A 72,089-nucleotide genomic window follows, 5' to 3' on the forward strand; every position below is an offset into this window, starting at 1 on the left:
ACAGTCTATGAGGATGAGGGGTGACACAAGAGCTTACAGTCTATGAGGATGAGGGGTGACACAAGAGCTTACAGTCTATGAGGATGAGGAGGTGACACAAGAGCTTACAGTCTATGAGGATGAGGGGGTGACACAAGAGCTTACAGTCTATGAGGATGAGGGGTGACACAAGAGCTTACAGTCTATGAGGATGAGGGGGTGACACAAGAGCTTACAGTCTATGAGGATGAGGGGGACAATGTTATAATGTGATGATATAATCAGTTTTTGATGAATAAGTCATTATTATACAAAACAAAGACTTGTAATAAATACACATCTATCTGTAGATCTATCCAGGACCATATTAACCTCTAGGCTCCATGATGAAGGTGCCTAGAGCGGCCAGCAGAGGGGGCGCCTGAGCAGAGGAAGGGTGGTTCGGGTGATGGTGGAGTAGACGCCACTGCCCCCTGCCTACTCCATAGACTACTCCAGGGATGGAATTTAGATGCACGGGAGCAGGCTTCTGTGACTTCTGGGGCCCTCACTGGGACTACAGGAGGTAGCACTGCGACTACTGTGGGTAGCTTTGGTAGCACTACTTAGGGAGGTACTATGACTAGTGAGACTAGGCACTGTGACTATTGGCTACTGTGGGGCATAACTGTGATCTCTAGGAAAACAACAGTAAACTATCAAATTTATCAGAAGAAGGAGGAGATGATGATAAAAAATGAGAAACCTTACCTTTTTGTGTTTGTGTCTAAATCTTCTGCTAAGTTCTGGCTGGAAGAAGCTGATGTATCCTCCAGATAGAAGAGTGTCTTATGATTGCATGTGCACAATGCAAAATATGTGGTGCATAATCCTGATCATAAGAGTTTTAGTGTAAATGCAGATGTGATTGGTGTGGATGATGATGATGTGTTTGTAATCAGACACATGAAACACATATGTGTTCTGTAAGTAGTTACATTTGTTTTGTCTTTTAACATGAATAGTGATAGCAATGAGACACTTGACTCCTCCTGATTCCCGCGCTGCTCCCTACTAGTAACGCGCTGGGGCTTATGGGCATAAGCTCCAATAGGGGGCGTAAGTACTGAGTGTCACGGGTGACCCCACGATCCATGCGTCGGATTGCGGGTGCACCAGTGTCCTGCCCGGCTCCAGTCCTGAGTTGTGGCGCGGATGCCCCTGCGATCCATGTTGTCGATCGCGGGTGCATCCGTGCTCCGCTGCCTGCTGCTGCTCCACTTCCACCAGGTCAGTTCTTACCTGTCCCGGCTCCTGATGGCTCCATTGCGGTCCCGTCCAGGCCACAGGTCTGTCTCCTGTGTAGGCCGCGTGCTCCCGCTGCTAGGGTGCGCATGCGCCTACTCTCTAAGAATTTAAAGGGCCAGCGTCCTCCTTATTGGTGCTGGCATTCCCGGCTCGGCTATATAGCCTGGCAACTCCCAGCATCCCCTGCCGGGTCTTCATGTCCTGTTACTGAAGAGAAAGCCCTCTGTGTTCCTGAGCGTTTCCAGATGCCTCCGTATATTCTGTGATTCCCGTGTTCCTGTTGTGATTCCCGTGTTCCTGTTATCCTGTGGCAGTCCTGTAATCCTGTGGGGGTCCTGTAATCCTGTGGCGGTCCAGTAATCCTGTGGCGGTCTGGTAATCCTGTGGCGGTCTGGTAATCCTGTGGCTGTCCAGTGTCCTAGTGGTCTTCTGAGGTCCTGCCAGCCGTCCTGCCAAGGTCCTGCCAACCCTTGGTCCTGTCATCCCGTGGTCCTGCCTTCCCTGGGTCCCTACCTGGTGGTTCCCCGCCGCAGCAAGACCATCCCGCTTTGCGGCGGGCTCTGGCGCAGACCAGGAGTCCACTTAGACTCCGCTCCCGGGTTGTGGCTGGCATTGTTATCTCCCGCGGCGGTCCGGGGAGTCCACAAGACTTTAGTCCCAAGGGACTATTCCCCATAGACTGTGACAGTAAGATCCAGCCATGGACTCCGCCAAGGTCATGATCTCTGCAAAAGCCGTGGACAGTGTAAAGGATCCGTACCAGCTTCTGAGTGACCTTCCCAGCACTATTGCCCAGCAGTCCCAAGAGATTGCTGTGCAAAAAGAACTCTTGGACAAACTTGCTGCCACCCTGCGGATTATTGCCTCCCAGCAGCAGGCTCCTGCGACTCCTCCTGTTGCTTCTGTCCCCCAGCCATGTCTTTCGGCAGCGAACTCTGGATCAGATTTTTTGATGCCAAACAAATTTGATGGCAACCCCAATTTTTGCAAGAGTTTTGTTGTCCAATGCTTGTTGTATATCAAACTGACGTCCTCCCAGTCCACCCCCGAATGCACTAAGTTGGCATGTGTTTTTTCTTTGCTCACTGGAGAGGCGCTGGACTGGGGTGCTCTACGGGATAGTGGTGACCTGAACATGGTTACCCATACCAAGTTCCTGGCAAAAATCCAGTCCAGGTTTGAACCACCTCAAGTTCGGCTACCTCGCCTGTCCTGCTTGGTCCCGATGTCCCCAGTGTCTTCTACGCATCTTCCCAGAGCTGCTTCAGCGGCGCATCAGCCTCCGCAGCTTACCAGAGCTGCTCCAGCAGCGCCCAAGCCTCTGCAGCTTCCCGCAGCTGCTCCAGTGGCTCCGCAGCTTCCCGCAGCTACTCCAGTGGCTCTGCAGCTTCCCGCAGCTGCTCCAGTGGCTCTGCAGCTTCCCGCAGCTGCTCCAGTGATTCTGCAGCTTCACTCAGCTGCTCCAGTGGCTCCGCAGCTTCTCGCAGCTGCTCCAGTGATTCTGCAGCTCCACTTAGCTGCTCCAGTGGCTCAGCAGCTTCCCTCAGCTGTCCAGTAGCTCCGCAGCTTCCCTCAGCTGCTCCAGTGGCTCCGCATCTTCTCTCAGCTGATCCAGTGACTCCGCAGCTTTCCTCAGCTGCTCCTGTGGCTCCGCAGCTTCCCGCAGCTGCTCCTGTGGCTCCACAGCTTCCCGCAGCTGCTCACGTTGCGCCCCAGCCACCGCAGCTTGCCAGTGCTGCTTCCGTGGTGCCCCAGCCTCCGCAACTTCCTGGAGCTGCTCCAGAGACTCTGCAGCTTCCCAGAGCTGCTCCAGAGACTCCGCAGCTTCCCAGAGCTGCTCCAGAGTCTCCTCAGCTTCCCAGAACTGCTCCAGAGACTCCGCAGCTTCCCAGAGCTGCTCCAGAGACTCCACAGCTTCCCAGAGCTGCTCCAGAGACTCCGCAGCCTCCGCAGCTTTCCAGAGCTCCACCGGCTCTCCAGAAGTCGCCTCAGCCTCCGCAGCTCCCCAGTGCTGCTTTGGCTTTTCCAGAAGCCGCTCCAGAGTCTCCACTGGCCTCCCCTGAGGCCGCTCCAGAGTCTCCACCGGCCTCTTCTGAGGCCGCTCCAGAGTCTCCACCAGCCTCCCCTGAGGCCGCTCCAGTGTGCCAAGAGCCGATCCAGCCTGCTGCTTCCCAAGTCTTCTCAGTGCCTGCTCTCCTTCTAAGGTGTCTCATCACCAAGAAGAATTGGAGGGGGCGAAGAAAGAAAAACAGCGGGCTGAAGAAGAAGAGAAGAGGGGCCCTAAGGGGGAGGGGGGACTGTCACGGGTGACCCCGCGATCCATGTTGCTGACCGCGGGTGCATCCGTGCTCCGCTGCCTGCCACTGCCGTTGCTCTACTTCCCCCAGGTCAGTGCTTACCTGTTCCGGCTCCTAATGGCTCCATCGCGGTCCCGTCCAAGCCGAAGGTCTGTCTCCTGTGTAGGCCGAGTGCTCCCGCTGCTAGGACACGCACGTGCCTACTCTCTAAGAATTTAAAGGACCAGCGTCCTTCTTATTGGCGCTGGCATTCCTGGCTCCGCTATATAGCCTGGCAACTCCCAGCATCCCCTGTCGGATCTTCATGTCATGTTACTGAAGAGAAAGCCCTCTGTGTTCCTGAGCGTTTCCAGACGCCTCCGTGTATTCTGTGATTCCCGTGATCCTGTGGTGATTCCCGTGTTCCCGTGTTCCTGTTATCCTGTGGCGGTCCTGTAATCCTGTGGCGGTCCTGTAATCCTGTGACGGCCCGGTAATCCTGTGGGGGTCCGATAATCCTGTGGCGGTCCGGTGTCCTAGTGGTCTTCCGAGGTCCTGCCAGCTGTCGTACCAAAGTCCTGGCAGCCATCCTGCCGAGGTCCTGCCAGCCATCGTGCCGAGGTCCTGCCATCCCGAGGTCCTGCCATCCTGAGCAAGACCATCCCGCTTTGCGGCGGGCTCTGGCAAAGACCAGGAGTCCACTTAGACTCCGCTCCCGGGGTTGTGGCGGGCATCGTTATCTCCAGCGGCGGTCCAGGGAGTCCACAAGACTTTACTCCCAAGGGACTATTCCCCATAGATTGTGACACTGAGGTTGTTTGGGGCAGCATTAACACTGATTATGGCCCTTCCCCTAAAAGATTATCAGCATTTCATTTATTGGCCACGATTTCTGCAACAAATTGGAGATCATCTATTATTTCCTAATCCGCTCTGTAAGAATAAAAGCAGAGAACGAACTGGTTGCTGTTGGCAACAAGCAAAGGCCCATTGTTCTTTGTATGCAAATTGTGTATACGAGGACCAATCAGGTCGCAGCATGACTGATGATGTCACAATGACAGGACCAAGTACCAGAGGTGTAGTAGCCCCTGCTAGGGCGATGTCTTGTCATTCTGATCTGAGACTTCAGAGAGGAAACACGTAGAGATTGTTGGCTCCTGCTCGCGAGTCTTTGCCGCTCCTCGGAGAAGCTTTAGTGTTGGGCCATGGAGATCCAGGGGTTGGCCTTCGTCCCTCTCTTATGGATCTCATGGACACTACTGGGCCTCGTGGCCCTTGTTACTCTGACGCTTATCTCAGGGCACGAAAATTACCCTTCCATCAGGTACGAGGGGACGGGACAAGACTCTGGACTTTGTACTGGATTTATTATTGTTATGTTATTACCCGGGTAATTCCTGGAATATTGTTGTTCCTTAGAGAGGATCTGGCTCACTGATTTGGGACCCTAAACCAACTACAGGTCCAAATGGACCTGTGGTTTAGGTGCCAAATCAGCTTCTATCAGGTCTTTACTTGGTCCCCATTTAAGGAAAAAAAAAGTATTTTTACCTAGATGCGAGTCTCATGAGGCACATCGGACTCGCACCCCCAGCTGTGTCCGGCTCCTCTTCCCGCGATGCTCTGTGATGCTGGGATTAGTCTGCGGCTCCATTACACAGGTGCAGTGAGGCCGGGGTGTACTACTCCAGCATCACCTGCCGCAGGGAGCCGGGGCATGGGGCTCGGGAGGGAAGGTAAAGTCTTTTTATTAATTGTGCCCACGTCGGAGCCTCATAGAGGGCGTTTAGGGGCACAAATCCAATGGTCCATAAGGGACTGGTTGGTGGCTTAGATAAAAAAAATTCTTGGATTCTCATAAAAACTAATAAGAGATCATCTTTCATTTCCTAAGCTGCTCTGGAAAAAAAAGTGATTGGTTGCTATTGGCAACAAAGAACAGCCCATTGTTCTTGGACCAATCAGATGGCAGCATGACTGATAATGTCACAATGACAGGACCAAGTACCAGAGGTGTAGTAGCCCCTGCTAGGGCGATGTCTTGTCATTCTGATCTGAGACTTCAGAGAGGAAACACCTAGAGATTGTCGGCTCCTGCTCGCGAGTCTTTGCGTTTCCTCGGAGAAGCTTTAGTGTTGGGTCATGGAGATCCGGGGATTGGCCTTCTTCCCTCTCTTATGGATCTCATGGACACTACTGGGCCTCGTGGCCCTTGTTACTCTGACGCTTATCTCAGGGCACGAAAATTACCCTTCCATCAGGTACGAGGGGACGGGACAAGATTATGAAATTTGATCAGGAATTATTATTGTTATAATTCCTGGAATATTGTTGCTCCTTAGAGAGGATCTGTTACAGTGATTTGGGACCCTAAGCCAACTACAGGCCCAAATGGACAAGTGGTTTAGATCCCAAATCAGCCTGTATTAGGTCTCTACTTGGTCCCCATGTAAAAAAAAAAAAGTACACTTACCTAGATGTGAGTCTGATGAGGCACATGGGGCCCGCAGCTGCTTCCGGCTCTTCTTATCGTGATGCTCTGTGATGCTGGGATTAGTCTGCGGCTCCATTACACAGGTGCAGCGAGGCCGGGGTGTACTACTCCAGCATCACCTGCCGCAGGGAGCCGGGGCATGGGGCTCGGGAGGGAAGGTAAAGTCTTTTTATTTATTGTGCCCACGTCGGAGCCTCATAGAGGGCGTTTAGGGGCACTAATCCAATGGTCCATAAGGTCCGGTTGGTGGCTTAGATAAAAGAAATTCTTGGATTCTCATAAAAACTAATAAGAGATCATCTTTCATTTCCTAAGCTGCTCTGGAAAAAAAAGTGATTGGTTGCTATTGGCAACAAAGAACAGCCCACTGTTCTTGGACCAATCAGATGGCAGCATGACTGATGATGTCACAATGACAGGACCAAGTACCAGAGGTGTAGTAGCCCCTGCTAGGGCGATGTCTTGTCATTCTGATCTGAGACTTCAGAGAGGAAACACGTAGAGATTGTTGGCTCCTGCTCGCGAGTCTTTGCCGCTCCTTGGAGAAGCTTTAGTGTTGGGTCATGGAGATCCGGGGGTTGTGCTTCGTCCCTCTCTTATGGATCTCATGGACACTACTGGGCCTCGTGGCCCTTGTTACTCTGACGCTTATCTCTGGGCACGAAAATTACCCTTCCATCAGGTACGAGGGGGCGGGACAAGATTCTCAAATTTGGAATGGAATTATTATTGTTATGTTATTATCCGGGTAATTCCTGGAATATTGTTGCTCCTTAGAGAGGATCTGTTACAGTGATTTGGGACCCTAAGCCAACTACAGGTCCAAATGGACAAGTGGTTTTGGTTACCAAATTAGCTTCTATCAGGTCTCTACTTTGTCCCCAAGTAAAGAAAAAATATTTCTACTTACCTAGATGTGAGTCTGATGAGGCACATGGCACCCGCAGCTGTGTCCGGCTCCTCTTCCCGCGATGCTCTGTGATGCCGGAATTAGTCTCCGGTTTCATGCACAAGTGCAGTGAGGCCGGGGTGTACTACTCCAGCATCACCTGCCGCAGAGAGCCGGGGCATGGGGCTCAGGAGGGAAGGAAGGCGAAGATTTTTAAAATGAATTGTGCCCAAGAAGGAGCCTCATAGAGGGCGATTAGGGGCACGAAACCAACGGTCCATAAGGACCGGTGGGTGGTTTAGATAAAAAAAATTCTTGGTTTCTCAAAGAAAACAATAAGAGATCATCTTTTATTTACTAAGCTGCTGGTTGCTGTTGGCAACAAAGAATGGCCCATTGTTCTTTGTAAGCAAATTGTATATATGAGGACCAATCAGGTCGCAGCATGATTGATGATGTCACAATTACAGGACCAGGTACCAGAGGTGTAGTAGCCCCTGCTAGGGCGATGTCTTGTCATTCTGATCTGAGACTTCAGAGAGGAAACACGTAGAGATTGTTGGTACCTGCTCGCGAGTCTTTGCAGCTCCTCGGAGAAGCTTTAGTGTTGGGTCATGGAGATCCGGGGGTTGTGCTTCGTCCCTCTCTTATGGATCTCATGGACACTACTGGGCCTCGTGGTCCTTGTTACTCTGACGCTTATCTCAGGGCACGAAAATTACCCTTCCATCAGGTATGAGGGGACGGGACGAGATTCTGAAATTTGATCAGGAGTTATTATTGTTATGTTATTATCCGTGGAATTCCTGGAATATTGTTGCTCCTTAGAGAGGTTCTGTCACACTGATTTGTGACCCTAAACCAACTACAGGCCCAAATGGACCCATGGTTTAGATCCCAAATCAGCCTGTATCAGGTCTCTACTTGGTCCCCATGTAAAAAAAAAAAAAGTACACTTACCTAGATGTGAGTCTGATGAGGCACATGGGGCCCGCAGCTGCTTCCGGCTCCTCTTCCCGCGATGCACTGTGATGCTGGGATTAGTCTGCGGCTCCATTACACAGGTGCAGTGAGGCCGGGGTGTACTACTCCAGCATCACCTGCCGCAGGGAGCCGGGGCATGGGGCTCGGGAGGGAAGGTGAAGTCTTTTTTATTAATTGTGCCCAAGAAGGAGCCTCAGAAAGGGCTATTAGAGGCACTAATCCAAAGGTCCATAAGGACATCTTTCATTTCCTAAGCTGCTCTGGGAGAAAAGTGATTGGTTGCTATTGGCAACAAAAAAAGGGCCCATTATTCTTGAACCAATCAGGTCTCAGCATGATTGATGATGTCACAATGACAGGACCAGGTACCAGAGGTGTAGTAGCCCCTGCTAGGGCGATGTCTTGTCATTCTGATCTGAGACTTCAGAGAGGAAACACGTAGAGATTGTTGGCTCCTGCTCGCGAGTCTTTGCGTTTCCTCGGAGAAGCTTTAGTGTTGGGTCATGGAGATCCGGGGGTTGGCCTTCTTCCCTCTCTTATGGATCTCATGGACACTACTGGGCCTCGTGGTCCTTGTTACTCTGACGCTTATCTCAGGGCACGAAAATTACCCTTCCATCAGGTACGAGGGGACGGGACAAGATTCCGGACTTTGTCCTGCACTTATTATTGTTATGTTATTATCCGGGTAATTCCTGGAATATTGTTGCTCCTTAATCATTCAAAATACGTTGGACGATTAATGGTCTCCATCCGCTTATGGACAAAAACATCATCTCATGGAGGACTATTAAGACCTCACCGCAGAAATTTGCCAATAATTATGCAAAAAGCAGGTTCACAATTTCTTAAGCATCGGGGCACATTTACTTACCCGGTCCTGTGGCGATCCAGTGGCGCGTTCTCAGTGGAGGATTCGGGTCTTCCGGCGATTCACTAAGGTAGTGCGCCCGATGTCCACCAGGTGTCGCTGCTGCGCTGAAGTCCGTCGGAGTTCATTGGAGTTCACCATCCGTTGCTGGGTGCAGGTAAGTGCGTGTCAAGCGACACTTTTTTTTTTTTAAATACGCCATTTTTCCGAATCCGTTGGGTTTTCTTACGGCCACGCCCCCCGATTTCCGTCGTGTGCATGCAGACACCGGTGCGCCACAATCCGATCGCATGTGCCAAAATCCTGGGGCAATTCAGGGAAAATCGGTGCATATCGGTAATATTTGTGTAACCCGTTGTAAAAACGCGATTTGGGCCCTTAGTAAATGTCCCCCATAATTTCCACAAAAATTTATATTGAGTAGGGAAAACTTACAAGCAGCACAAGGTATAAGAAACGGGAAGAGACCCATAGTAAAGAACACCTACCTACAGCACTGCCGTGTGTTATTCCTCCCAATACCCTGTATTCTATGCCAGGGCCGGATTATAGGGGAGTGCACAGGGCGCAAGCCCCGGGGCCCCCACCAATTTGACCTTAAAGGGGCCCCCACCAAACTTGGACGATTCGGGCGGTTGCACAACAGCCCGAATTGTCAACAGAATATTTCGCTCTGGGCTGCCTGGGCCGATGTGCCCTTAATCAGTCTATGGCAGAGCGAGGGAACAATAAGTTCTCTGCTCTGCCATAGAGGATCGGATGTAAACAAAGATGATTGCACAGTGTGTGACATTGCAGCATGAGATGTCACAGTACTGCGATGTCACGACTCCGCCTGTAGCAGGGCGCCGCCATCTTTGTTTACATCCAATATACACTAGTATCCTGACACCGCGATGGAAGGGAAGGAGGCCGGCGCGCATCGGGGGAACGATGGAAGTTGAGTACAATTTTATTATTTTACCTAGGAATGTATAAAGTTATTATAGGGGGATTGCATATATTTATTATGGGGGGTGTGTGTATATAGTTGTTATTGGGGAGCAGTATATAACAATTTCTGTTCACTGTCTGGATTACATTGAATGGGGGCCCCCACCATATTTTGCGCCCAGGGGCCCCCACCAACCTTAATGTTCTCTGCACTTCCATACTACTTATTACCATAGGACATAAGGAATACATTTTTACATTGCACTGACCAAACACCAATGTTCCGGTTCATGACTGCCCCCAATATTTGTGTCAATGGTTTTTCCCTCCTACCCAAATTAAGATTAATTAAATTAAAGATTAACTTTCATTTCCTAAGGTTCTTGGACAAAAAAAAAGGGGAGAACTAATTGGGCATTGTTGGCAACAAAGAACAGCCCATTGTTCTTTTTTCATGCAAATTGTATATAAGAAGGACCAATCAGGTCGCAGAATGATTGATGATGTCACAATGACAGGACCAAGTACCAGAGGTGTAGTAGCCCCTGCTAGGGCGATGTCTTGTCATTCTGATCTGAGACTTCAGAGAGGAAACACGTAGAGATTGTTGGCTCCTGCTCGCGAATCTTTGCAGTTCCTCGGAGAAGCTTTAGTGTTGGGTCATGGAGATCCGGGGGTTGGCCTTCTTCCCTCTCTTATGGATCTCATGGACACTACTGGGCCTCGTGGCCCTTGTTACTCTGACGCTTATCTCAGGGCACGAAAATTACCCTTCCATCAGGTACGAGGGGGCGGGACAAGATTCTGGACTTTGTCCTGGAGATATATTGTTATGTTATTATCCGGGTAATTCCTGGAATATTGTTGCTCCTTAATCATTCAAAATACATTGGACGATTAATGGTCTCCATCCGCTTATGGACAAAAACATCATCTCAGGGAGGACTATTAAGACCTCACAGCAGAAATTTGCCAATAATTATGCAAAAAGCAGGTTCACAATTTCTTAAGCATCGGGGCAGATTTACTTACCCGGTCCTGTGGCGATCCAGTGGCGAGTTCTCAGTGGAGGATTCGGGTCTTCCAGCGATTCACTAAGGTAGTGCGCCCAATGTCCACCCGGTGCCGCTGCTGCGCTGAAGTCCGTCGGAGTTCACTGGAGTGCACCATCCGTTGCTGGGTGCAGGTAAGTGCGTGTCAAGCGACCCTTTTTTTTAAAAAATACGGCGTTTTTCCCGAATCCGTTGGGTTTTCTTACGGCCACGCCCCCCTGATTTCCGTCGTGTGCATGCAGGCACCGGTGCGCCACAATCTGATCCCGTGTGCCAAAATCCCGGGGCAATTCAGGGAAAATCGGTGCATATCGGTAATATTCGTGTAACCCGTTGTAAAAACGCGATTTTGACCCTTAATAAATGTCCCTCATAATTTCCACAAAAATTTATATTGAGTAGGGAAAACTTACAAGCAGCACAAGGTATAAGAAACGGGAAGAGACACATAGTAATGAACACCTACCTACAGCACTGCCGTGTGTTATTCCTCCCAATACCCTGTATTCTATGCCAGGGCCGGATTATAGGGGAGTGCACAGGGCGCAAGCCCCGGGGCCCCCACCACCTTGACCTTAAAGGGGCCCCCACCAAACTTGGGCGATTCAGGTGGTTGCACAACAGCCCGAATATCAACAGAATATTTCGCTCTGGGCTGCCTGGGACGATGTGCCCTTAATCAGTCTATGGCAGAGCGAGGGAACAATAAGTTCTCTACTCTGCCATAGAGGATCGGATGTAAACAAAGATGATTACACAGTGTGTGACATTGCAGCATGAGATGTCACAGTACTGCGATGTCACGACTCCGCCTGTAGCAGGGCGCCGCCATCTTTGTTTGCATCCAATATACACTAGTATCCTGACACCGCGATGGAAGGGAAGGAGGTCGGAGCGCATCAGGGGAACGATGGAAGTTGAGTACAATTTTATTATTTTACCTAGGAATGTATAAAGTTATTATAGGGGGATTGCATAGATTTATTATGGGGGGTGTGTGTATATAGTTGTTATTGGGGAGCAGTATATAACAATTTCTGTTCACTGCCTGGATTACACTGAATGGGGGCCCCCACCATATTTTGCGCCCAGGGGCCCCCACCAACCTTAATGTTCTCTGCACTTCCATACTACTTATTACCATAGGACATAAGGAATACATTTTTACATTGCACTGACCAAACACCGATGTTCCGGTTCATGACTGCCCCCAATATTTGTGTCAATGGTTTTTCCATCCTACCCAAATCAAGATTAATTAAATTAGAGATTAACCTTAATTTCCTAAGGTTCTTGGACAAAAAAAAAGGGGAGAACTAATTGGGCATTGTTGGCAACAAAGAGCAGCCCATTGTTCTTTTTTCATGCAAATTGTATATAATAAGGACCAATCAGGTCGCAGAATGATTGATGATGTCACAATGACAGGACCAAGTACCAGAGGTGTAGTAGCCCCTGCTAGGGCGATGTCTTGTCATTCTGATCTGAGACTTCAGAGAGGAAACACGTAGAGATTGTTGGCTCCCGCTCGCGAGTCTTTGCGGTTCCTCGGAGAAGCTTTAGTGTTGGGTCATGGAGATCCGGGGATTGGCCTTCGTCCCTCTCTTATGGATCTCATGGACACTACTGGGCCTCGTGGTCCTTGTTACTCTGACGCTTATCTCTGGGCACGAAAATTACCCTTCCATCAGGTACGAGGGGGCGGGACAAGATTCCGGACGTTATCCTGCACTTATTATTGTTATGTTATTATCCGGGTAATTCCCGGAATATTGTTTCTCTTTCTTTATTCAAAATACATTGGACGATTCATGGTCTCCATCCACTTATGGACAAAAACATCATCTCAGCGAATTTTATGAAGACCTTACCCCAGAAATTTTACATCAATTATGCAAATAGCAGATTTACAATTTCTAAACCTCATTAGCATAAAAACTATTGATAGATGGAAGGAATTGGGGGGAAAGACACAAAGTATCGGGAAGGGAAAGAGACACGTCGTGAGGAATTGATAGAACTTAAAGGAAGAGTCTGGATACATTGGGAGATCAGGAAATAATGGGAGGGGGGGGGGGGGGTATTTTTATTATTGGTCCAGGTAAGTCAATTCCTACAGCATCCAATTGGTTCCTGGGTTCATTGGAGCTGCATTCTAATTGGCTGCTGTGGGCAACTTCTTCATCCCCCACCCCATGTTTTTTTGCTCCATCCATTATATGAATGGGGAATTTTTTTTAATGGGAGCATAAGATTTATTTTTAGATTTTTGCGGTTCTGGGGTAATTCTGCTTCTTGTCTTCTTCTAACTCCAAATATTTTGCCTTACGCAACAGTGACACGGGAAAAGATCTCCCCGAGTCAGCATTGTACAAAGTCATCTTTATTGTATCTTCCATCCTTGGTAGGTAGATCCTTCTCATAGGTAAAGAACATTATAAAGGAACCAGCGGCTCCGGCGCTCGAGGATCTTCTTACATCCCGGATCACCATCGATGATCCTTATTTCTGGAGGCGATTATAAGCGTCAATATCAGGGGTCAGGAATATTTTTGGCTGAAAGAGCCATAAACGGCACATATTTTAAAATATAATTCTGCAAGAGCCGTACAGTATATTCATACAGTATATAGCCAGCCAGCTACCCAGTACATAGCCAGACCCCCAGTATACAGCCACCCCCTAGTATATAGCCAGACCCCCAATATACAGCCACCCCCTAGTATATAGCCAGACCCCCAGTATACAGCAAAGCCAGTCCCCCTAGTATACAGCCACCCCCCTATTATACAGACAGTCTGACCCCCTGTATATAGCCAGCCCCCTGCATACAGCCAGCTAGTCCCCCTAGTTTACAGCCAGCCCTCAAGTATACAGACAGCCTGACCCCCCTGTATATAGCCAGCCAGCTCCCGAGTATATAGCCATCCCCCCAGTATACAGTCGTACAGTATATTCATACAGTATATAGCCAGCTACCCAGTATATAGCCAGACCCCCAGTATACAGCCACCCCCTAGTATATAGCCAGACCCCCAGTATACAGCAAAGCCAGTCCACCTTGTATACAGCCACCCCCCTATTATACAGACAGCCTGACCCCCTGTATATAGCCAGCCCCCAGCATACAGCCAGCTAGCCCCCCTACTTTACAGCCAGCCCTCAAGTATACAAACAGCCTGACCCTCCTGTATATAGCCAGACAGCTCCCCCAGTAAATAAACCAGCCCCCAGTATAGAGCCATCCTGTCCCACCAGTATACAGCCAGTCCCCCCAGTATAAAGCCAGCAAGCCCACTTAGTAAATAGCTAGCCAGCCCAGTATATAGCCAGCCCCTTATATATACCCAGGCATCCCCCCAGTATATAGCCAGCCCCCCAGTATATAGCCAGGCAGTCCCCCCATTATATAGCCAGCCAGCCCCCATGAATACAGCAAGGCAGTCCCCCCATTATATAGCCAGCCAGCCCCCCATATATACAGCCAGCCCCTCACCTGAATACAGCCAGCCATCCCACTGTATAAAGCTGCCCCCCCAGTATACAGCCAGCCAGTCCCCCTAGTATACAGCCAGCCCCCCCCTAGTATACCATACATCCCACCCGTATATAGCCAGCCAGCCCCCTGTATATAGCCAGCCACCCCCAGTATATAGCCAGCCCCCTGTATACAGCCAGCCACCCCCCTGTATATAGCCAGCCCCCCCAGTATACAGACAGCCTGACCCCCCTCTATATAGCCAGACAGTTCCCCCAGTAAACAACCAGCCCCTTCTGTATATAGCCCGCCCCCAGTATAGTGCCAGCCTCTCCCCCAGTATACAGCCAGCTCCCCCAGTATAAAGCCAGCCAGCCCACCCAGTATATAGCCAGCCAGCCCCCCTGTAGACAGCCATCCCCTCACCTGAATACAGCCAGCCACCCCCCATATACAGCCAGCAACCTCCTGTATACAGCCAGTTATCCCTCTGTATAGAGCCAGCCATCCCACCTGTATACAGTCATCCACCCCCTGTATACAGCCAGCCATCCCACTGTATATAGCTGCCTACCCAGTATACAGCCAGCCAGCCTGCTAGTTTACAGCCACCCCCCTGTATACAGCCAGGCATCCCATTGTATATAGCTGCCCCCCAGTATACAGCCAGCCCCCTCCAGTATACAGACAGCCTGTCCCCCCAGTATAAAGCCAGCCTGCCCACCCAGTATCTAGCCAGTCAGCCCACCCAGTATCTAGCCAGTCAGCCCAGTATATAGCCAGCCCCTTATATATAGCCATACAGCCCCCCCAGTATATAGCCAGCCAGCCCCCTGTATACATTAAGCCACCCCCCTGTATATAGCCAGTCCCACCAGTAAGCAGACAGCCTAACCCCCCTGTATAAAGCCAGACAGCTCCCCCATTAAACAACCAGCCCCCCTGTATATAGCCCACCTCTTAATATACAGCCAGCCCCCCAAGTATATATCCAACCCCTTATATATAGCCATACAGCCCCCCAGTATATAGCCAGCATGCCCCTCCCCAGTATATAGCCAGCCAGCCCATCCAGTAAACAGGCAGCCTGTCCCCCAGTATACAGCCAGTCCCCCCAGTATACATCCAGCCAGCCCACCCTGTATATAGCCAGCCAGCCCAGTATACAGCCTGCCCCTTATATATAGCCAGGCAGCCCCCCCGTGGCATATAGCCAGACAGCCCACCTCTCAGTATGTAGCCAGCATGCCCCTCCACAATACATAGCCAGCATGCCCCTCCTCAGTATATGGGGTATAGAAAGTAGCAAGAAAGGACAGGGAGAAAGCGCTAATAGTGTGACATTTTAGGGGGTATATAAGTATATAGGCAGCCAGCCCCCCAGTATATAACCAGCTAACCCACCCAGTATATAGCAGCCAGCCCATCCAGTATGTATCCAGCCCCCCTATACAGAGCCAGAGAGCTTCCCAATATACAGCCAGTCCCCCCAGCATATAGCCAGCATACCCCTTCCCAGTATATAGCCAGCATGCCCTTCCCCAGAATATAGCCAGACAGCCCACCGAGTATATAGCCAGCCAACCCATCCAGTTAACAGGCAGCCTGTCCCTCAGTATACAGCCAGCCCCCCCAGTATACATCCAGCCAGCCCACCTAGTATATATAGCCAGCCAGCCCAGTATATAGCCAGCCCCTCTATACATAGCTAGCCAGCTCCTTCCCAGTATATAGCCAGCCAGCCCCCCCAAGTATATAGCCAGCCAGCCCCCCCAGTATATGGTCAGTCAGCCCCGCCAGTATATAGCCAACCATCCCCCCAGTATATAGCCAGACAGCCCACCAGTATATAGCCAGACAGCCCACCAGTATATAGCCAGCCAGTCCCCCAGTATATAGCTAGCCAGCCCCCCAGTAAATAGCCAGCCCCTTATATATGGCCATACAGCCCCCCAAGTATATAGCCAGCCAGCCCCTCCCCAGCCCACCAGTATATAGCCAGCATGCCCCTCCCCAGTATATAACCAGCCAGCCCCCCCAGTATATGGTCAGTCAGCCCCACCAGTATATAGCCATACAGCCCCCCCAGTATATAGCCAGCCAGCCCCTCCCCAGCCCACCAGTATATAGCCAGCATGCCCCTCCCCAGTATATAACCAGCCAGCCCCCCAGTATATGGTTAGTCAGCCCCACCAGTATATAGCCAACCATCCCCCCAGTATATAGCCAGCCATCCCCCCAGTATATGGCCAGACAGCCCACCAGTATACAGCCAGCCAGTCCCCCAGTATATAGCTAGCCAGCCCCCCAGTATATAGCATGCCAGCCCAGTATATAGCCATCCCCTTATATATAGCCATACAGCCCCCCCAGTATATAGCCAGCCAGCCCCCTGTATACAGCAAGCCACCCCCCTGTATATAGCCAGCCCCCCCAGTAAACAGACAGCCCCCCCTGTATATAGCCCGCCCCTCAGTATACAGCCAGCCCCCCAGTATTAATCCAGACAGCCCAGTATATATCCAACCCCTTATATATAGCCATACAGCCCCCCAGTATATAGCCAGCATGCCCCTCCCCAGCCCCCCAGTATATAGCCAGCATGCCCCTCCCCAGTATATAGCTAGCATGCCCCTCCCCAGAATATAGCCAGCCAGCCCACCCAGTATATAGCCAGCCAACCCATCCAGTAAACAGGCAGCCTGTCCCCCAGTATACAGCCAGTCCCCCCAGTATACATCCAGCCAGCCCACCCTGTATATAGCCAGCCAGCCCAGTATACAGCCATCCCCTTATATTTAACCATGCAGCCCCCCCGCATCATATAGCCAGCCAGCCCACCCCTCAGTATATAGCCAGCATGCCCCTCCCCAATACATAGCCAAAATGCCCCTCCTCAGTATATGGGGTATAGAAAGTGGCAAGAAAGGACAGGGAGAAAGCACTAATAGTGTGACATCTTAGGGGGTATATAAGTATATAGCCAGACAGCCCACTTAGTATATAGGCAGCCAGCCCCCCAGTATATAGCCATCTAACCCACCCAGTATATAGCAGCCAGCCCATCCAGTATGCAGCCAACCCCCTATACATAGCCTGTCCCCCCAGTATATAGCCAACATGCCCCTCCCCAGAATAAAGACAGACAGCCCGACTATATAGCCAGCCAACCCATCCAGTTAACAGGCAGCCTGTCCCCCAGTATACAGCCAGTCCCCCCAGGATACATCCAGCCAGCCCACCCAGTATATAGCTAGCCAGCCCAGTATATAGCCAGCCCCTTATATATAGCCAGGCAGCCCCCACCCGGCATATAGCCAGACAGTCCCCCCAGTATATAGCCAGCATGCCCCTCCCCAATATATAGCCAGTCCCTTTATACATAGCTAGCCAACCCCTTCCCAGTATATAGCCAGCCAGTCCCCCCAAGTATATAGCCAACCAGCCCCCCCCCCAGTATATAGCCAGCCAGCCCCCCCAGTATATATCCAGCCCTGCCAGAATATAGCCAGCCAGCCCCCGAGTATATAGCCAGCCAGTCCCCCAGTATATAGCCAGCCAGCCCCCCACTATATAGCATGCCTCCCCACAGTATATAGCCAGAATTCCCCTCCCCAGGATATAGCCAGCCAGCCCATCAAGTATATTGCCACCCCCCTATACATTGCCATAGAGCCCCCAGTATATAGCCAGCTAAACCACCCAGTATAAAGCTAGCCAGCCCATCTAGTATATAGCCAGCCCCCTATACATAGCCAGAGAGCCTCCCAGTAGGTAGCCAGCGAGCCCCTCCCCAGTAAATAGGCAGCCAAGTCACCCAGTATATAGCCAGCCAGCTAACCCAGTATATAGCCAGCCACCGATACATAGCCAGCCAGCCCCCCAGTATATAGCCAGCCCCCAATATATAGCCAGCCAGTCCCCGAGTAAATAGACAGCCAGCCCCCCAGTATATAGCCAGCCTGCCCCCCAGAATAGAGTCAGCCAGCCCCCCAGTACATAGCCAGCCAGCCCTGTATATAGCCAGCATGCCCCTCCCCAATATAAAGCCAGCCAGCCCATCCAGTACATAGCCTGCCCCCCAATACATAGCCAGAGAGCCCCCAGTATATAGCCAACTAATCCACCCAGTATATAGCCAGCCATTGCAGTATATAGCCAGCCCCCCTATACTGAGCCAGAGATCCCCCAGTATGTAGTCAGCCAGCCCCTCCCCAGTATATAGCCAGCAAGGCCCCCCAGTATATAGCCAGCCAGTCCCCCACTTTATAGCCAGCCAGCCCCCCGTATATAGCCAGACAGCCCCTCCCCAGTATATAGCCAGCCAGCACCCCTAGTATATAGCCAGCCCCCAATATATAGCCAGCCAGTCCCCGAGTAAATAGACAGCCAGCCCCCCAGTATATAGCCAGCCTGCCCCCCAGAATAGAGTCAGCCAGCCCCCCAGTATATAGCCAGCCAGCCCTGTATATAGCCAGCATGCCCCTCCCCATTATAAAGCCAGCCAGCCCATCCAGTACATAGCCTGCCCCCCAATACATAGCCAGAGAGCCCCCAGTATATAGCCAACTAACCCACCCAGTATATAGACAGCCATTGCAGTATATAGCCAGCCCCCCTATACTGAGCCAGAGATCCCCCAGTATGTAGTCAGCCAGCCCCTCCCCAGTATATAGCCAGCAAGGCCCCCCAGTATATAGCCAGCCAGTCCCCCACTTTATAGCCAGCCAGCCCCCCGTATATAGCCAGACAGCCCCTCCCCAGTATATAGCCAGTCAGCACCCCTAGTATATAGCCAGCCAGCCCCACCAGTATATAGCCAATTAGCCCTGCCAGTATATAGCCAGCCAGCCCCCAGTATATAGCCAGCATGCCCCCCAGTATATAGCCAGCCTGCGCCCCAGTATATAGCATGCCTCTCCACCGTATATAGCCAGCATGCCCCTCCCCAGTATATTACCAGCCAGCCCCTACAATTATATAGCCAACCCCCTATACATAGCCAGAGAGCCCCTCCCCAGTATATAGCCAACAAGCCCACACATTATATAGCCAGCCACCCTGTATACAGCCAGCAAATCCCCGCATTATATAGCCAGCCAGCCCCTCCATGTATACAGACATCCTTGACCTTGTATACAGCCAGCCCACGTATACAGCTAGCTAGCCCCCCAGTATATAGCCAACCCCCAGTATATAGCCAGTTCCCAATATATAGCCAGTCATCCCCAAGTATATAGCCAGCCATCCCCCCAGTATATAGCCAGCCTGCCCCCCGTATATAGTCAGCCCCCAGTACATAGCCAGTCAGCCCTGTATATAGCCAGCATGCCCCTCCCCAGTATATAGCCAACAAGCCCACCCAGTATATAGCCACCTGCCCAATACATAGCCAGAGAGCCCCCCCAGGATATAGACAACTAACCCACCCAGTATATAGCCAGCCAGCCCATCCAGTATATAGCCAGCCCCCCTATACATAGGCAGAGAGCCCCGCAGTATCTAGCCAGACAGCCCCTCCCCAGTATATAGCCAGCCAGTCCCCCACTTTATAGCCAGCCATCCCCCCGTATATAGCCAGCCAGCCCCACCCCAGTATATAGCCAGCAAGCCCCTCCAGTATATAGTCAGCCAGCCACTCCCAGCATATAGCCAGCCCCCCATTATATTGCCAGCCACCCTGGATACAGCCAGCAAATCCCCCCATTATATAGCCAGCCAGCCCCTCTATGTATACAGACATCCTTGACCTTGTATACAGCCATCCCACGTATACAGCTAGCCAGACCCCAGTATATAGCCAACCCCCCCAGTATATAGCCAGTCCCCCAATATATAGCCAGCCACCCCCAGTATATAGCCAGCCAGCCCCCCAGTATATAGCCAGCCTGTCCCCCAGTATATAGTCAGCCAGCTCCCCAGTACATAGCCAGCTAGCCCTGTATATAGCCAGCATGCCCCTCTCCAGTATATAGCTAGCCAGCCCACCCAGTATATTGCCACCCCCCTCAATACATAGCCAGAGAGCCCTCCAGGATATAGCCAACTAACCCACCCAGTATATAGCCAGCCAGCCCATCCAGTATATAGCCAGCCCCCCTATACATAGCCATAAAGCCCCCTAGTATGTATCCAGCCAGCCCCTCCCAGTATATAGCCAGCAAGCCCCCCTCCAGTATATAGCTAGCCAGTCCCCCACTCTATAGCCAGCCAGCCCCCCGTATATAGCCAGCCAGCCGCCCCAGTATACAGCCAGCCACTCCCAACATATAGCCAGCCCCCCATTATATAGCCAGCCCCCCTGTATACAGCCAGCCAATCCCCCCATTATATAGCCAGCCAGCCCCCCATGCATACAGCCATCCTCACCCTTGTATACAGCCAGCCGACATATACAGCTAGTCAGCCCCCCATTATATAGCCAGCCAGCCCCCTAGTATACAGCCAGCCCCCCTGAATACAGCCAACCCCCTGTATAGAGCCAGCCAGCCCCTTGTATATAGCCAATCCCACAGTAAACAGCCAGCCAGTCCCCCTAGTATACAGCTAGCCCCCCCAGACAGCCTGCAGACAGCCTGCACCCCAATATACAGACAGCCTGCCCCCCAGTATATAGACAGCCAGCTCAGTATATAGCAAGCGCCTTATATATAGCCAAACAGCTCCCCAGTGTATAGCCAGCATGCCCCCCCAGTATATAACAAGCATTCCCTTCCCCAGTATATAGCCAGCATGCCCCTCCCCAGTATATAGCCAGCAGGCCCTTCCCAGTAAATAGCCAGCAAGCCCACCCAGTGTATTTCCAGCCAACCTACCCTGTATATATAGACAGCCCACCCTATACATAGCCATCCAGCCCCTCCCCAGTATATAGCCAGCCCCCTAGTATATAGTCAGCCAGCTCCCTAGTATATATATTCAGCCAGTGCCCCCAGTATATAGCCACCCAGTCCACCCCAGTGTATAGCCAGCCCCCCAGTATATAGCCAGCACACCCCCTGTATGCAGCCAGCCCCCCATTATAAAGCCAGCCAGTCTCCCCTGTATACAGCCAGTCCCCCCTGTATACAGCATGCCCCAGTATATAGCCAGCCCTCCCATTATATAGACAGTTCCCACCCCCCTGAATACAGCCAGCCACCACAGCTTGCCAACATCATAGTCTGTGCGACGCCAGTGCGAATAGAGCTGTCACCGCCGGTCGGAATGCTTCAAGTAGCGGAGTTGCGGGGGTGCGTCGGAAAGGTGCGTTCCTGGTCTTTTATTTTCCCATCGGCCCAACCAGGAGCCCGGTCCGCGAAGCAAATGGGGCCATCAAAAGAGCCACATCTGCCTCGCGAGCATTAGGTTCCCAACCCCTGGTCTATAGCAATGACAGATAGAAATCTCTGCTAACATGTGTTGTCTATGTCAGGGGTTGGGCTCTGCTCCATCCAATACAGATTCATGATCCTAAAATCGGATCCATCGGAGAAGCTCCACATCAGCGGCCAGCGAGTCCTCTACGCCCTGGGGTGGATCTCCTGCATCACAACCACTCTAAGCGCCTTGTGCTCGGTGAGTTATCAAATCTTATATAAAGTCTCCAGTAATTCACAGATGTGTGAGTGCCCGAGGGAATGTTTTCCCCCTTAAAATGTGGAGAAGGTCCTAGAACATCATAAAGATTTTTAAGTCATAGAAAAAAATATGTTGTGAACGGTTATACTTTATCTATCTATGTGACTATTCTTACAGTGGTGCCTATCCCTCTCTTATTATACTGGTGCCCCCCCCGGTGCCTATCCCTCTCTTATTATACTGGGTCCCCCCGGTGACTATCCCTCTCTTATTTTACTGGTACCCCCCCCCCCCCGGTGACTATCCCTCTCTTATTATACTGGGTCCCCCCGGTGACTATCCCTCTCTTATTATACTGGGTCCCCCCCCTCCCCCCGGTGACTATCCCTCTCTTATTATACTGGTGCCCCCCCGGGGACTATCCCTCTCTTATTATACTGGTGCCCCCCCCCCCCATGACTATCCCTCTCTTATCATGCTGGTGCCCCCCCGGGGACTATCCCTCTCTTATTATACTGGTGCCCCCCGGTGACTATCCCTCTCTTATCATGCTGGTGTCCCCCCCGGGGACTATCCCTCTCTTATTATACTGGTGCCCCCCCCCACCCGGTGACTATCCCTCTCTTATTATACTGGTGCCCCCCCGGGGACTATCCCTCTCTTATTATACTGGTGCCCCCCCCCCATGACTATCCCTCTCTTATTATACTGGTGCCCCCCGGTGACTATCCCTCTCTTATTATACTGGTGCCCCCCCCCACCCGGTGACTATCCCTCTCTTATTATACTGGTGCCCCCCGGTGACTATCCCTCTCTTATTATACTGGTGCCCCCCCCACCCGGTGACTATCCCTCTCTTATTATACTGGTGCCCCCTGGTGACCACCCCTCTCTTATTATACTGGTGCCCCCCCCGATGCCTATCCCTCTCTTATTATACTGGTGCCCCCCGGTGACTATCCCTCTCTTATTATACTGGTGCCCCCCCCCCCTCGGTGACTATCCCTCTCTTATTATACTGGTGCCCCCCCCGATGCCTATCCCTCTCTTATTATACTGGGTCCCCCCGGTGACTATCCCTCTCTTATTATACTGGTGCCCCCCCCACCCGGTGACTATCCCTCTCTTATTATACTGGTGCCCCCCGGTGACTATCCCTCTCTTATTATACTGGTGCCCCCCCCACCCGGTGACTATCCCTCTCTTATTATACTGGTGCCCCCCGGTGACTATCCCTCTCTTATTATACTGGTGCCCCCCCCACCCGGTGACTATCCCTCTCTTATTATACTGGTGCCCCCTGGTGAGCATCCCTCTCTTATTATACTGGTGCCCCCCCCGATGCCTATCCCTCTCTTATTATACTGGTGCCCCCCCCCGATGCCTATCCCTCTCTTATTATACTGGTGCCCCCCGATGACTATACCTCTCTTATTATACTGGTGCCCCCCCCCCCCTCGGTGACTATCCCTCTCTTATTATACTGGTGCCCCCCCCGATGCCTATCCCTCTCCTATTATACTGGTGCCCCCCCCGATGCCTATCCCTCTCCTATTATACTGGTGCCCCCCCCGATGCCTATCCCTCTCTTATTATACTGGTGCCCCCCCGATGCCTATCCCTCTCTTATTATACTGGTGCCCCCCGGTGACTATACCTCTCTTATTATACTGGTGCCCCCCCCCCCCTCGGTGACTATCCCTCTCTTATTATACTGGTGCCCCCCCCCGATGCCTATCCCTCTCCTATTATACTGGTGCCCCCCCCGATGCCTATCCCTCTCCTATTATACTGGTGCCCCCCGGTGACTATCCCTCTCTTATTATACTGGTGCCCCCCCCATGACTATCCCTCTCTTATTATACTGGTGCCCCCCGGTGACTATCCCTCTCTTATTATGCTGGTGCCCCCCCCCCCCCCCCGGTGACTATCCCTCTCTTATTATACTAGTTTCCCCTTGGTGATTATCAATCTCTTATTAGAATGGTGTGAGATACTGACCCTTATAATTCTTGTCCTCCTGTGGCCCCCCCTGTTCTATCCTCCACCATCTCCATGTGATGTTTATATTTCTGTTTTCGTTGCAGCTGAAGACCGATGCCACAGTCCATAGGATCGGCACATTATTGGCACTTACCTCCAACTCAACTTACAACTTGTGTCAGGCAGCTGTCCTGTATAAGAGGTCCTTCAGCAGCCGCCGGATGTGCCACATCACCATGGCCTCAGCCTCAGGCACCATGGTGGCACTGATATTATGTATCCTTTTATACGTGACTGGTATATGAACCAGGACAGAGCAGTTGGGGCTTGTGGGCACAAAATCTGGTGGTCCAGATAGGGAATAGAAATCGCTATACACAGGCTCCCAGCAATAACTATATACAGCTCCCAGTATTCACTATATACAGCTCCCCGCAATCACTATATACAGCTCCCCCAGAAATCACTATATACAGCTCCTCCAGCAATCACTATATACAGCTCCCCCAGCAATCACTGTATACAGCTCCCAGCAATCACTGTATACAGCTCCCCCAGCAATGACTATATACAGCTCCCAGTATTCACTATATACAGCTCCCCCAGCAATCACTATATACAGCTCCCCCAGCAATCACTATATACAGCCCCCAGCAATCACTGTATACAGCTCCCCCAGCAATGACTATATACAGCTCCCAGTATTCACTATATACAGCTCCCCCAGCAATCACTATATACAGCCCCCAGTAACTACTGTGTACAGCCCCTAACAATCACTCTTCACAGCCCCCCAGTATTCACTATATACCCCCCCCCCCCCAGCAATCAGGCTCTTGGTTTACCACCGATCGTCAAATGGCAGAGCAGGGAGGATTAAGTCGGGGCATGCCCCATGTCCACTAGTTACGGTCCGGTCAGCCCGGACCCAAATACACAGTGGGCAAATAGGGCGGTCATGGGTTGAATTGCCCACATTTGATGGGGGCCCCTTTTGGGGCAAAGTGGTTGGGGCCCCGGGGCACTCGTCCCGGACAGCCCCCTATAATCCGGCCCTTGATGTGATAATGTAGAAAACTTTATATATATATATATATAAGATATTGTGACTTCTCCTTAGCATATATTATTACAGTGGAGGCATCTCAGATCTTCCTCCTTTTAGATCTGGTTCCTGACGACTGGCTTAAGGTGAGTTCTTGTTGCTATTCGCCGTCTCGTGTAATCTACTTGTGTCCGGAGTTCACCTTCTTCTTTCTGGTGCATGTGAGTGCTTGATCTTGTGACACAATCGCGTTTTTAAATTCTGCGGTTGTCCCGAAACCACACCCCCGGTTTCTATCGCTTACGCCAAAATCCTGGGGCAATTTGGCGCAAAATGGAAATCGCTGTGAAACCCGACGAAAGTTCGTCTGATGGAATCTTAGTAAATGAGCCCCAATGTGTTTGTCTTATGATAGATCTTTGGGGCCCAGTATAAAGTGTTACATTCCGGGGGCCCACCGGAGGATTCCCCGGTGCTCTACTGGGCCGGTCTGACTCTGATCTCACTCGGTACCACATAAGGCGGTGAGGACGACCCAGCACTAACCTCCTCCATCCTATCTTCTGCAGATCTTCTCTTATTTCAGCAAGTGCTTAGATTATCTAGTATTCGCTGGCCTGACATTACACCAGGTGACCAACTGTACAGATTTCCAGGTAAGTCGACAATATGTGATGTTCTCACGTCATCCCCCAATGGGCAGAAATGATATCCTGTAAGAAGATGATTTGTATAATATGATCTTTCTTTGCTATTTTATTTTAGCGTTTGTCTCTAAGATTGTCGAGAGAAGGAGTCTCCATCTACCTCCGGGAGAAGCCCCAGGACCCGGAGAACCCCGTATAAGAAGGGACTGAATCACCTTACAGACAACTGATATCATCCGGACAGCGTTGGGCCAGTCACTTGGCATCATCCCATCCGCGGCCAAGACCATCTCATCCGCAGCCACCCAGCTCACCTGTTCTATCTGTAGCCGGGCCGGCCCATCCCATCCGCGGCCACCTGGTCCAACCATCCTGTCCGCGGCTGGGCCCTCCCGTTCCATCCGTGGGCCGTTCCATCTGCGGCTTGCCAACCAGCAGACCCGAGGATGTATGTACCTTTTATATCTTTAGATGGATTTGCACATATAAATGCATGTATGTTTAGATGCTGTATGGTGTGTATATGTGTATACGCTATATGAATGTATATATGTATGTACATGCTGGATACACTGTATATATGCTGTGTATATACTGTAGGAATGTATATATATATATATATGTGTGTGTATCTGCTGTATATACTGTATGTGTATATATGATGTATGGTTTGTAGAAAGTGTATGTACTGTATGTGTACATGATGTCTGTATACTGTATGTATGTGTGTATGTGCTATTTGTATGTATACGCAGTATGGGGCACATTTATTATTATTTATTATACACCTGTACAAGTGTAGAAGCCGGGAATTGCAACCTCTACCCCCTCTACGCCCCAGTGGGGACGGGGCATAGGAATTCCGTGTAGTGGGTGGGTGCAGGGTGTTCCTGCCTATAGTATGTGTAATGCATATAACCTGCACAGGCTGTGGCGCAATTCTACACCAGGTCAGACCTGACACAGGAGAACCCAAGTGGCACTCAGTAATCAGTATATACAGCCCCCCAGCAATCAGTATATACAGCCCCCAGTAATCCCTATATACAGCCCCCTAACAATAACTATATACAGCCCCCTAGTAATTGACATATACAGCCTCCCCAGCATTTAGTATATACAGCCCCCAGTAATCCCTATATACAGCCCCCTAACAATAACTATATACAGCCCCCTAGTAATTGACATATACAGCCTCCCCGGCATTAAGTATATACAGCCCCCAGTAATCCCTATATACAGCCCCCTTACATTAACTATATACAGTCCTCCAGTATTCACTGTATACAGCAATAACTATGTAGAGCTTCTCCAATAATCACTATATACAGCCCCCCAGCAATCAATATATACAGTCCCTCCAGCAATCAGTATATACAGCCCCTAGTATTCACTATATGCTGCCCCATAACAATAGCTATATACAGCTCCCCAGCAATCACTATATACAGCCCCCCAGCAATCACTATATACAGCTCCCCCAGCAATCACTATATACAGCCCCCCAGCAATATAGTCCCCCTATAATAACTATATACACCTCCTATAATAACTAACTATATACAGTCCCCCTGGTGACTATCCCTCTCTTTTTATACTGGTGCCCCCATCCCCCCCCCGCGAGGGACTATCCCTCTCTTTATTACAATGGTGTCTGATGACTATCCCTCTCTTATTATAAAGGTGTCTGATTAATATCCCACCGAAAAATTGGCACTTATAATTATTGTCTTCCTGCCCCCCCCTGTTCTAGCCTCTATCATCTCCAAGAAACTTATTAATGATACTTTTTATCTCTGTTTATGTTGCAGCTGAAGACCGATGCTACAGTCCACAGGATCGGCACAGTACTGGCGCCTTCCTCTCAGGCTGATGTCCTGTATGAGAGGTCCTTCAGCAGCCGCCGGATGTGCCGCATAACCCTGGCCTCGGCCTCGGGCACCATTGTGCCACTGATGAATTCTCCTTGGCATGTATCAGAGCTTCCTCCTTTTAGACCTGGTTCCTGACGACTGGCTTAAGGTGAGTTCTTGTTGCTATTCACCATCTTGTGTCCACTGTGACAATGATATAGAGACTCTCGATGGCCGTGTCATCCTCCCTTCTCACTCAGTGTCAGACTATGAAGGGCCAGGGGTGGCCGTCTTGTAGGTCCAACCCTCCATCCATGAAATACCCATGAACGATTGATCAGAAACAACATCTAATAATCTACAATGATCATTCTATATGAAATAGACCATAATGTGTTTGTCTTCTGATAGATCTTTGGGGCCCAGTATAAAGTGTTACATCCCGGGGGCCCCACCGGAGGATTCCCCGGTGCTCTACTGGGCCGATCTGACTCTGATCTCACTCGGTACCACATAAGGCGGCGAGGACGACCCAGCACTAACCTCCTCCATTCTATCTTCTGCAGATCTTCTCTTATTTCAGCAAGTGCTTAGATTATCTCATATTCGCTGGCCTGACATTACACCAGGTGACCAACTGTACAGATTTCCAGGTAAGTAGACAATGGGGCAGATTTACTTACCCGGTCCTGTCGCGATCCAGCGGCGGTGTCTCTGTGGAGGATTCGGGTCTTCCGGCGATTCACTAAGGTAGTGCGCCTGATGTCCACCAGGAGTCGCTGCTGCGCTGAAGACTGTCGGAGTTCACTGGAGTTCACCGCCCTACCCTGGGTGCAGGTAAGCGCGTGTCAAGGAACACTTTTTTCTTTTTAAATGCGGCGAATCCGTCTGTTTTTCTTACGGCCACGCCCCCCGATTTCCGTCGCGTGCATGCCGGCGCCGATGCGCCACAGTCCGGTTGCATGCACCAAAAACCCGGGGCAATTCAGGGAAAATCGTCGCAAAACAGTAAAATTCGGGTAACGCAATGGAAAAAACGCGATTCGGGCCCTTAGTAAATGACCCCCATTATGTGTTATTCTCACGTCATTCCCCAATGAAATGATATCTTGTAAAAAGGTGATCTATATAACATTTTCTCTTTTTTAGCGCTTGTCTCGAAAATTGTCGAGAGAAGGAGTCTCCATCTACCTCAGAGAAAGACCTAGGAACCTAAAAACCCTGTATAAGAAGGGACTGAATCACCTTCCAGACAACTGATATCACCCGGACAGCGTTCGGCCAGTCACTTGGCATCATCCAGGACACACCGTAGCAGGAAACCTCAGCCATTGTCATCGCTTAAGAAAACATCGTGAAAAACTGGAGACGTTCAACCCAGAAAATCTGACCCTAAAGCCTCGACCCCTCAGTATGGTGCAGCATCAACGTGCACCGTGCTTGGTGGTTACACATCTATATGTCACGGACCGTGGCCTATCACTACCACCCCAGGGCTAAGGACCACCAGAGGGTGCCTGGACTCTTCAGAACATATTTCCCCCGTGAACAATATTTCCTATTTATTAAAAATATTTTTTTATATAACAAGTTTCCTGTTAGAATTAGAGGAACCACATGAAGGATGACATAGAGGGGGCCACCGGTGGATTGTGCTCTGGTGGCTCGGTGGATACTGTATTGAACGTTACTTTTCTTACTCATTATACTACTTAGAAATGTAAATGTCTCCACTTGATTTTGCCCAAGAGATTTTCTTTATGCCCAAGAGGTTCTCAGTCCCATCACCATGGTAACAGTAGTGGGAGTAGGGGACTACCCTGTCCATATAATTAGTAGGGTGCCGGACACTTCACATTTGCACTAACACTTGAACGGCACTTGAGGGGCTCATTTACTAAGGGTCCGCGGAGCACATTTTCATCTGGTTTCCCGACGATTTCCATTTTGCACCAGATTGTCCTGGGATTTTGGCGCATGCGATTGGATTTTGGCGCACGCGACAGAAATAGGGGGAAGGGCTGTTGGACAACCCGACGGACAAAGCGCAAGATTTAACATTTAGAAATGTCGCAAGACATGCAGTTACAAGCACCGGGAAGAAGAAGGTGAACTCCGGCGGACCTGGACGCAGAAGCGGCACATGCAGGAACTCGGGCACACGAGCTACGTGAATCGCGCCGGACCCGAATCCTCGTCGGACAACGCACCGCGGGATCGTGACAGGACCGGGTAAATAAATCTGCCCCATAGAGTCTAAATGAGATGGGAGATAAAATGCCAAAACTGAACGTCGACCCCCACAGAAACAAAGTGGATCCTCGATTGCCTGAGGAATAAGTCACGATTCTTCCAAATGTGATTGAGCACAGTGGTCAGTAACCGGGGAGCACCCCAGGGCGCGGTACTTACCATTCCTTTTCACCATATACACCATCGACTTCAGACTTCACGCAGATCTTTACCATCTAAAATTCTCCAACAACTCTGCGATTGTTGGAAGTACTAGAGACTGACGACTTTGTGAGGGATCTGAGGGGACTGAAGCCAGATCTGTGGAAGCCAAAGACAAGCTCATCCGAGCCAAGGACTTGTTGGATTCAGTTCCTGGAGAAAGCCAGGACTGTTGGGGTCAATGGGGCACATTTACTTACCCGGTCCAGTTGCGATCCCGCGGCGCGTTCTCCAACAAGGGTTCGGGTTCTGCCGAGAGTCGCTAAGGTCCGTGCGCCTGATGTCCACCAGGTGTCGCTGCTGCGCCGAGGTCCGCCGGAGTTCACCTTCTCTTCGGTGCATGTAAGTGCTGATCTTGTTGCAGAAAGTAGCACAAAATATTAATTTGTGAGGAGGGGAAAAAACGTAGAAGCAGCACATAGTATAGGGAAGGGAAAGAGACACTTAGTGAAGACCACCTACCTACAGCACTCCCCCCATGCCGTATTCTCTGCGCTACCATACATCCTAGTGACCAGAGGACAGGACTTTGCACTGACCCGACACCATTGTTCTGGTTAATGACTGCCCCCAATATTTGTGCCAATGGGTCTCCCATCCCACCCAGCGCCTAGAAGACAAGATTTTTTGTCTGCTGTTTCCGGCCATGGAAAAAAAAGATATTTGTATGGGTGGTCAGGAGAGGAGTGCTATACACAGGATTACTGCGTATTACAGATATTCTACAGCTACAGATACATCGTGAGATTGTCTGTGCCTTCAGTCGCCTCGAAGGGAAGGTCACTGCATAAGGATTTGCAAAGCTCCAATACAATCAATTTGAGCTCCCCCCAATCAAGGTCATATTAACCAATAATCACCATGGACACAGGCCTGGGGCAGGCAGCAAAGGGGGAAGGCTGGGGAAGAAGGTTTAGGGGGATGGTGGAGCAGACGCCTCTGCCCCCCACCTGCCTCATAGACTACACCAGGGGTGGGATTCAGCTGCACAGGAGCAGGTCTCTGTGACTACTGGGGAAAACAATGTAACTAGTGAGGGCAGGCACTGTGACTATGACTATTGGCAACAGAGGGCAGGCACTGTGACTATTGGTGACTGTGGGGCATAATCTTGACTATTGGCTACTGTGAGGTATAACTATGATCTCTAGGGGAACAACAGAACACTCTTAGATTTGTCATATAAAGGCGGAGGAGATTACGGTAATAGGAGGAACCTAGTTCTGGCTGTAAGAAGCTGCTGTTTCCTCCAGATAGAAGAAGATGAAAGTACATAAAGTGCTGGTATTACACATTACCTCACATTATCTATCTATCCATCTATCTATCTCCTATCTATCTATCTATCTCCTATCTATCTATCTATCTATCTCCTATCTATCTATCTCCTATCTATCTATCTATCTCCTATCTATCCATCTATCTATCTATCTATCTCCTATCTATCTATCTATCTCCTATCTATCCATCTATCTATCTCCTATCTATCTATCTCCTATCTATCTATCCATCTATCTATCTATCTCCTATCTATCTATCTATCTCCTATCTATCTATCTATCTCCTATCTATCTATCTATCTATCTATCTATCTATCTATCTCCTATCTATCTCCTATCTATCTATCCATCTATCTATCTATCTCCTATCTATCTATCTATCTCCTATCTATCTATCTATCTACACATGGAAAGTTCAAGTCCGCACAGTGGAAAACTCCTTCAAAGGAGGGGTGCAGAGCCCCCAAGGATCCTGGCCAGGTCCTTACTTGTATATGCGTTGGAAACGGTAGGCAGCACTGCAGAATTCAGGTCAAATAAAGGTGATTTATATTGGAACAAGTGGCGACGTTTCGGTGTGATACACCTTTCTCAAGCCACTTGTTCCAATAAAAATCACCTTTATTTGACCTGAATTCTGGAGTGCTGCCTACCATTTCCAACGCAAATCTATCTATCTCCTATCTATCTCCTATCTATCTATCTATCTATCTCCTATCTATCTATCTATCTATCTATCTATCTATCTATCTCATATCTATCTATCTATCTCCTATCTATCTATCTATCTATCTATCTATCTCCTATCTATCTATCTATCTTCTATCTATCTATCTATCTATCTATCTATCTATCTATCTATCTCCTATCTATCTCCTATCTATCTATCTATCTATCTATCTATCTATCTATCTATCTATCTATCTATCTCCTATCTATCTTCTATCTATCTATCTATCTATCTATCTCCTATCTATCTTCTATCTATCTATCCCATGGGCCACATTTATCACTTGTTTTTTCTGTTGTTTTTGCGCCTTTTCGTTTAGGCGCACCGTTTTTGCGCCATTTTTGCGATTAAACGTCAAATTAGCCGCGCAGCTAAAATAACCACCTTTCCCTCATCTATCGTTCAATTCCAGATGTTTTGCTGCGCCTAATGATATTCATCACGGGCGACTTTTGCATTTAGGCGCAAAAACGGGCGCAAAAACACTCCAGCTCGAAGGTGGCGTTATCTGAGAAGAAAGCACTGAGCCCCTTTGCAGAAGAGCTCATTTCTAGCAGCAGAGCTCAGCCAGACACTGGAACATATAATAGATACAATTAGATACTCTGCAGACCGGAGCTGCAGACTATTTACAGTTCATCACCTTCTATTTACAAAATATTCTGCAAAACGCTGAGCTCACAGCAAGAGAGAAGAGAAGTTTGCACAAGTTTGCAGAATTTTGCAGATACTACAAACAAGTGTCCCCCATGTAATTCTGCACAGTGTCTGAGGGGGATACTGTGCAGAATTACAGGGGTGCAGCAGGAGACCAGCACTGGGGGATCCCCTCCAGGAGAAGCCACTGCTGAGGAGGTCACTGGGTGCTGGGTGTCACACACCTGGGTGCTGCTGAGGAGGTCACTGGGTGCTGGGTGTCACACACCTGGGTGCTGCTGAGGAGGTCACTGGGTGTTGGGTGTCACACACCTGGGTGCTGCTGAGGAGGTCACTGGGTGCAGGGTGTCACACACCTGGGTGCTGCTGTGAGTTTTATCTTCATTCTGGGCTGTGGGAGAAGCAGAGAGGAGCTTGTAGCAGGATCACATGTAAGTGCCCGAATCTAACATTGCGCCTAAACTGTGTTAAAGTAAAGTGATTAATAAGAGGCAGAAAATATACTTATCACAGATGGTTGTAGCTTGTGATAATTCTAGCAAAACAGTGCGCCCGAATTTAGGCGCAACTACTACACTTAGGCGCACAAAAGTGATAAATGTGGCCCCATATCTTTCTATCTATCTCATATCTATCTATCTCCTATCTATCTATCTATCTATCTATCTATCTATCTATCTATCTATCTCCTATCTATCTATCTATCTATCTATCTATCTATCTATCTATCCTCTATCTATCTATCTATCTATCTATCTCATATCTATCTATCTATCTCATATCTATCTATCTATCTCATATCTATCCCATGTCTATCTATCTATCTCCTATCTATCTCCTATCTATCTATCTATCTATCTATCTATCTATCTATCTATCTCCTATCTATCTCATATCTATCTATCTATCTATCTATCTATCTCCTATCTATCTATCTATCTATCTATCTCATATCTATCTATCTATCTATCTATCTATCTATCTATCTATCTATCTATCTATCTATCTCATATCTATCTATCTATCTCCTTTCTATCTCTCCTGAGGGTTATTTCCTACAATGTGATATTTTCCATCCCTTTTGCTCTGCTGATTTCCCAGTTGCGCCTCCTGAGACCTATATGGGTGCACTAACTATCTCCGTTTTTTCTTCTTTTTGCCTCTTTTGCCCCTCACTTGTCTCTGTAGTCTCTTTATCAAATGAAATGGGGTTTTTTAAGCCTTTTAGGTGAAAATCTACAAAAAGGCGCAGATTTTGTGCACCCCCTATCACTGCGCCGGGCGGGGGCTGGAGTGTTTTTGTATAATTATTGTGAGAAAAGGCGCACCCCTGGATTACTGCAAACTCCTGCGCTTCATAAAGTCCCACAAAATTGTGCAAATTCCCCATTGATCCTAAAAAGTCACAAAAATTCAACTAAATATTAATTCAAGTAACATAAATCTCCCTGTAGCTCTCCACCAGAGCCCCGCCACGTTGCTCCAGTATAATACCGCGCCAGTGTTCCCCTGTGTGGCGCCAGCACGCGCTCAGCTCTGAGATCTTGATAAAGCGCCAGTCGCTGTATATACGGGATGTGATATTGGAAACACAAGCGCCAGAGGTGAGGGGTTTATTCTGATTGATGGCCCAGTCTAAGTATTCGGTGAGTACCATGTGACGCAGGGCTGGGGGGGGGGTAAATCTATCTAATAAATTATCAGGAAGCTGAAGGTGACACATCCACAAGGAGGAGGAGGAGGAGGAGGGATCCGGAATGTCATTTCTCAGAATCCCCTCTGCAGACATTAGGGTCTGACCCCCCCCCCCCCGGGCGCAGAGTGGTACATACCGCGCTGAGGTCTAGTATCGCTACTATGTGTGTACAGCAACAATGTAACAAACAGTCTCTAAACATGTTGTGTACGCAGCTCCCATGCACTTCTATGCGTCTCCAAGGCATCAAAAAGGCCAAACTAAAAGCTAGTGCCCTTTTCTTATTAACCCCTTGAAGCATAACTTTAAAGTTACTGAGAAGAAATAGTATTCGCACAGCTGGAGAGCGCTGGAGCCTATGATAACAGTTCCTACAATACGTGTGTCCTGCCGCCGGCTGGTGACAGTAGATTCACATTCAGCTTTTCCTCCAGGTTGTGACATTGACTCCGAGCAATGAAGCCAGAATGCTTGTAATTGGCTGATCTGATTGTGACATCACTGAAGGTCAGTGATGTCACAATCAATGATGCAGAACAGATTGCCTAAAGAATGTGATGAGTCACATGATCGTGACATCACAGCCGGTCCTACAGCCTCTCTCAACACGCCTCCTGTCATCTCTAGCTGTGCTATAATAATAATAATAATAACAAGAAGAATCCTTTTATTTATATATACACAAAGTTTGCCAAATCAGTCCCTGTCCCCAATGGGGCTCACAATTTAATCAACCTACCAGTATGTTTTGGAGTGTGGGAGGAAACCCGAGGACCCAGAGGAAACCCACACAAACACAGAGAGAACATAGAAACTCTTTGCAGATGTTGACCCTGGGACTTGAACCCAGGACCCCAGCGCTGCAAGGCTGTAATACCTAACCACTGAACCACCCTGCTGCCCTACATGGTTTCCCATATATGGAAACCAGAAAGCATGGGAAATGGAGATTAGCCTGGGGAGGGGGGGGGGGGCGAGGTAAAACCTCTGCTAGCTGCTAATCACCTGCATAGCTAATTAGATTCAATTAGTTTGTTTTTTTACAACACATGGAGATAAAGCAACAAATATTAAAGGAATTTTCCTTTTTTTTTATTTTTAGATATTTGGGGGGTTAAAATGACAAAAAATGGAAAAAAGTATATAGTATATATTGACCATTATAATTGATTTCCCTGGGGGGGGGGGTGTAACAGAATTTTTGATATACAATATGTAAAGCCCTGTGCCAGGGGGGCGGCTATGGCAGAGTTCATAGTGTAGAGAGGGATGTCTTTTCTTTTATTGGCAAATATTCATGTTTATTTCTAAATATTTACTAATATTTTGTGTGTGTTTATTATGTCTCTTCTCTGCTCATTGTCACATGACTAAAGAGGGAAACAGGACAATAGGACACATAGAAGATGGAATTCTAGAAGGGACATTTCATCCCTGACCTAAGGAGGGCAGTAGTAGTGTAATGGGGTGAAATCTGATGACAGGTTCCCTTTTGGGATGCTGTGACCTTTGTGGGTGCAGTGATTTCCTGGGTCCTCTGTGACATATAAGGAGGCAATGGTCTGATGAAGGTAAATTGTAGTTAGGGCTCAGGCGGTTTTTGTGTTTGTCCCCCAGAGATGTCACCATTAACCCCTTCTATGCTGTGGCATGCTTTGCGACCGTGTCATCATTAACCCTTTCCTATCCATCTGATTGAGGAAACTTACACTGTAATAAGAGAGGATTTTCAGGTTATGACAGACCCCCCCCTGGTGCCCACTTCTAGGACCCCCTTCTACAGCTACATGGGGTGATGGGCCCCCTTCCTTGTGACATGTATTGGCCGAACCCTAATATGACAAAATCCAGACTTGTTGTTGTCCCAGAGTTGTTGGGATTGTGCAGTGATTCATCTGTTATCTCCAGCGCGGTCACGATCCGTGCAGATTAGTGCTGGGTGTAACCATCGATACGGCGGAGCCCCAGATCCAGGTCACTGATCACAAGCCGCGTGTTTACCTGCTGCTAATGGGCCCAGTCTGTCACCAACACAAACACGGATTGTGTCACCCGGGAGAGTGTCCCCTACATGGCATAAATCCACTGGAAATAGGGGGGACAATTGTATCCAATGATCTGTGAGCTCCAGACTGATACATTGTAACAAGCCAGCTGCTGATGTTTAGCTCACAGAGCATTGTCTAGACAGGACACAATTGTCTCCATTCTCCTGTACACAGCGAGTCCCACTCACAGCTTAGGGTTTGTTACAATTGTATCTATAATAATAGCAAAAAAATAACTAATCCATACAGGGATTAGTATACATACATTTAAATGTATTGATAGAGAGGCCCTTGTGCTATGTAAGAGCCTCACTATGTGTCACTTTTTGGTTTTGTTACCCTTGTATCCAGTATGGACAATGCTCTGTGATCTAAACAGCCTGAACTCCAGGCTGATACACTCTAACAAATACATAGATGTGCACGGCTGCTGCTCACAGGGCATTGTCTAGACTGGATACGACCTCAGATAAGAAATGACAGGAGAGGAAACAGAAGGACCAGGGGGACACCTGACTGTTTAAGGAAGGCTGGGGGCCAATGATATTAGATAACCTCTATATATATAACACTGACCCATCATTACATTACTACTGACAATAGATGATGTCACAGCTTATCTCCTCCCCCTCCCTGTACAATGTCCTCTATATAGATCACACTGACCCATCATTACATCACTACTGACAATAGATGATGTCACAGCTTATCTCCTCCCCCTCCCTGTACAATGACCTCTATATAGATAACACTGACTCATCATTACATCACTACTGACAATAGATGATGTCACAGCTTAGCTCCTCCTCCTCCCTGTACAATGACCACTATATAGATAACACTGACCCATCATTACATCACTACTGACAATAGATGATGTCACAGCTTATCTCCTCCCCCTCCCTGTACAATGACCTCTATATAGATAACACTGACCCATCATTACATCACTACTGACAATAGATGATGTCACAGCTTAGCTCCTCCTCCTCCCTGTACAATGACCACTATATAGATAACACTGACCCATCATTACATCACTACTGACAATAGATGATGTCACAGCTTAGCTCCTCCTCCTCCCTGTACAATGACCACTATATAGATAACACTGACCCATCATTACATCACTACTGACAATAGATGATGTCACAGCTTATTTCCTCCTCCTCTCTGTACAATGTCCTCTATATAGATAACACTGACCCATCATTACATCACTACTGACAATAGATGATGTCACAGCTTATCTCCTCCCCCTCCCTGTACAATGTCCTCTATATAGATAACACTGACCCATCATTACATCACTACTGACAATAGATGATGTCACAGCTTATCTCCTCCCCCTCCCTGTACAATGACCTCTATATAGATAACACTGACTCATCATTACATCACTACTGACAATAGATGATCTCACAGCTTATCTCCTCCCCCTCCCTGTACAATGACCTCTATATAGATAACACTGACCCATCATTACATCACTACTGACAATAGATGATGTCACAGCTTATCTCCTCCCCTCCCTGTACAATGACCTCTATATAGATAACACTGACTCATCATTACATCACTACTGACAATAGATGATGTCACAGCTTATCCCCTCCCCCTCCCTGTACAATGACCTCTATATAGATAACACTGACCCATCATTACATCACTACTGACAATAGATGATGTCACAGCTTATCCCCTCCCCCTCCCTGTACAATGACCTCTATATAGATAACACTGACCCATCATTACATCACTACTGACAATAGATGATGTCACAGCTTATCTCCTCCCCCCCTGTACAATGACCTCTATATATATAACACTGACCCATCATTACATCACTACTGACCATAGATGATGTCACAGCTTATCCCCTCCCCCTCCCTGTACAATGACCTCTATATAGATAACACTGACCCATTATTACATCACCACTGACAATAGATGATGTCACAGCTTATCTCCTCCCCCTCCCTGTACAATGACCTCTATATAGATAACACTGACCCATCATTACATCACTACTGACAATAGATGATGTCACAGCTTATCTCCTCCCCCTCCCTGTACAATGACCTCTATATAGATAACACTGACCCATCATTACATCACTACTGACAATAGATGATGTCACAGCTTATCTCCTCCCCCTCCCTGTACAATGACCTCTATATATATATAACACTGACCCATCATTACATCACTACTGACAATAGATGATGTCACAGCTTATCTCCTCCTCCTCCCTGTACAATGACCTCTATATAGATAACACTGACCCATCATTACATCACTACTGACAATAGATGATGTCACAGCTTATCTCCTCCCCCTCCCTGTACAATGACCTCTATATAGATAACACTGACCCATCATTACATCACCACTGACAATAGATGATGTCACAGCTTATCTCCTCCCCATTCATCACAGACATAAAGAAATTCACAAAAACTTTAGAAGATCCAGGATAGTGACAGGTCCTGCAGGGGTAAGAGAGATGTTCTGCGGGGAGCGGCGTGGGAGACAATAATTCACCCGGATGTTTGCGGATTCCTGAGTTCTCAGAGATCAAAACGACGAGAAGAAAGATCTGGACGTGATCGGAGATGATATAAACCTACTGCAAGAAGATGAATGTGTGAGATAAGTCCTGGGAGAGGAGGAGGATGCTGGGAGCCGAATCTAACGCTGCGCCTCGCTCCCACAGGAGCGGACGTACACCGCGGTGTCTGCAGAGCATCACTCCCTGACAGGCCAGTAATAGTCACTTATTACCCCGTGTAATGCAGGGCTCCTGTCATGGGGATCCCAGAGTATGGGATACACAATGGGGCACATTTACTTACCTGGCCGAAGGAGATATATATATATGCAAACATCTGCAATCTATTCTTCACTGTTCCGTGCGTATATTATCTCCCGACAAATTAGCAGATGTGAAGAACAGTGAGGAATAGAATAAAAACAGTGAACACAGGATCATTTAAGTGAAGAACACAGTGAAGAATAGATTACAGATGTTCGGCACATCTGCTTACTTGTCGGGAGATACGCTGTCCTGGGATCCGCTGCTCTTCTTCCACTGAAGTCTTCCCGATGTCTCTGTCCTGCTCCCCGGTGTCTCCGTGCTGCTGCTCCCCGGTGTCTCTGTGCTGCTGTTCCCCCGATTTCTCCATGCTGCTGCTCCCCGGTGTCTCTGTGCTGCTCCCCGGTGTCTCCGTGCTGCTGCTCCCCGGTGTCTCCGTGCTGCTGCTCCCCGGTGTCTCCGTGCTGCTGCTCCCCGGTGTCTCCGTGCTGCTGCTCCCCGGTGTCTCCGTGCTGCTGCTCCCCGGTGTCTCCGTGCTGCTGCTCCCCGGTGTCTCCGTGCTGCTGCTCCCCGGTGTCTCCGTGCTGCTGCTCCCCGGTGTCTCCGTGCTGCTGCTCCCCGGTGTCTCTGTGCTGCTCCCCGGTGTCTCCGTCCTGCTCCTCGGTGTCTCTGTGCTTCTCCCCGATGACTCTGTCCTGCTCCCCGATGTCTCTGTCCTGCTCCCCGATGTCTCTGTCCTGCTCCCCGATGTCTCTGTCCTGCTCCCCGGTGTCTCCGTGCCACTGCTCCCCGGTGTCTCCGTGCTGCTGCTCCCCGGTGTCTCCGTGCTGCTGCTCCCCGGTGTCTCTGTCCTGCTCCCCGGTGTCTCCGTGCTGCTGCTCCCCGGTGTCTCTGTGCTGCTCCCGGGTGTCTCCGTCCTGCTCCTCGGTGTCTCCGTGCTGCTGCTCCCCGGTGTCTCTGTGCTTCTCCCCGGTGTCTCCGTCCTGCTCACCGTGTTCTTCAATGTGTTCTTCACACACATATATATTGTTCTTCACATACTATTTTGTTCGCACCGTTCCGCACGTATCTCCCGACAAGTAAGCAGATGTGCCGAACATTTGTCATCTATTCTTCACCGTGTTCTTCAATGTGTTCTTCACTTAAATGATCCTGTGTTCACTGTGTTCACTGTTTTTATTCTATTCTTCATTGTTCTTCACTGTGTTTTTTTAATTAAATGCTCGATCTCGAGCAGGGGAAATACTCGTCCGAGCAACGAGCCGTTTGAGTACCTTAATACTGGAACGAGCATCAAGCTCGGACGAGTATACTCGCTCATCTCTACCAGTGATGGCGAACCTTTTAGAGCCGGGGTGCCCAAACTTCAACTAAAAGCCACTTATTTATTGCAAAGTGCCAGCACAGCAATTTAAGCAGTAATTTATTTCTCCTTTTTCTTTAAAAAAGTTCAGCCTCCTAAAGACACCAACGCAGTTGAAAAGAGGAGGGCAAATTCGCCTTTCATTGTTGGAAGATTCTGTAGGAAGATTCTTTGAGTCCTGTCTGGTGAACTTCATTCTGGGGCGATGGCCTGGGTGCCCATAGAGAGGGCTCCGAGTGCCGCCTCTGGCATCAGTGCCATAGGTTCGCCACCACTGCTCTAGACCATCAGGAACATCATAACTGATTTCTTCCCTGCCCTAGACCATCAGGGACATAACTATTAATCCCTTTACTCTATAGACAAACAAGGATTTTATCATTAGTCTTTTCACTACCCTCCACAACCAGGGCATAAGTAATCCCTTTACTGTCCCCTAGACCTCCAGGACCATTACCATTAACCCAATCATCACCATAGACTAGTAGAGACATAACTGTGAATCTTTTCACTGCTCTAGACTCCAGGGACATTACTATTATCCCTTCATATAAAGGATGACGCCCAATGCGAACAATGAAGTCAATTTAAACAATTTTACTTTCCTAGAAAATAAACAGCTTTACTATTAATTGCTTAATTCCGCTAGACCACCAGGGACCATGAACTGCCTTATTGTAGAGGAGAAAATATCCCATAAACCTGTGAAGTCTCTGCTCCACCAGGTCAATAACTGATATACTTCTCTAGACCACCAGGAACATAACCATTACGAACTTAATTTCCCTAGCCCACCAGGGCTGTAACATCTTTATTGCCTTGGTGACCATCAACTGCAGCATTAACCCCTCCCTGTCCTAGACTACCAGGATCTTGACATTTAACCTATTTACTGTTCTGGGTGACCAGGGACTTCACCATTCACATCCCAGGACTTTACAGTAGGGACCAGGTTACAGTTGTGGAGCTATTTCACCATGAGCCACTTCTTTGGACCACCAGATCTAGACCTCCAGGCAGAGGTCGCACTAACATTTTTCCAAAAGGGTAAAAATACTCCTCTCACCATTTTTGAGGAGTATTTTTACCCGAGGAGGAGTATGAAAATTTTGGTAATACACCGCACACATAGCACACTGCACAGCACGCACACACACTGCACAGCACGCACACACACTGCACAGCACGCACACACACACACACTGCACGCACACACGCACACACTGCACACACACACACACACACACTGCACAGCACGCACACACTGCACAGCACGCACACACACACACACTGCACGCACACACGCACACACTGCACACACACACACACACACACACACACTGCACAGCACGCACACACTGCACAGCACGCACACACTGCACAGCACGCACACACTGCACAGCACGCACACACACACACACACACTGCACAGCACACACACACACACACACTGCACAGCACACACACACACACACACTGCACAGCACACACACACACTGCACAGCACGCACACACACACTGCACAGCACGCACACACACACACACACACTGCACAGCACAGCACGCACACACACACTGCACAGCACGCACACACACACTGCACAGCACACACACACACACTGCACAGCACACACACACACTGCACAGCACGCACACACACACACACACACTGCACAGCACAGCATGCACACACACACACACACACACACACACACTGCACAGCACGCACACATTCACCCACCCACACACTGCACAGCACACACACACACACACACACTGCACAGCACCCACCCACCCACTGCACAGCACACACACACACACTGCACAGCACGCACACACACACAGCACGCACACACACACTGCACAGCACGCACACACACACACACACACTGCACAGCACGCACACACACACACACTGCACAGCACGCACATACACACACACTGCACAGCACGCACACACACACACACTGCACAGCACGCACACACACACACACACACACACACACTGCACAGCACGCACACACACACACACTGCACAGCACGCACACACACTGCACAGCACGCACACACACTGCACAGCACGCACACATTCACCCACCCACCCACACACTGCACAGCACGCACACATTCACCCACCCACCCACACACTGCACAGCACGCACACACACACACTGCACAGCACGCACACACACACACACACTGCACAGCACCCACCCACCCACACACTGCACAGCACACACACACTGCACAGCACGCACACACACACACACACTGCACAGCACGCACACACACACACACTGCACAGCACGCACACACACACACACTGCACAGCACGCACACACACACACACACACTGCACAGCACGCACACACACACACACTGCACAGCACGCACACACACTGCACAGCACACACACATTCACCCACCCACCCACACACTGCACAGCACACACACACACACACACACTGCACAGCACGCACACACACACACACTGCACAGCACGCACACACACTGCACAGCACACACACATTCACCCACCCACCCACACACTGCACAGCACACACACACACACTGCACAGCACGCACACACACACTGCACAGCACGCACACACACACTGCACAGCACGCTGCACAGCACGCACGCACACACACACACTGCACAGCACGCACACTCACCGCTCACAACACTGCACACTCACCGCTCACAACACTGCACACTCACCGCTCACAACACTGCACACTCACCGCTCACAACACTGCACACTCACCGCTCACAACACAGCACACACTACAACACAGCACAGCACACACTACAACACAGCACAGCACACACTACAACACAGCACACACTACAACACAGCACAGCACACACTACAACACTGCACAGCACACACTACAACACTGCACAGCACACACTACAACACTGCACAGACACTCACAACACTGTACAGGGAGCATCATCTTCGCAGCCCACAAGTCTCCCCCGGGGCCGGTGCACTCACTTCGGGTCTCTCCGGCGCGCCCCTGAAACTGTGTCACGTGTCGCGCTGAGCGGCCCGGCGCGCGCTGCGATCACGCTACTGACTTGTACCTCCTTTGCAGCGCGCGCCGGGCCTCTCAGCCTGCGCGCTACAGGGAATAATTGCCATGCGTAACTTTACGCATGGCAATTATTTTGGGGGGTAATGGCGCCTCATCACGCGTCTATGACGCGTGGTGAGGCGTTAATGCGACCTCTGCCTCCAGGAACTTTATCAAAAACCAGGGACTATGTTTACTTTTCTACCCTAGACCACCAGGACTAGTCATTTGGTGATCAGTTCAATCTATGGGGTCTCCTGGTTACTCCATGATTTTAACCTCTTCCTATTCCTGGACGAGCCGTGTTTGGGGGTCCTGGGGACACATGATATACGATGGGACTGTCCCTGCAGGTGTAAGATATGAATCCATTTACGTCACATCCCGGGTGATATCTCTCCATCAGGAGTTATTTCCTCTGTCACTGATCTCCTGCAGATATCGATTATCTACTTCTGCATCTGTAGCTATAATGTCCCTGGAATCATCCGAGGTGACAATGTCCTCTGCATGACATGGCCAAAAGTTTTGAGAATGATACAAATGATAATTGTTACAAAGTCTCCGGCATCAGGTGTTATAATGGTAATTTGCATATTCTCCAGAATATTATACAGAGCGATCAGCTTAACAGCAATTCATTGCACAGTCAATATTTGCCTAGAAAATGAACTTTTTCCCCCAAAACACATTTCCCCTTCATTGCAGACGCCTTAGGCGGAGCAGCTGCCATGGTGTCAGTGATGTCTCCAGTAACACAGGTGCGGGGGCTGATGGGGACAGGGCTGGGGGACAATCTGTCATGTGTAAGTAACAATCACACTCCTGGACACTTTACAAGGAGGCTGGGGCTTGGCATCATTGTTTCTCTTCTGTTACCCATGGTTATCTCTAAAGAAACACGTGCAGTCATCATTGCACTGCACAAAACTGGCCGAACAGGGAAGAGTATCGCAGCTAGAAAGATGTCACCTCAGTCACCAATCTATCGCATCATCAAGGAATCCAAGGAGAGAGGCTCCATTGTTACCAAAAAGGCTCCAGGAGCCCAAGAAGGAGCAGCAAGCGTCAGGAGCGTCTCTTACAAGTGTCTCAGCTTGGGGATGGGGCTCCCAGCATCGCAGAGCTCAGGAATGGCAGCAGCAGGTGTGAGGCATCTGCAGGCACTGTGACACTGCGAAGACTCCTGGAGCAAGGCCTGGTGTCCAGGAGGGCAGCACAGAAGCCGCTTCTCTCCAGAAACCATCAGGGACAGACGGATATTCTGCAGGAGGTGCAGGGAGTGGACGCTGAGGACTGGGGGACAGACGGATATTCTGCAGGAGGTGCAGGGAGTGGACGCTGAGGACTGGGGGACAGACGGATATTCTGCAGGAGGTGCAGGGAGTGGATGCTGAGGACTGGGGGACAGACGGATATTCTGCAGGAGGTGCAGGGAGTGGACGCTGAGGACTGGGGGACAGACGGATATTCTGCAGGAGGTGCAGGGAGTGGACGCTGAGGGCTGGGGGACAGACGGATATTCTGCAGGAGGTGCAGGGAGTGGACGCTGAGGACTGGGGGACAGACGGATATTCTGCAGGAGGTGCAGGGAGTGGACGCTGAGGACTGGGGGACAGACGGATATTCTGCAGGAGGTGCAGGGAGTGGACGCTGAGGACTGGGGGACAGACGGATATTCTGCAGGAGGTGCAGGGAGTGGGCGCTGAGGACTGGGGGACAGACGGATATTCTGCAGGAGGTGCAGGGAGTGGACGCTGAGGACTGGGGGAAAGTCAGTGTCTCTGATGAATCCCCTTTCCGATAGTTGGGAGAAGACAAGGTGAGCGATGCCCCCAGTCCTGTCTCCTGCACCTGTAAAGCTCCTGCAGCCATTCATGTGGGGGGGGCGGCTTCTCAGCCAAGGGAATCGCCTAAAAACACCTCCATGGATAAAGAATGGAGCAGAATGTCCTCCAGGAGCCGCTTCTCCCAACCCTCCAGGAGCAGATGGTGATGAGCAGAGCCTCCTCCAGCATGATGGAGCACCGGCCATAAAGGGGAGAACTAAATGGTGCAGGGAACAGAACACAGAGATTCTGGGTCCATGGCTCCGGGAACAGAACACAGAGATTCTGGGTCCATGGCTCCGGGAACAGAACACAGAGATTCTGGGTCCATGGCCCGGGAACAGAACACAGAGATTCTGGGTCCATTGCTCCGGGAACAGAACACAGAGATTCTGGGTCCATGGCCCGGGAACAGAACACAGAGATTCTGGGTCCATGGCCCGGGAACAGAACACAGAGATTCTGGGTCCATGGCCCGGGAACAGAACACAGAGATTCTGGGTCCATGGCCCGGGAACAGAACACAGAGATTCTGGGTCCATGGCCCGGGAACAGAACACAGAGATTCTGGGTCCATGGCCCAGGGACAGAACACAGAGATTCTGGGTCCATGGCCTGGGAACAGAACACAGAGATTCTGGGTCCATGGCCCGGGAACAGAACACAGAGATTCTGGGTCCATGGCCCAGGGACAGAACACAGAGATTCTGGGTCCATGGCCTGGGAACAGAACACAGAGATTCTGGGTCCATGGCCCGGGAACAGAACACAGAGATTCTGGGTCCATGGCCCGGAGACTCCCCGGATCTTATCCCATTGAGAACTTGTGGTCAATCATCAGGAGACGGGGGACAAACAAAACCCAACACATTGTGACGGTTTTCATATATAGTTATAAATGGAGATGAGTTTTATAGCGAGCAGAATCTTCTGGATTTATTAGGACGTCTCAGACGATAGTGCTGCATCCCACTAAATGCTGCACAATCTCCTCCACCAGCCGGTCAGACTCACCAGGACCACGACATGTCAGAGCGAGGGCTTAATTGTGATTTAGATCTTACATAATTCGCCCCTTTAAGGCTTTCTGTCACAATGAGTTGTGCCTGGGTCCCTGTCATCAAATTAGCTCACATTATCTTAAGAAAGTTGTCACTTTCTGCTGAGTTATACGGCACCTGAGGCCAGACACGTCTTAAAGGAGCCGCTAAGGATTGCAGCAGCACTTACCAAAGATGTTCACATATTCAGTTACTCTATTACCTGTAAGAAGCCTAAAACCTTCTTTATTCTACATCTCCTCGATAAAGGAGTGTGTAACCCCCTCTTACAGTATAGACTCCATAGTGTGACCCCTCTTACAGTATAGACTCCATAGTGTGACCCCTCTTACAGTGTAGACTCCATAGTGTGACCCCTCTTACAGTATAGACCCCATAGTGTGACCCCTCTTACAGTATAGACCCCATAGTGTGACCCCTCTTACAGTATAGACCCCATAGTGTGACCCCTCTTACAGTATAGACCCCATAGTGTGACCCCTCTTACAGTATAGACTCCATAGTGTGACCACTCTTACAGTATAGACTCCATAGTGTGACCCCTCTTACAGTATAGACCCCATAGTGTGACCCCTCTTACAGTATAGACCCCATAGTGTGACCCCTCTTACAGTATAGACTCCATAGTGTGACCCCTCTTACAGTATAGAACCCATAGTGTGACCCCTCTTACAGTATAGACTCCATAGTGTGACCCCTCTTACAGTATAGACCCCATAGTGTGACCCCTCTTACAGTATAGACCCCATAGTGTGACCCCTCTTACAGTATAGACTCCATAGTGTGACCCCTCTTACAGTATAGACTCCATAGTGTGACCCCTCTTACAGTACAGACTCCATAGTGTGACCCCTCTTACAGTATAGACCCCATAGTGTGACCCCTCTTACAGTATAGACTCCATAGTGTGACCCCTCTTACAGTATAGACCCCATAGTGTGACCCCTCTTACAGTATAGACCCCATAGTGTGACCCCTCTTACAGTATAGACCCCATAGTGTGACCCCTCTTACAGTATAGACCCCATAGTGTGACCCCTCTTACAGTATAGACTCCATAGTGTGACCCCTCTTACAGTATAGACCCCATAGTGTGACCCCACTTACAGTACAGACCCCATAGTGTGATCCCTCTTACAGTATAGACCCCATAGTGTGACCCCTCTTACAGTATAGACTCCATAGTGTGACCCCTCTTACAGTATAGACTCCATAGTGTGACCCCTCTTACAGTATAGACTCCATAGTGTGACCCCTCTTACAGTATAGACCCCATAGTGTGACCCCTCTTACAGTATAGACCCCATAGTGTGACCCCTCTTACAGTATAGACTCCATAGTGTGACCCCTCTTACAGTATAGACCCCATAGTGTGACCCCTCTTACAGTATAGACTCCATAGTGTGACCCCTCTTACAGTATAGACTCCATAGTGTGACCCCTCTTACAGTATAGACTCCATAGTGTGACCCCTCTTACAGTATAGACCCCATAGTGTGACCCCTCTTACAGTATAGACTCCATAGTGTGACCCCTCTTACAGTATAGACTCCATAGTGTGACCCCTCTTACAGTATAGACCCCATTGTGTGACCCCTCTTACAGTATAGACCCCATAGTGTGACCCCTCTTACAGTATAGACCCCATAGTGTGACCCCTCTTACAGTATAGACTCCATAGTGTGACCCTTCTTACAGTATAGACCCCATACTGTGACCCGTCTTACAGTATAGACCCCATAGTGTGACCCTCTTACAGTATAGAACCCATAGTGTGACCCCTCTTACAGTATAGACCCCATAGTGTGACCCCTCTTACAGTATAGACCCCATAGTGTGACCCCTCTTACAGTATAGACTCCATAGTGTGACCCCTCTTACAGTACAGACCCCATAGTGTGACCCCTCTTACAGTATAGACCCCATAGTGTGACCCCTCTTACAGTATAGACTCCATAGTGTGACCCCTCTTACAGTATAGACTCCATAGTGTGACCCCTCTTACAGTACAGACCCCATAGTGTGACCCCTCTTACAGTATAGACCCCATAGTGTGACCACTCTTACAGTATAGACTCCATAGTGTGACCCCTCTTACAGTATAGACCCCATAGTGTAACCCCTCTTACAGTATAGACTCCATAGTGTGACCCCTCTTACAGTATAGACCCCATAGTGTGACCCCCTCTTACAGTATAGACTCCATAGTGTGACCCCTCTTACAGTATAGACCCCATAGTGTGACCCCCTCTTACAGTACAGACTCCATAGTGTGACCCCTCTTACAGTACAGACCCCATAGTGTGACCCCTCTTACAGTATAGACCCCATAGTGTGACCCCTCTTACAGTATAGACCCCATAGTGTGACCACTCTTACAGTATAGACGCCATAGTGTGACCCCTCTTACAGTATAGACCCCATAGTGTGACCCCTCTTACAGTATAGACCCCATAGTGTAACCCCTCTTACAGTATAGACTCCATAGTGTGACCCCTCTTACAGTATAGACTCCATAGTGTGACCCCCTCTTACAGTATAGACTCCATAGTGTGACCCCTCTTACAGTACAGACCCCATAGTGTGACCCCCTCTTACAGTATAGACCCCATAGTGTGACCCCTCTTACAGTATAGACCCCATAGTGTGACCCCCTCTTACAGTATAGACTCCATAGTGTGACCCCTCTTACAGTATAGACTCCATAGTGTGACCCCTCTTACAGTATAGACCCCATAGTGTGACCCCTCTTACAGTATAGACCCCATAGTGTGACCCCCTCTTACAGTATAGACCCCATAGTGTGACCCCTCTTACAGTATAGACCCCATAGTGTGACCCCTCTTACAGTACAGACCCCATAGTGTGACCCTCTTACAGTATAGACTCCATAGTGTGACCCCTCTTACAGTATAGACCCCATAGTGTGACCCCTCTTACAGTATAGACTCCATAGTGTGACCCCTCTTACAGTATAGACCCCATAGTGTGACCCCTCTTACAGTATAGACCCCATAGTGTGACCCCTCTTACAGTATAGACCCCATAGTGTGACCCCTCTTACAGTATAGACCCCATAGTGTGACCCCCTCTTACAGTATAGACTCCATAGTGTGACCCCTCTTACAGTATAGACTCCATAGTGTGACCCCCTCTTACAGTATAGACCCCATAGTGTGACCCCTCTTACAGTATAGACCCCATAGTGTGACCCCTCTTACAGTATAGACCCCATAGTGTGACCCCTCTTACAGTATAGACGCCATAGTGTGACCCCTCTTACAGTATAGACTCCATAGTGTGACCCCCTCTTACAGTATAGACTCCATAGTGTGACCCCCTCTTACAGTGTAGACTCCATAGTGTGACCCCTCTTACAGTATAGACCCCATAGTGTGACCCTCTTACAGTATAGACCCCATAGTGTGACCCCTCTTACAGTATAGACTCCATAGTGTGACCCCTCTTACAGTATAGACTCCATAGTGTGACCCCTCTTACAGTATAGACCCCATAGTGTGACCCCTCTTAGAGTATAGACCCCATAGTGTGACCCCTCTTACAGTATAGACCCCATAGTGTGACCTCTCTTACAGTATAGACTCCATAGTGTGACCCCTCTTACAGTATAGACCCCATAGTGTGACCCCTCTTACAGTATAGACTCCATAGTGTGACCCCTCTTACAGTATAGACTCCATAGTTTGACCCCTCTTACAGTATAGACTCCATAGTGTGACCCCTCTTACAGTATAGACTCCATAGTTTGACCCCTCTTACAGTATAGACCCCATAGTGTGACCCCTCTTACAGTATAGACCCCATAGTGTGACCCCTCTTACAGTATAGACTCCATAGTGTGACCCCTCTTACAGTATAGACTCCATAGTGTGACCCCTCTTACAGTATAGACCCCATAGTGTGACCCCTCTTACAGTATAGACTCCATAGTGTGACCCCTCTTACAGTATAGACTCCATAGTGTGACCCCTCTTACAGTATAGACCCCATTGTGTGACCCCTCTTACAGTATAGACCCCATAGTGTGACCCCTCTTACAGTATAGACCCCATAGTGTGACCCCTCTTACAGTATAGACTCCATAGTGTGACCCTTCTTACAGTATAGACCCCATACTGTGACCCGTCTTACAGTATAGACCCCATAGTGTGACCCTCTTACAGTATAGAACCCATAGTGTGACCCCTCTTACAGTATAGACCCCATAGTGTGACCCCTCTTACAGTATAGACCCCATAGTGTGACCCCTCTTACAGTATAGACTCCATAGTGTGACCCCTCTTACAGTACAGACCCCATAGTGTGACCCCTCTTACAGTATAGACCCCATAGTGTGACCCCTCTTACAGTATAGACTCCATAGTGTGACCCCTCTTACAGTATAGACTCCATAGTGTGACCCCTCTTACAGTACAGACCCCATAGTGTGACCCCTCTTACAGTATAGACCCCATAGTGTGACCACTCTTACAGTATAGACTCCATAGTGTGACCCCTCTTACAGTATAGACCCCATAGTGTAACCCCTCTTACAGTATAGACTCCATAGTGTGACCCCTCTTACAGTATAGACCCCATAGTGTGACCCCCTCTTACAGTATAGACTCCATAGTGTGACCCCTCTTACAGTATAGACCCCATAGTGTGACCCCCTCTTACAGTACAGACTCCATAGTGTGACCCCTCTTACAGTACAGACCCCATAGTGTGACCCCTCTTACAGTATAGACCCCATAGTGTGACCACTCTTACAGTATAGACGCCATAGTGTGACCCCTCTTACAGTATAGACCCCATAGTGTGACCCCTCTTACAGTATAGACCCCATAGTGTAACCCCTCTTACAGTATAGACTCCATAGTGTGACCCCTCTTACAGTATAGACTCCATAGTGTGACCCCCTCTTACAGTATAGACTCCATAGTGTGACCCCTCTTACAGTACAGACCCCATAGTGTGACCCCCTCTTACAGTATAGACCCCATAGTGTGACCCCTCTTACAGTATAGACCCCATAGTGTGACCCCCTCTTACAGTATAGACTCCATAGTGTGACCCCTCTTACAGTATAGACTCCATAGTGTGACCCCTCTTACAGTATAGACCCCATAGTGTGACCCCTCTTACAGTATAGACCCCATAGTGTGACCCCCTCTTACAGTATAGACCCCATAGTGTGACCCCTCTTACAGTATAGACCCCATAGTGTGACCCCTCTTACAGTACAGACCCCATAGTGTGACCCTCTTACAGTATAGACTCCATAGTGTGACCCCTCTTACAGTATAGACCCCATAGTGTGACCCCTCTTACAGTATAGACTCCATAGTGTGACCCCTCTTACAGTATAGACCCCATAGTGTGACCCCTCTTACAGTATAGACCCCATAGTGTGACCCCTCTTACAGTATAGACCCCATAGTGTGACCCCTCTTACAGTATAGACCCCATAGTGTGACCCCCTCTTACAGTATAGACTCCATAGTGTGACCCCTCTTACAGTATAGACTCCATAGTGTGACCCCCTCTTACAGTATAGACCCCATAGTGTGACCCCTCTTACAGTATAGACCCCATAGTGTGACCCCTCTTACAGTATAGACCCCATAGTGTGACCCCTCTTACAGTATAGACGCCATAGTGTGACCCCTCTTACAGTATAGACTCCATAGTGTGACCCCCTCTTACAGTATAGACTCCATAGTGTGACCCCCTCTTACAGTGTAGACTCCATAGTGTGACCCCTCTTACAGTATAGACCCCATAGTGTGACCCTCTTACAGTATAGACCCCATAGTGTGACCCCTCTTACAGTATAGACTCCATAGTGTGACCCCTCTTACAGTATAGACTCCATAGTGTGACCCCTCTTACAGTATAGACCCCATAGTGTGACCCCTCTTAGAGTATAGACCCCATAGTGTGACCCCTCTTACAGTATAGACCCCATAGTGTGACCCCTCTTACAGTATAGACTCCATAGTGTGACCCCTCTTACAGTATAGACTCCATAGTGTGACCCCTCTTACAGTATAGACCCCATAGTGTGACCCCTCTTACAGTATAGACTCCATAGTGTGACCCCTCTTACAGTATAGACTCCATAGTTTGACCCCTCTTACAGTATAGACTCCATAGTGTGACCCCTCTTACAGTATAGACTCCATAGTTTGACCCCTCTTACAGTATAGACCCCATAGTGTGACCCCTCTTACAGTATAGACCCCATAGTGTGACCCCTCTTACAGTATAGACTCCATAGTGTGACCCCTCTTACAGTATAGACTCCATAGTGTGACCCCTCTTACAGTATAGACCCCATAGTGTGACCCCTCTTACAGTATAGACTCCATAGTGTGACCCCTCTTACAGTATAGACCCCATAGTGTGACCCCTCTTACAGTATAGACTCCATAGTGTGACCCCTCTTACAGTATAGACCCCATAGTGTGACCCCTCTTACAGTATAGACCCCATAGTGTGACCCCTCTTACAGTATAGACCCCATAGTGTGACCCCTCTTACAGTATAGACCCCATAGTGTGACCCCTCTTACAGTATAGACCCCATAGTGTCACCCCTCTTACAGTATAGACCCCATAGTGTGACCCCTCTTACAGTATAGACTCCATAGTGTGACCCTTCTTACAGTATAGACCCCATACTGTGACCCGTCTTACAGTATAGACCCCATAGTGTGACCCTCTTACAGTATAGACCCCATAGTGTGACCCCTCTTACAGTATAGACCCCATAGTGTGACCCCTCTTACAGTATAGACCCCATAGTGTGACCCCTCTTACAGTATAGACTCCATAGTGTGACCCTTCTTACAGTATAGACCCCATACTGTGACCCGTCTTACAGTATAGACCCCATAGTGTGACCCTCTTACAGTATAGACCCCATAGTGTGACCCCTCTTACAGTATAGACTCCATAGTGTGACCCCTCTTACAGTATAGACTCCATAGTGTGACCCCCTCTTACAGTATAGACCCCAAGTGTGACCCCTCTTACAGTATAGACTCCATAGTGTGACCCCTCTTACAGTATAGACTCCATAGTGTGACCCCCTCTTCCAGTATAGACTCCATAGTGTGACCCCTCTTACAGTATAGACTCCATAGTGTGACCCCCTCTTACAGTATAGACTCCATAGTGTAACCCCTCTTACAGTATAGACTCCATAGTGTGACCCCCTCTTACAGTATAGACTCCATAGTGTGACCCCTCTTACAGTATAGACCCCATAGTGTGACCCCCTCTTACAGTATAGACCCCATAGTGTGACCCCTCTTACAGTATATACCCCATAGTGTGATCCCTCTTACAGTATAGACTCCATAGTGTGACCCCCTCTTACAGTATAGACCCCATAGTGTGACCCCTCTTACAGTATAGACCCCATAGTGTGACCCCTCTTACAGTATAGACCCCATAGTGTGACCCCTCTTACAGTATAGACTCCATAGTGTGACCCTTCTTACAGTATAGACCCCATACTGTGACCCGTCTTACAGTATAGACCCCATAGTGTGACCCCCTCTTACAGAATAGACCCCATAGTGTGACCCCTCTTACAGTATAGACCCCATAGTGTGACCCCTCTTACAGTATATACCCCATAGTGTGACCCTCTTACAGTATAGACCCCATAGTGTGACCCCTCTTACAGTATAGACCCCATAGTGTGACCCCTCTTACAGTATAGACCCCATAGTGTGACCCCTCTTACAGTATAGACCCCATAGTGTGACCCCCTCTTACAGTATAGACTCCATAGTGTGACCCCTCTTACAGTATAGACTCCATAGTGTGACCCCTCTTACAGTATAGACCCCATAGTGTGACCCCTCTTACAGTATAGACCCCATAGTGTGACTCCTCTTACAGTATAGACTCCATAGTGTGACCCCTCTTACAGTATAGACCCCATAGTGTGACCCCCTCTTACAGTATAGACCCCATAGTGTGACCCCTCTTACAGTATAGACCCCATAGTGTGACCCCTCTTACAGTATAGACCCCATAGTGTGACCCCCTCTTACAGTATAGACTCCATAGTGTGACCCCTCTTACAGTATGGACTCCATAGTGTGACCCCCTCTTACAGTATAGACCCCATAGTGTGACCCCTCTTACAGTATAGACCCCATAGTGTGACCCCTCTTACAGTATAGACCCCATAGTGTGACCCCTCTTACAGTATAGACGCCATAGTGTGACCCCTCTTACAGTATAGAATCCATAGTGTGACCCCCTCTTACAGTATAGACTCCATAGTGTGACCCCCTCTTACAGTGTAGACTCCATAGTGTGACCCCTCTTACAGTATAGACCCCATAGTGTGACCCTCTTACAGTATAGACCCCATAGTGTGACCCCTCTTACAGTATAGACTCCATTGTGTGACCCCCTCTTACAGTATAGACTCCATAGTGTGACCCCCTCTTACAGTATAGACTCCATAGTGTGACCCCTCTTACAGTATAGACCCCATAGTGTGACCCCTCTTACAGTATAGACTCCATAGTGTGACCCCTCTTACAGTATAGACTCCATAGTGTGACCCCTCTTACAGTATAGACTCCATAGTGTGACCCCCTCTTACAGTATAGACTCCATAGTGTGACCCCCTCTTACAGTATAGACTCCATAGTGTGACCCCCTCTTACAGTATAGACTCCATAGTGTAACCCCTCTTACAGTATAGACTCCATAGTGTGACCCCCTCTTACAGTATAGACTCCATAGTGTGACCCCTCTTACAGTATAGACCCCATAGTGTGACCCCCTCTTACAGTATAGACCCCATAGTGTGACCCCTCTTACAGTATAGACCACCTAGTGTGACCCCTCTTACAGTATAGACCCCATAGTGTGACCCCTCTTACAGTATAGACCCCAGAGTGTGACCCCTCTTACAGTATAGACCCCATAGTGTGACCCCTCTTACAGTATAGACCCCATAGTGTGACCCCCTCTTACAGTATAGACCCCATAGTGTGACCCCTCTTACAGTATAGACTCCATAGTGTGACCCCTCTCACCGTATAGATCGCTTGGTGTAACCCCTACTAGAGTAGAGACCCCAGAGTGAGGCCCACTTCTTACAGTGTAGACTCCATATTGTGACCCCTCTCACAGAATAGACCCTATAGTGTGACCCCTCTTACAGTATAGACCGCCTAGTATGACCCCTATTACAGTATAGACCACATAGTGTACAGTATAGAATACACAGCCATACATGGAGCTACAGCCACAGTACACAGCCATACATAGAGCTACAGCCACTGTACACAGCCATACATAGAGCTACAGCCACTGTACACAGCCATACATGGAGCTACAGCCACAGTACACAGCCATACATGGAGCTACAGCCGCAGTACACAGCCATACATGGAGCTACAGCCCCAGTACACAGTCATACATGGAGCTACAGCCACAGTACACAGCCATACATGGAGCTATAGCCACAGTACACAGCCATACATGGAGCTACAGCTACAGTACACAGCCATACATGGAGCTACAGCTACAGTACACAGCCATACATGGAGCTACAGCCTCAGTACACAGCCATACATGGAGCTACAGCTACAGTACACAACCATACATGGAGCTATAGCCACAGTACACAGCCATACATGGAGCTACAGCCACAGTAAACAGCCATACATGGAGCTACAGCCTCAGTACACAGCCATACATGGAGCTACAGCTACAGTACACAACCATACATGGAGCTATAGCCACAGTACACAGCCATACATGGAGCTACAGCCTCAGTACACAGCCATACATGGAGCTACAGCTACAGTACACAACCATACATGGAGCTACAGTCACAGTACACAGCCATACATGGAGCTATAGCCACAGTACACAGCCATACATGGAGCTACAGCCGCAGTACACAGCCATACATGGAGCTACAGCCACAGGACACAGCCATACATGGAACTACAGCCGCAGTACACAGCCATACATGGAGCTACAGCCACAGTACACAGCTATACCTGGAGCTACAGCCGCAGTACACAGCCATACATGGAGCTACAGCCACAGTACACAGCTATACCTGGAGCTACAGCCACAGTACACAGCCATACATGGAGCTACAGCAGCAGTACACAGCCATACATGGAGCTGCAGGAGCAGTACACAGCCATACATGGAGCTACAGCCACAGTACACAGCCATACCTGGAGCTACAGCCGTAGTACACAGTCATTCATGGAGCTACAGCCACAGTACACAGTCATACATGGAGCTACAGCCACAGTGCACTGCCATACATGGAGCTACAGCCACAGTACACAGCCATACATGGAGCTACAGCCGTAGTACACAGTCATTCATGGAGCTACAGCCACAGTACACAGTCATACATGGAGCTACAGCCACAGTGCACTGCCATACATGGAGCTACAGCCGCAGTACACAGCCATACATGGAGCTACAGCCACAGTACACATCCATACATGGAGCTACAGCCACAGTACACAGCCATACATGGAGCTACAGCCGCAGTACACATCCATACATGGAGCTACAGCCACAGTACACAGCCATACATGGAGCTACAGCCACAGTACACAGCCATACATGGAGCTACAGTTGCAGTACACAGCCATACATGGAGCTACAGTCGCAGTACACAGCCAAACACGGAGCTACAGTCGCAGTACACAGCCCTACATGGAGCTACAGCTGCAGTACACAGCCATACATGAAGCTACAGCATTATTACACAGTCATACATGGAGCTACAGCCTCAGTACACAGTCATACATGGGGCTACAGCAGCAGTACACAGCCATACATGTAGCTACAGCTACAGTACACAGCCATACATGGAGCTACAGCCACAGTACACAGCCATACATGGAGCTACAGCCGCAGTACACAGCCATACATGGAGCTACAGCCACAGTACACAGCCATACATGGAGCTACAGCCGTAGTACACAGTCATTCATGGAGCTACAGCCACAGTACACAGTCATACATGGAGCTACAGCCACAGTGCACTGCCATACATGGAGCTACAGCCACAGTACACAGCCATACATGGAGCTACAGCCACAGTACACAGCCATACATGGAGCTACAGCCACAGTACACAGCCATACATGGAGCTACAGTCACAGTACACAGCTATACATGGAACTAAAGCCACAGTACACAGCCATACATGAAGCTACAGCATTATTACACAGTCATACATGGAGCTTCAGCCTCAGTACACAGTCATACATGGGGCTACAGCCACAGTACACAGCCATACATGGAGCTACAGCCACAGTACACAGCCATACATGGAGCTACAGCCACAGTACACAGCCATACATGGAGCTACAGTCACAGTACACAGCTATACATGGAACTACAGCCACAGTACACAGCCATACATGAAGCTACAGCATTATTACACAGTCATACATGGAGCTACAGCCTCAGTACACAGTCATACATGGGGCTACAGCAGCAGTACACAGCCATACATGGAGCTACAGCCGCAGTACACAGCCATACATGGAGCTACAGCCACAGTACACAGCCATACATGGAGCTACAGCCGCAGTATACAGCCATACATGGAGCTGCAGCCACAGTACACAGCCATACATGGAGCTAAAGCCACAGTGCACAGCCATACATGGAGCTACAGCCGCAGTACACAGCCATACATGGAGCTACAGGAGCAGTACACAGCCATACATGGAGCTAAAGCCACAGTACACAGCCATACATGGAGCTACAGCCACAGTACACAGCCATACATGGAGCTACAGCCACAGTACACAGCCATACATGGAGCTACAGCCGCAGTACACAGCCATACATGGAGCTACAGCCACAGTACACAGCCATACATGGATCTACAGCTGCAGTACACAGCCATACATGGATCTACAGCTGCAGTACACAGCCATACATGAAGCTACAGCCACAGTACACAGCCATACATGGAGCTACAGCCACAGTACACAGCCATACATGGAGCTACAGCCACAGTACACAGCCATACATGGAGCTACAGTCACAGTACACAGCTATACATGGAACTACAGCCACAGTACACAGCCATACCTGGAGCTACAGCCACAGCACACAGCCATACATGGAGCTACAGCCACAGTACACAGCCATACATGGAGCTACAGCCGCAGTACACAGCCATACATGGAGCTACAGCTACAGTACACTGCAATACATGGAGCTACAGCCTCAATACACAGCCATACATGGAGCTACAGCCACAGTACACAGCCATACATGAAGCTACAGCATTATTACACAGTCATACATGGAGCTACAGCCTCAGTACACAGTCATTCATGGGGCTTCAGCAGCAGTACACAGCCATACATGGAGCTACAGCTACAGTACACAGCCATACATGGAGCTACAGCCGCAGTACACAGCCATACATGGTGCTATAGCTGCAGTACACAGCCATACATGGAGCTACAGCAGCAGTACACAGCCATACATGGATCTACAGCCACAGTACACAGCCATACATGGAGCTACAGCCACAGTACACAGCCATACATGGTTCTACAGCTGCAGTACACAGCCATACATGGAGCTACAGCCACAGTTCACAGCCATACATGGAGCTACAGCCTCAGTACACAGTCATACATGGAGCTACAGCCTCAGTACACAGCCATACATGGAGCTACAGCCACAGTACACAGCCATACCTGGAGCTACAGCCACAGTACACAGCCATACATGGAGCTACAGTCACAGTACACAGCTACACATGGAACTACAGCCACAGTACACAGCCATACATGAAGCTACAGCATTATTACACAGTCATACATAGAGCTACAGCCTCAGTACACAGTCATACATGGGGCTACAGCAGCAGTACACAGCCATACATGGAGCTACAGCTACAGTACACAGCCATACATGGAGCTACAGCAGCAGTACACAGCCATACATGGAGCTACAGCTACAGTACACAGCCATACATGGAGCTACAGCCACAGTACACAGCCATACATGGAGCTACAGCCGCAGTACACAGCCATACATGGAGCTACAGCCACAGTACACAGCCATACATGGAGCTACAGCCGCAGTATACAGCCATACATGGAGCTACAGGAGCAGTACACAGCCATACATGGAGCTACAGCCACAGTACACAGCCATACCTGGAGCTACAGCCACAGTACACAGCCATACATGGAGCTACAGTCACAGTACACAGCTACACATGGAACTACAGCCACAGTACACAGCCATACATGAAGCTACAGCATTATTACACAGTCATACATAGAGCTACAGCCTCAGTACACAGTCATACATGGGGCTACAGCAGCAGTACACAGCCATACATGGAGCTACAGCAGCAGTACACAGCCATACATGGAGCTACAGCTACAGTACACAGCCATACATGGAGCTACAGCCACAGTACACAGCCATACATGGAGCTACAGCCTCAGTACACAGCCATACATGGAGCTACAGCCACAGTACACAGCCATACCTGGAGCTACAGCCACAGTACACAGCCATACATGGAGCTACAGTCACAGTACACAGCTACACATGGAACTACAGCCACAGTACACAGCCATACATGAAGCTACAGCATTATTACACAGTCATACATAGAGCTACAGCCTCAGTACACAGTCATACATGGGGCTACAGCAGCAGTACACAGCCATACATGGAGCTACAGCTACAGTACACAGCCATACATGGAGCTACAGCAGCAGTACACAGCCATACATGGAGCTACAGCTACAGTACACAGCCATACATGGAGCTACAGCCACAGTACACAGCCATACATGGAGCTACAGCCGCAGTACACAGCCATACATGGAGCTACAGCCACAGTACACAGCCATACATGGAGCTACAGCCGCAGTATACAGCCATACATGGAGCTACAGGAGCAGTACACAGCCATACATGGAGCTACAGCCACAGTACACAGCCATACCTGGAGCTACAGCCACAGTACACAGCCATACATGGAGCTACAGTCACAGTACACAGCTACACATGGAACTACAGCCACAGTACACAGCCATACATGAAGCTACAGCATTATTACACAGTCATACATAGAGCTACAGCCTCAGTACACAGTCATACATGGGGCTACAGCAGCAGTACACAGCCATACATGGAGCTACAGCTACAGTACACAGCCATACATGGAGCTACAGCAGCAGTACACAGCCATACATGGAGCTACAGCTACAGTACACAGCCATACATGGAGCTACAGCCACAGTACACAGCCATACATGGAGCTACAGCCGCAGTACACAGCCATACCTGGAGCTACAGCCACAGTACACAGCCATACATGGAGCTACAGTCACAGTACACAGCTACACATGGAACTACAGCCACAGTACACAGCCATACATGAAGCTACAGCATTATTACACAGTCATACATAGAGCTACAGCCTCAGTACACAGTCATACATGGGGCTACAGCAGCAGTACACAGCCATACATGGAGCTACAGCCACAGTACACAACCATACATGGAGCTACAACCGCAGTACACAGCCATACATGGAGCTACAGGAGCAGTACACAGCCATACATGGAGCTACAGCCACAGTACACAGCCATACATGGAGCTACAGGAGCAGTACACAGCCATACATGGATTTCCATAGAATCTTGGTGATTCTGTCACTCAATAGTCAAAATGTGTACAGAAAATTTCTGTGAAACCCACAAGTAAATGTCATCCGGGTGTTACCATTCTTTTTGCTAATAGGTTGCTCAGTTATGATTTTTTCCCATCATACTGTACATGGAGCACAGCTCTGTGACAGGAGAAATGGTAACTCCCAGTTGTCAAATTATTCCAACATGTAGAGGAATAACTAAAGCACAATCCAGAATATGGAGAAAAAGGTGATTTTGTTGTTTCATGAATAATAAGTATTTTCTGGTGCTTTATTTATGCCCTGAGCTTGGTTGTAGTGTTATATTTATGACATGAGCTTGGTTCCAGTGTTGTATTTATGCCCTGAGCTTGGATCTGGTGCTGCATTTATTTCTTGATCTTGGTTGAAAAGTTGTATTTATATTCTGATCTTGATTCTAGTGTTGTATACATGCCCTGAGCTTGGATTTGGTGCTGTATTTATGTCTTGAGCTTGGTTGTAGTGTTGTATTTATGACATGAGCTTGATCCTAGTGTTGCATATATGCCCTGAGCTTGGATCTGGTTCCGTATTTATGTCCTGAGCTTGGTTGTAGTGTTGTTTTTATTTTCTGATCTTGGTTCTAGTGTTGTATATATGCCCTGACCTTGGATCTGATGCTGTATTTATGCTGTAAGCTTGGTTGTAGTGTTGTATTCATGCCATGAGATTGGATCTGGTGCTGTATTTATGTCTTGAGCTTAGCTTAGCACTTTTGTGACTGGAACAACAAAAGAGGCTTGGCCTAAGTTGTGCCAAAAGTGCCCCAAAATCTGCCATATTTTTGCCATAAACCTAACCAACCAATAGGAAGTGCAGATTTGTATTATGTTGACTTATTATCCAGTGTCAGACCCTGTGATAAATCTGGTGCATTATAAGAATATTCCTCAAACCCTCTCCACTGTCTCATGTCAGACGCTTCTGCCCCAATGGCTCACATTTACTGCACATGTTCCCGCCAGTATTGTGCACTGCGCTGTGCACGCTGCAACCCAATCCTGAGCACCTAAAGGGGAGTTCTGGTGCGTTTTCACACTTGCTTCCACATTTATGTCGGAAAGTCCATTAAACGGAGTGCACCAGAAAAACACACAGTTAAATCATTTGGGCGCCCCGAGGTAACGCAGGTTTAATGAAGACCGAGCTCCGGTGCCCTCTACACGCTAGTGGGGCAAACTGCGAATAATGGGGCACATTTACTGAGAATGTGAGAAAGTTTTCTAGCCGTGTATAACGCTTGGTGCGACAGATTCATGAAGAACGTGCGCCAGAAATCTGGCGTCCCCTGCACTTGTCAGAACGTGGGCACCAACTTTTTTATGGTGCACCTTTAACATAGAGCGAGTCCCAGTCATGTGACCCACGGTCAGACTCGGCACTGGACGCCCCTTTATGTGGCGCAAACACTATAATAAATGTGGCTCAGTATATTTCATTCTGCACAACATCATTTTCATGTTTTACCATTCGATAATGAGCCTCCCCTGCCCAGGATTCTCCGGACCGGCGCTGCACCTCTCGGGCTGGATCGGCTTGGGCTCTGGCTGCTGCCCTTCACATTCTGAAATCCTGAAATCCCTTTGTTATGATATGAAAGGAATAATTAAATCCGCCAATTACTCTCATTAACTCGCCAGAAGTGAACCCCCAACGTGTCACATCACTTCTGAGGTTTTGTTACGGATTATATAACTCTGTTTGGCCTTAGTGTGTAAAGTTTCCAGTGTGCGATATCAGGTTGTGGAGGCGCGAGAGTTCGGACCCCTATAATCTGCTACATGAGGGGCTTATTAGTTGTAGAGAAAATGTGTGCGATACACTGCCTACAACCTGAAGACCCCATTCCTAAAATGAATTGCAGGTCCCAATATGATAAACCCTATGTTAGGTGTGAGCCCCACTATCCCCCCATCACTCCTTGCCCTGGTCTCCCACTATCCCCCCGTCACTCCTCGTTTGCTCCCCCACTATCCCCCTGTCACTCCTCACCCTGGTCTCCCACTATCCCCCCGTCACTCCTCGCCTGCTCCCCCACTATCCCCTCGTCACTCCTCGCCTGCTCTCCCACTATCCCCCCGTCACTCCTCGCCTGCTCCCCCACTATCCCCCATCACTCCTCGCCTGCTCCCCCACTATCCCCCCGTCACTCCTCGGTTTCTCCCTCACTATCCCCCCGTCACTCCTCACCTGCTCTCCCACTATCCCCCCGTCACTCCTCGCCTGCTCCCCCACTATCTTCCCGTCACTCCTCGCCTGCTCTCCCTCTATCCCCCCGTCACTCCTCGCCTGCTCCCCCGCTATCCCCCCGTCCCTCCTCGCCTGCTCTCCCACTATCCCCCCGTCACTCCTCGCCTGCTCCCCCACTATCCCCCCATCCCTCCTCGCCTGCTCTCCCACTATCCCCCCGTCACTCCTCGCCTGCTCTCGCACTATCCCCCCATCACCCCTTGCCTGCTCTCCCACTATCCCCCATCACTTCTCGCCTGCTCTCCCTCTATCCCTCTATCCCCCCGTCACTCCTCGCCTGCTCCCCCACTATCCCCCCGTCACTCCTCGCCTGCTCTCGCACTATCCCCCCGTCACTCCTTGCCTGCTCCCCCACTATCCCCCGTCACTCCTCACCTGCTCCCCCACTATCCCCCGTCACTCCTCACCTGCTCCCCCACTATCCCCCGTCACTCCTCGCCTGCTCCCCCACTATCCCCCCGTCACTCCTCGCCTGCTCTCCCACTATCCCCCCGTCACTCCTCACCTGCTCCCCCACTATCCCGTCACTCCTCGCCTGCTCCCCCACTATCCCCCCGTCACTCCTCGCCTGCTCTCCCACTATCCCCCCGTCACTCCTCGCCTGCTCCCCCACTATCCCCCCGTCACTCCTCACCTGCTCTCCCACTATCCCCCCGTCACTCCTCGCCTGCTCTCCCACTATCCCCCCGTCACTCCGCGCCTGCTCTCCCACTATCCTCCCGTCACTCCTCTGCTGCTCCCCCACTATCCCCCCGTCACTCCTCACCTGCTCTCCCACTATCCCCACGTCACTCCTCGCCTGCTCTCCCACTATCCCCCCGTCACTCCTCGCCTGCTCTCCCACTATCCCCCCGTCACTCCTCTGCTGCTCCCCCACTATCCCCCCGTCACTCCTCACCTGCTCCCCCACTATCCCCCCGTCACTCCTCACCTGCTCTCCCACTATCCCCCGTCACTCCTCGCCTGCTCCCCCACTATCCCCCCGTCACTCCTCGCCTGCTCCCCCACTATCTTCCCGTCACTCCTCACCTGCTCTCCCACTATCCCCCTGTCACTCCTCGCCTGCTCCCCCAGTATCCCCCCGTCACTCCTCACCTGCTCTCCCACTATCCCCCCGTCACTCCTCGCCTGCTCCCCCACTATCCCCCCGTCACTCCTTGCCTGCTCTCCCACTATCCCCCCGTCACTCCTCGCCTGCTCCCCCACTATCCCCCCGTCACTCCTTGCCTGCTCTCCCACTATCCCCCCGTCACTCCTCTGCTGCTCCCCCACTATCCCCCCGTCACTCCTCGCCTGCTCCCCCACTATCTTCCCGTCACTCCTCACCTGCTCTCCCACTATCCCCCTGTCACTCCTCGCCTGCTCCCCCAGTATCCCCCCGTCACTCCTCACCTGCTCTCCCACTATCCCCCCGTCACTCCTCGCCTGCTCCCCCACTATCCCCCCGTCACTCCTCACCTGCTCTCCCACTATCCCCCCGTCACTCCTCGCCTGCTCCCCCACTATCCCCCCGTCACTCCTTGCCTGCTCTCCCACTATCCCCCCGTCACTCCTCTGCTGCTCCCCCACTATCCCCCCGTCACTCCTCACCTGCTCCCCCACTATCCCCCCGTCACTTCTCACCTGCTCCCCCACTATCCCCCCGTCACTCCTCGCCTGCTCTCGCACTATCCCCCCCGTCACTCCTTGCCTGCTCCCCCACTATCCCCCGTCACTCCTCGCCTGCTCCCCCACTATCCCCCGTCACTCCTCACCTGCTCCCCCACTATCCCCCGTCACTCCTCGCCTGCTCCCCCACTATCCCCCCGTCACTCCTCGCCTGCTCTCCCACTATCCCCCCGTCACTCCTCACCTGCTCCCCCACTATCCCGTCACTCCTCGCCTGCTCCCCCACTATCCCCCCGTCACTCCTCGCCTGCTCTCCCACTATCCCCCGTCACTCCTCACCTGCTCCCCCACTATCCCCCGTCACTCCTCACCTGCTCCCCCACTATCCCCCGTCACTCCTCACCTGCTCCCCCACTATCCCCCCATCACCCCTTGCCTGCTCTCCCACTATCCCCCATCACTTCTCGCCTGCTCTCCCTCTATCCCCCCGTCACTCCTCGCCTGCTCCCCCACTATCCCCCCGTCCCTCCTCGCCTGCTCTCCCACTATCCCCCCGTCACTCCTCACCTGCTCCCCCACTATCCCCCCGTCACTCCTCACCTGCTCCCCCACTATCCCCCCGTCACTCCTCGCCTGCTCTCGCACTATCCCCCCGTCACTCCTTGCCTGCTCCCCCACTATCCCCCGTCACTCCTCGCCTGCTCCCCCACTATCCCCCGTCACTCCTCACCTGCTCCCCCACTATCCCCCGTCACTCCTCGCCTGCTCCCCCACTATCCCCCCGTCACTCCTCGCCTGCTCTCCCACTATCCCCCCGTCACTCCTCACCTGCTCCCCCACTATCCCGTCACTCCTCGCCTGCTCCCCCACTATCCCCCCGTCACTCCTCGCCTGCTCTCCCACTATCCCCCCGTCACTCCTCGCCTGCTCCCCCACTATCCCCCCGTCACTCCTCACCTGCTCTCCCACTATCCCCCCGTCACTCCTCGCCTGCTCTCCCACTATCCCCCCGTCACTCCGCGCCTGCTCTCCCACTATCCCCCCCGTCACTCCTCTGCTGCTCCCCCACTATCCCCCCGTCACTCCTCACCTGCTCTCCCACTATCCCCCCGTCACTCCTCGGCTGCTCCCCCACTATATCCCCGTCACTCCTCGCCTGCTCCCCCACTATCCCCCCATCAATCCTCACCTGCTCTCCCACTATCCCCCCGTCACTCCTCGCCTGCTCTCCCACTATCCCCCCGTCACTCCTCGCCTGCTCTCCCACTATCCCCCAGTCACTCCTCTGCTGCTCCCCCACTATCCCCCCGTCACTCCTCACCTGCTCCCCCACTATCCCCCCGTCACTCCTCACCTGCTCCCCCACTATCCCCCCGTCACTCCTAGCCTGCTCTCGCACTATCCCCCCGTCACTCCTTGCCTGCTCCCCCACTATCCCCTGTCACTCCTCGCCTGCTCCCCCACTATCCCCCGTCACTCCTCACCTGCTCCCCCACTATCCCCCGTCACTCCTCGCCTGCTCCCCCACTATCCCCCCGTCACTCTTCGCCTGCTCTCCCACTATCCCCCCGTCACTCCGCGCCTGCTCTCCCATTATCCCCCCATCACTCCTCGCCTGCTCCCCCACTATCCCCCCGTCACTCCTCACCTGCTCTCCCACTATCCCCCCGTCACTCCTCGCCTGCAGCCCCACTATCTTCCCGTCACTCTTCGCCTGCTCTCCCACTATCCCCCCGTCACTCCTCGCCTGCTCCCCCACTATCCCCCCGTCACTCCTCGCCTGCTCTCCCACTATCCCCCGTCACTCCTCGCCTGCTCCCCCACTATCCCCCTGTCACTCCTTGCCTGCTCTCGCACTATCCCCCCGTCACTCCTCGCCTGCTCTCCCACTATCCCCCCGTCACTCCTCGCCTGCTCTCGCACTATCCCCCTGTCACTCCTCACCTGCTCCCCCACTATCCCCCCGTCACTCCTCGCCTGCTCTCGCACTATCCCCCCGTCACTCCTTGCCTGCTCCCCCATTATCCCCCGTCACTCCTCGCCTGCTCCCCCACTATCCCCCGTCACTCCTCACCTGCTCCCCCACTATCCCCCGTCACTCCTCGCCTGCTCCCCCACTATCCCCCCGTCACTCCGCGCCTGCTCTCCCACTATCCCCCCATCACTCCTCGCCTGCTCCCCCACTATCCCCCCGTCACTCCTCGCCTGCTCCCCCACTATCCCCCCGTCACTCCTCGCCTGCAGCCCCACTATCTTCCCGTCACTCTTCGCCTGCTCTCCCACTATCCCCCCGTCACTCCACGCCTGCTCCCCCACTATCCCCCCTGTCACTCCTCGCCTGCTCCCCCACTATCCCCCCGTCACTCCTCGCCTGCTCTCCCACTATCCCCCCGTCACTCCACGCCTGCTCTCCCACTATCCTCCCGTCACTCCTCGCCTGCTCCCCCACTATCCCCCGTCACTCCTCGCCTGCTCCCCCACTATCCCCCGTCACTCCTCACCTGCTCCCCCACTATCCCCCGTCACTCCTCGCCTGCTCCCCCACTATCCCCCCGTCACTCCTCGCCTGCTCTCCCACTATCCCCCCGTCACTCCTCACCTGCTCCCCCACTATCCCGTCACTCCTCGCCTGCTCCCCCACTATCCCCCCGTCACTCCTCGCCTGCTCTCCCACTATCCCCCCGTCACTCCTCGCCTGCTCCCCCACTATCCCCCCGTCACTCCTCACCTGCTCTCCCACTATCCCCCCGTCACTCCTCGCCTGCTCTCCCACTATCCCCCCGTCACTCCGCGCCTGCTCTCCCACTATCCCCCCGTCACTCCTCTGCTGCTCCCCCACTATCCCCCGTCACTCCTCACCTGCTCCCCCACTATCCCCCGTCACTCCTCGCCTGCTCCCCCACTATCCCCCCGTCACTCCGCGCCTGCTCTCCCACTATCCCCCCATCACTCCTCGCCTGCTCCCCCACTATCCCCCCGTCACTCCTCGCCTGCTCCCCCACTATCCCCCCGTCACTCCTCGCCTGCAGCCCCACTATCTTCCCGTCACTCTTCGCCTGCTCTCCCACTATCCCCCCGTCACTCCACGCCTGCTCCCCCACTATCCCCCCTGTCACTCCTCGCCTGCTCCCCCACTATCCCCCCGTCACTCCTCGCCTGCTCTCCCACTATCCCCCCGTCACTCCACGCCTGCTCTCCCACTATCCTCCCGTCACTCCTCGCCTGCTCCCCCACTATCCCCCGTCACTCCTCGCCTGCTCCCCCACTATCCCCCGTCACTCCTCACCTGCTCCCCCACTATCCCCCGTCACTCCTCGCCTGCTCCCCCACTATCCCCCCGTCACTCCTCGCCTGCTCTCCCACTATCCCCCCGTCACTCCTCACCTGCTCCCCCACTATCCCGTCACTCCTCGCCTGCTCCCCCACTATCCCCCCGTCACTCCTCGCCTGCTCTCCCACTATCCCCCCGTCACTCCTCGCCTGCTCCCCCACTATCCCCCCGTCACTCCTCACCTGCTCTCCCACTATCCCCCCGTCACTCCTCGCCTGCTCTCCCACTATCCCCCCGTCACTCCGCGCCTGCTCTCCCACTATCCCCCCGTCACTCCTCTGCTGCTCCCCCACTATCCCCCCGTCACTCCTCACCTGCTCTCCCACTATCCCCCCGTCACTCCTCGGCTGCTCCCCCACTATCCCCCCGTCACTCCTCGCCTGCTCCCCCACTATCCCCCCATCAATCCTCACCTGCTCTCCCACTATCCCCCCGTCACTCCTCGCCTGCTCTCCCACTATCCCCCCGTCACTCCTCGCCTGCTCTCCCACTATCCCCCAGTCACACCTCTGCTGCTCCCCCACTATCCCCCCGTCACTCCTCACCTGCTCCCCCACTATCCCCCCGTCACTCCTCACCTGCTCCCCCACTATCCCCCCGTCACTCCTCGCCTGCTCTCGCACTATCCCCCCGTCACTCCTTGCCTGCTCCCCCACTATCCCCCGTCACTCCTCGCCTGCTCCCCCACTATCCCCCGTCACTCCTCACCTGCTCCCCCACTATCCCCCGTCACTCCTCGCCTGCTCCCCCACTATCCCCCCGTCACTCTTCGCCTGCTCTCCCACTATCCCCCCGTCACTCCGCGCCTGCTCTCCCATTATCCCCCCATCACTCCTCGCCTGCTCCCCCACTATCCCCCCGTCACTCCTCACCTGCTCTCCCACTATCCCCCCGTCACTCCTCGCCTGCAGCCCCACTATCTTCCCGTCACTCTTCGCCTGCTCTCCCACTATCCCCCCGTCACTCCTCGCCTGCTCCCCCACTATCTCCCCGTCACTCCTTGCCTGCTCTCCCACTATCCCCCGTCACTCCTCGCCTGCTCCCCCACTATCCCCCTGTCACTCCTTGCCTGCTCTCGCACTATCCCCCCGTCACTCCTCGCCTGCTCTCCCACTATCCCCCCGTCACTCCTCGCCTGCTCTCGCACTATCCCCCTGTCACTCCTCACCTGCTCCCCCACTATCCCCCCGTCACTCCTCGCCTGCTCTCGCACTATCCCCCCGTCACTCCTTGCCTGCTCCCCCATTATCCCCCGTCACTCCTCGCCTGCTCCCCCACTATCCCCCGTCACTCCTCACCTGCTCCCCCACTATCCCCCGTCACTCCTCGCCTGCTCCCCCACTATCCCCCCATCACTCCTAGCCTGCTCTCCCACTATCCCCCCGTCACTCCTCACCTGCTCTCCCACTATCCCCCCGTCACTCCGCGCCTGCTCTCCCACTATCCCCCCATCACTCCTCGCCTGCTCCCCCACTATCCCCCCGTCACTCCTCACCTGCTCCCCCACTATCCCCCCGTCACTCCTCGCCTGCAGCCCCACTATCTTCCCGTCACTCTTCGCCTGCTCTCCCACTATCCCCCCGTCACTCCACGCCTGCTCCCCCACTATCCCCCCTGTCACTCCTCGCCTGCTCCCCCACTATCCCCCCGTCACTCCTCGCCTGCTCTCCCACTATCCCCCCGTCACTCCACGCCTGCTCTCCCACTATCCTCCCGTCACTCCTCGCCTGCTCCCCCACTATCTTCCCGTCACTCCTCACCTGCTCTCCCACTATCCCCCTTCACTCCTCGCCTGCTCCCCCACTATCCCCCCGTCACTCCTCACCTGCTCTTCCACTATCTCCCCGTCACTCCTCGCCTGCTCTCCCACTATCCCCCCGTCACTCCTCGCCTGCTTCCCCACTATACCCCCATCACTCCTCGCCTGCTCTCCCACTATCCCCCCATCACTCCTCGCCTGCTCTCCCACTATCCCCCCTGTCACTCCTCGCCTGCTCCCCCACTATCCCCCCGTCACTCCTCACCTGCTCTCCCACTATCCCCCGTCACTCCTCGCCTGCTCCCCCACTATCCCCCCGTCACTCCTCGCCTGCTCCCCCACTATCCCCCCGTCACTCCTCACCTGCTCTCCCACTATCCCCCCGTCACTCCTCGCCTGCTCCCCCACTATCCCCCCGTCACTCCTTACCTGCTCTCCCACTATCCCCCGTCACTCCTCGCCTGCTCTCCCACTATCCCCCGTCACTCCTCACCTGCTCCCCCACTATCCCCCCGTCACTCCACGCCTGCTCTCCCACTATCCCCCGTCACTCCTCGCCTGCTCCCCCACTATCCCCCCGTCACTCCTCGCCTGCTCTCGCACTATCCCCCCGTCACTCCTCACCTGCTCCCCCACTATCCCCCCGTCACTCCTTGCCTGCTCCCCCATTATCCCCCGTCACTCCTCGCCTGCTCCCCCACTATCCCCCGTCACTCCTCACCTGCTCCCCCACTATCCCCCGTCACTCCTCGCCTGCTCCCCCACTATCCCCCCATCACTCCTAGCCTGCTCTCCCACTATCCCCCCGTCACTCCTCACCTGCTCTCCCACTATCCCCCCGTCACTCCGCGCCTGCTCTCCCACTATCCCCCCATCACTCCTCGCCTGCTCCCCCACTATCCCCCCGTCACTCCTCACCTGCTCTTCCACTTTCCCCCCGTCACTCCTCGCCTGCAGCCCCACTATCTTCCCGTCACTCTTCGCCTGCTCTCCCACTATCCCCCCGTCACTCCACGCCTGCTCCCCCACTATCCCCCCTGTCACTCCTCGCCTGCTCCCCCACTATCCCCCCGTCACTCCTCGCCTGCTCTCCCACTATCCCCCCGTCACTCCTCGCCTGCTCTCCCACTATCCTCCCGTCACTCCTCGCCTGCTCCCCCACTATCCCCCTGTCACTCCTTGCCTGCTCTCGCACTATCCCCCCGTCACTCCTCGCCTGCTCCCCCACTATCCCCCCGTCACTCCTCGCCTGCTCTCCCACTATCCCCCCGTCCCTCCTCGCCTGCTCTCCCACTATCCCCCGTCACTCCTCACCTGCTCCCCCACTATCCCCCCGTCACTCCTCGCCTGCTCTCCCACTATCCCCCGTCACTCCTCGCCTGCTCCCCCACTATCCCCCCGTCACTCCTCGCCTGCTCTCGCACTATCCCCCCGTCACTCCTCACCTGCTCCCCCACTATCCCCCCGTCACTCCTTGCCTGCTCCCCCATTATCCCCCGTCACTCCTCGCCTGCTCCCCCACTATCCCCCGTCACTCCTCACCTGCTCCCCCACTATCCCCCGTCACTCCTCGCCTGCTCCCCCACTATCCCCCCATCACTCCTAGCCTGCTCTCCCACTATCCCCCCGTCACTCCTCACCTGCTCTCCCACTATCCCCCCGTCACTCCGCGCCTGCTCTCCCACTATCCCCCCATCACTCCTCGCCTGCTCCCCCACTATCCCCCCGTCACTCCTCACCTGCTCTTCCACTTTCCCCCCGTCACTCCTCGCCTGCAGCCCCACTATCTTCCCGTCACTCTTCGCCTGCTCTCCCACTATCCCCCCGTCACTCCACGCCTGCTCCCCCACTATCCCCCCTGTCACTCCTCGCCTGCTCCCCCACTATTCCCCCGTCACTCCTCGCCTGCTCTCCCACTATCCCCCCGTCACTCCTCGCCTGCTCTCCCACTATCCTCCCGTCACTCCTCGCCTGCTCCCCCACTATCCCCCGTCACTCCTCACCTGCTCCCCCACTATCCCCCGTCACTCCTCGCCTGCTCCCCC

General features: G+C 51.3%; 1 protein-coding gene across 2 annotated transcripts; it reads left to right on the plus strand.

Moving 5' to 3' along the window:
• Positions 1–7,937: 7,937 nt before the first annotated feature.
• Positions 7,938–28,914, plus strand: LOC140133822 (DNA damage-regulated autophagy modulator protein 1-like). 2 transcript variants are annotated; one of them, XM_072154436.1, is made up of 10 exons: positions 7,938–10,497; positions 13,105–13,172; positions 21,661–21,803; positions 23,894–24,065; positions 24,925–24,980; positions 25,404–25,490; positions 25,600–25,929; positions 27,293–27,503; positions 27,901–27,987; positions 28,484–28,914. In XM_072154436.1, the coding sequence occupies exons 1-7, from the start codon at positions 10,379–10,381 to the stop codon at positions 25,678–25,680; spliced, it is 726 nt and encodes a 241-aa protein (XP_072010537.1). In that variant the 5' UTR covers positions 7,938–10,378; the 3' UTR covers positions 25,681–25,929; positions 27,293–27,503; positions 27,901–27,987; positions 28,484–28,914. The 2 variants fall into 2 exon arrangements, with proteins under 2 accessions (XP_072010537.1, XP_072010536.1); XM_072154435.1 differs by lacking the exon at positions 7,938–10,497 and adding an exon at positions 12,264–12,459.
• Positions 28,915–72,089: the final 43,175 nt, after the last annotated feature.

Source organism: Engystomops pustulosus, chromosome 5 (genome assembly GCF_040894005.1).
Source record: "Engystomops pustulosus chromosome 5, aEngPut4.maternal, whole genome shotgun sequence".
Classification (NCBI taxonomy): domain Eukaryota; kingdom Metazoa; phylum Chordata; class Amphibia; order Anura; family Leptodactylidae; genus Engystomops; species Engystomops pustulosus.

Excerpts from the sequence above, each read along its gene's own strand:
- LOC140133822 (XM_072154436.1), top strand. The coding sequence starts at position 10,379 with ATGGAGATCCGGGGGTTGGCCTTCTTCCCTCTCTTATGGATCTCATGG. Across the intron at positions 24,981-25,403 it reads TTCCTGACGACTGGCTTAAG|ATCTTCTCTTATTTCAGCAA; the intron begins GTGAGTTCTTGT and ends TATCTTCTGCAG. Across the intron at positions 25,491-25,599 it reads CCAACTGTACAGATTTCCAG|CGTTTGTCTCTAAGATTGTC; the intron begins GTAAGTCGACAA and ends ATTTTATTTTAG.